Consider the following 57,718-nt stretch of genomic DNA (forward strand, 5'->3'; position numbering starts at 1 on the left):
TTTCGAAGGAGAGAGAGCTGGGGGAGTGGGGTATGGTTGAAAATGGATAGGGCCATGTGATCGAGAGAAATCAAGATTAGGCCGAGTTCTGTCGACCTAAGTTGAGCTTCAGACTTGTCTAAGTTTGGCGCAAGAAGGTGAATTGATCACACTTAAGCACGGAGGAAGTTAGTGCATTTAGTGTTGCTTGAGTAATTCTCTAGTGTAGTCTATAATAAGAATTATATGAAATGACATATCTCTCTACTATGCTTATAAATGGATTAGGCCTATTCGATTCAAGAGTTCATGAGAAATGACAAATTATATCATATTTCGACAAATGACAAACTCAATTTATAATATGAAATAATGCCCTTTTTCACTTTTTTTTGGTGCATCTTCTTTTATATACTAGTATTACAAACTATGTCGGTCCCGTATACTTGATGTTGGATTTACCCAACTCAAGTCACTATTGTTTTACATAGACAAACAATCACTTGGACAAGTAGCGAGCGATCTTGAGGGAGATGACAAGGATGGTATAGGAGGAATTTGTGAGGCTTCACCACTTCCTTTTAGCATCTCTGCAACTTAGGTCGTAGATGGTCGAGCTCTCGAATAGTTCTGAATGTACCATAAGCCTATTACAATCATCTTCTTCGCTATTCTTTCATCCTTCTCATTCGTGATCCCATGCAGCCCAAGCTCGGAGCTCCAAATATTGGTGTGCCCAATGAAGGGAGTATATTTGGCTAGTATGATCTACTATGACTTGAATCTTTTCCTCCTGCCAACCATCTCGAGAACCATCATAACGAAGCTATAGACATTCAATTTGTAAGAAACCCCGCCAATGTCCCTCATGATTAGCTTTGGAGCAATGTATCCGGGGGTGCCCTGAGCACCTAGCATTGACATGATGCTCTTTTGTCTAGGGCATATTTTGAGAAGACCAAAGTCAGAAATCTTGGGACAATAGTTTTGGACCAGAAGAATGTAGTGGGGCTTTATGTTAAAGTGTAAGTTCCTCATTCGGTAGCCTTTATGTAAGTACTCTAGCCTATGAGCAATGCCGACCAAAATCAGGTACAATGTGTCCCAACTCAATTGTTGAGGTATGTCCAAAGCATTACTTCTGTTGGAGACGAACTTTTGGTGATTCATTTGGACCGGAAGGAGGCAGAGGATCGCAGAGGATAGGAGAAAGAGGCGGGAGAGAGTGTGGAAAGCATTTGCGGAAGCATCAAATGGAGTTGGTTTGAATTGGTCTAAACTCCCATCACTATCTAGTGCTAGTTCTTCAACTTCGAAGCAAATACCAAGTGAGGAAGAATGTGGTCTGATGCGCGCATTATTCAAACAACCAATGAAGAATATTTGCAAAAAATTTGCTCCATAAAATCCTAAAGATCAAACCATGAAACTTCCTAGTAAGAGGGACCTCTAAATTACAATTAGGAACAAACCTCCCATTATACAAATCTTCGTGACTAGTCAGCGAAAAGGAGTCTCTCTTGTGAGATTTTGTGAAATAATTGCCAACTATTCTAAAATTTTTAATTATTAGATGAAGGCGTAGTCTATTATTTAAATATTCTAACACTCTCCCCCATGCTTAATCTTCTCTTTTGCCTTGTACTAATCGTGAAAATTTAATTGTGGAGACAAAATAAGGCTTGGAAAAATTTGAACTTAAGACCAATAACTCTGATATCATATGAGATTTTGCGTGATCATTATTAGCTATTCTTAAAGTTTAAGTTATTAAATGAATGCGTGATTTATTATTTAAATATTCTAATATCTCTCATGAAAAATTCATTGCCAAGCAATAGATAACTTGAGATTTCCTCTTGCTTTGCGCCACCAAAAAGAAAAGTCATGAAAAAGTCATCCTTGTCGCATGACATTCTTAGTTGGAGGAAGACAAAACAAGTACGGCACCATCGAATTTCTAGCAAAAGAAACAAGTGGATCACATTCAATCGAATTGAGTTTTCTCCGTACAAATTCTCAAGGTCTATCGGCCATATGATCTTTGAGGCACTAATAGAAACTGACTCCGCAAAAGCTCAAGGTTTAGTGATTTTGTGCATATTCTACATGGTTGATAATAGAATCCGATGCACCTATAGAAACAAGAACTTGCCTAATAAAGTTGAGAAAGCACACCCGGGAATGCTACTGAAAGAACGTGCAAGGTCACTGCAGGTACGAGCATAGGGTTGCCACCCAATAACACGTGACACTAGATGTTGAAGGAGAGGAGTTGCTGCCGCAAGAACCGCCAGAAAAGTGCATGCCGACCACTCGACTTGGTCACCACTCTGAATATCAAACCCTCGATTCAAAACTTCCTGCAAGCTGATGTTGCATCTTCCCATATCATCGAGTGCGTTCTAACATCGGAATGGAAAGGAGACGACCAGGCTTGACCAAAAAGGGTTCAGTTTAACGTCAACATAAAAAAGGAGACTACCTTGCTTGGCCTTAAGATCACTTATTAAGATAACAAGGAATTGCTAACACATTGATGACACTTTATCAGGAAGGAAGTCGGTGCATTTACAACTCTTAACATTTGTTGCCTAACTAATTCTTTAGAATAATCCATGATAAAATCTTTAAACAAAATGACAAATCTCTCAACTATACTTGTTAAATGAATTAGGCCCATCCAATTCAAGAGTTCATAATGGAGGTCATTCAATAAAATATGTTCAATATGTCAGCTATTTTGCACAATATAATTCCTATTTGGATAAATGGCAAACTATATTGATAATATGAAATAATGCACTTTTCACTTCTTTGCTTTTCCATCATACTCATAGGAATTTAATCTAGACATTTTATCACAAGTTCATGAAAAGCTCAATAGTCATTAATTAAAATGTTGACAGCCTTTTTTAGTGTTTTTATATACTCTATTACAAACTATGTTAGTATGCTATAAGTGAAATTGAATAACAACAACTCGAGTCATTACTCTCTTGTAAAGAAGAACTTTCACATGGACAAGCCTCCAGCAATCTTGAGGATGATGACGAGGATGGTTTTGGAGGAATTTGCAAGACCTCAACACTTCCTTTTAGCATCTCCACAACTTGAGTCATACAAGTTTGAGCTCTTGAATCAATCTAAATGCACCATAAGCCTACTACAATCATCTTCTTTGCAATTCCTTCTTCCTCCTCATTCATGATCCCGTGCAACCAAAGATCTTCTTGGAGCACTAGACGTTGGTGGACCGAATGAGAAAAGTATACTTCGCTAGTACGATCTACCGTGACTTCAATGTTTTTCCTTTATCGACCATCTCCGTAAACCATCATGCCATAGCTATAGAGATCAAATTCATGAGAAACCCCCCCCCCCAATGTTCCTTATGATCAACTCTGGAGCAATGTATCCAGCAGTGCCTCGATCGTCGCACAACCGCTGCATGACCGTCGCACGATTGTCGCACAACAGTCGCACAACCGCCGCACGACCACTAACCGTTGCCGCACGATTGCTACCCACAGCCCACCGGCCACGGGAGGGGGCAGTGAGGTCGTCGGCCCTCATCTAGCCGATCACCGGTCCGACGACCGGCCACTTGTTGAAGGAGAAGAAGAATAGGAAAAAGGAAAAAAAAAAAAGGAAAAAAAGTATAAAAAGCATAAAAATTATTTAAAGAATAAAATAAATTGATTTGGAACATAATCAATTAGCACAGTACCAAATGCAATTTTATTCTAGAATCAGAAATTTTGGATAGTTATCAAACGGTTTAAAATGCTTAGAAATTATTCTCGGGAACAGAATAAGATCAAAATTTGTTCCTGGGAACAGAATCGTTACCAAACGCACCCTAAATGTATGCTACACGAATAACTCCATACACAAAGACCTTACAAAAGCCACTATGAGCGATTGAAACTTCGTTCAAGGTTCAAAGAGCGATTTACACCAATCTCTATTAGGAAAGTCAAAATTAAAATGATTTGGTTATTTTCTTGAATTCATTACACCATTCTCTGTTAGAGCGATTTACACCAATCCATGCTTGCAATTGATTGAAGACTTCGAAAATGATCGTGGACTTCCATAGCGAAGTTAGCCCTTTCACTGGACCATTACTATTTTTTGTCTCTTATTTATAGTCGGCCTACATCCTCCCGGGGCTAAATCTACCATATTTTCATTAAAGAGACAAATTTGCCATTATATCATCCGATAAAAATTTAAAGTGGTGAATCCCAGTTTTATTCATTTTCCTCCTTTTCTTTAATTTTTTATTTATATGTTGGATCTAGTTGCCATAGTTATGAGTATCACATATTTTTTTCTCTTTTTTTAAAGTGATTAAGCGGGTATTACCATGAAAGAAAGTTTCGAAAGACCTAATTTTTTGGTACTTTATAGATTCAAAATTCATAACTGTTTGTAAATTACCAGTATTAGTGAAATATGAAAACCCACGTTATAATCCTTGTATAGTTTCCCATAATCATTCACAGAACACTTATTCTTGCCTATTTACCTTCATCATTAAGTTTCCTGCATATTTACTCTTTCAGCACTTTAAATTTCCTGCCCCTCTACATTTCTCTTCTCGCAACGTTTAATTTTAAGTGCCTACATTCCGGTTCATTTACATTTACAATCATTTACTTGTCGGTCCAAAAAGAATAAAATAAATCTCAAAGTTAAGAATATTAACGCGGAAGATAAGAATTGAGGAATTTTTAAATATTTTAATGTGTAATAATAAAGAGTACGTATGTCTATTTGTAGGTTTTACAGGATGACTGTACCATAATAATATAGACAATCAAAGATATGTACTATCAAGAAGACATATGCATAATCCTGAGAAATATGCACAATCAAGTAAATATACTAATATAGGTGTATTGAAACAAATCAACTTGAGTTTGAAAAATAATTCAAATAGTGTGCCAAAATTTCAATTGATGCATCGTTTACCATCGACTTTACTGTCGAAACTATAACCGAATAAATGCAGCCCATATGACTAGCGTGGCTATAGTAAGCTATATACGCAGAACTTTATTAATCGAAAGTTACTGTGCAGCGTTAAAAAATACCTCCATGAAAAAGAAAAGTTCCATAACACGACCACCATGCCGCTTTCTCATATGAGAATGACACGCTCAAATGAACACTGTTGAGCGACAATGATGGATTTATTTTGCTACGGGTCATGGGATGCACTAGGTGCGAAGTGCACTTTGGGTGAACACCATTGGGCAGCAGGATGGATTTATATTGTTACACATCATGGGATGCACCAGGCGAGTTTGAAGTGCACCCAGTGCATTAGAGTTGACTCAGTAAAGGAGGCTCTGATATCAAGTTAAGAATAATGTGGAAGATCAGAATTAAAGAATCTTCGTAAATTTTAATGTGTAATAATAGAGAGTACGTGAGCCTATTCACAAGCTTTACAAGATGACCACTTATAGTAATGAGATAAACATAACAACAAATATAATCAATCAAGAATATGCACTATTAAATAAGATATATGTGTAAGTCTGAGAGGTATGTGGAATCAACCTAATATACCAATATCACGAATGCTCAATTTTCTTAAATTTCATGAATTCCAACCTTTTTGAAGATTTTCGCTCTTTGGAAAGATAATATCGAATAATTGGGTTGTCTACAACCATGATTTAGTAACGTGATTCTAGCACAGTTACTAGAATGACTTTCGTTTTTGCCGCATTGTGAGTGCCAATAAGCCACGTATTATTTCCGAGATTCCTTAAATACACTTCAAAAGATCAAGATAAGAGTAGAAACTCATAAATTTCTTGGACTTGGAGTTTTGTTTATTACATTATTCTCCTAGAAAAAGGAGTCTGGGAGAATTTCACAAATATATATATATATATGAGGAATATATTTAGGAACATCTATAGTTGTCGAGTATTAATTGAGAATAAATGACAAGGAATTGCTAAGACACTTATCACCCTTAATTAATCACGAAGGAACTCGGAGCTTTTGCAAGGCTAACATTTGTCGCTTAACCGATTCTCTAGCATAGTCTATAGTAAGATCTTCTAACATATCTCTCATTATACTTGATATATGGATTAGGCTTACTCAATTCAAGAGTTCATGTGAATTGGACTCGCACGGATGGAGGTTATTCAATAAAAATTGTTCAACATGTAATCGATTTTGCAGTCTAAATTATACTTGGATAAATGACGAACTCTATTGATATTATGAAATAATGCACATTTCACTTTTGTTCGTGCATCATACCATAGAATTCAACCTACACATTTGATCACAATAATAATTAATCCGTTTACAGTTGCTTCTTTTAATACTGTATAAAAAAACTGCCCGTCTCGTCTACTTGATATTGAATTAAACCCAACTCGAGTCATCACAATTCTGCAGGGACGAACTTTCAGCTAGACAAGCTGCGAGCGATCTTGGGGGAGATGACCAGATTGGCCTGGGAGGAATTTGCAACACCTCAACACTTCCTTCTAACATTTTCACAACTTGGGTCATAGATGGTCGAGCTCTCGGATCCATCTGAATGCACCATAAACCTATTACACTCATCTTCTTCGTGATTCCTTTGTCCTCCTCGTTCATAACCCCACACAGTCCAAGATCTTCTTGGAGCTCTAGGTGTTGGTGGATCCAATGAGGGAAGTATATTTCACTGGAATGATCTACAATGACTTCAATATTTCTCCTCTTGCCTACCATCTCCAAAACCATCATGCCATAGCTATAAACATCCAATTTGTGAGAAACCCCTCCAATGTTCCTTATTATCAACTCCAGAGCAATGTATCCAATGGTGCCCCGGGCTCCTAGCATTGAAACAATGCTCTCTTCTCTTGGGCAAATTTTGGCAAGACCAAAGTCGGAAATCTTGGGGCAATAGTTTCCGTTGAGGAGAATGTTGTGAGGCTTTATGTCAAAGTGCAAAATCCTCGTGTTACAACCTTTATGTAAGTACTATAGCCCGTGAGCAATGCCAAGCGAAATCTGGTACAATGTATCCCAACTCAATTGTTGATCTGCCTCCAAAGCGTTACTTCTGTTGAATACGAATTTTTCGAGTGATCCATTGGGCATGAATTCATAAACCAAAGCTCTTTTGCTTCCTTTAAAACAAAACCCCAGGAGGTTGACCACATTGACATGAGAAGTCCTGCTTATGCTTGCAACTTCATTGAAAAACTCTTCCGCATCGCCTTTCAGCTTCTTTAGAAGCTTCACCGCCACAAATTGACCGTCTAAAAGCTTGCCTTTATACACGCAGCCATAGCCTCCCTCGCCTAACTTTTCTTCAAAAGAGTTGGTCATCTTCTTGATGTCTTTGTAGGTGTATCTTCTCGAAGAGACGAATCCCTGAATTTTCATTTCATCATCAAAATGTTCACTCCACTGCTTTATGAAGTCTGCAATTTTTCTGATCATTGGTTTCTTCATGCAGGAAAGCATTAAAATAAGGGCGATCCCGATTCCAGCTCCAGCTGCAGCTATTCCTAAAAAAACAGAATATTTTCTAACAACAATCTCACTTCATCACATTATTGAGGCTTCTAAGAATTGGAAATATTGATGCCATTGAGCAGCGACACAAGTTACTGTCAAAAAATCGGAACGAATTGCAGAGAAAAATGTAGAGAAGTGGAAGAGAAAATCTGGATATAATTACCTATTCTGATTTTCCATCGAATGTTTCGTTTTCCTGAGACAGTAGTCATCAAAAGTGAAAAATGTGTCAACAAATTGCAAACAAGTGATTTCAAAGTGTCTTAAGAGATAAAGATCAGGGCACATCATGAGGTTATAGCTCATTCAGTTTCAAGAAACCAAAAATACCACCATTGAGTGAAGAAAATTACAAATTCACCAGTTTGGCTCTATCCTCTTTTGAACATGGTCAAACAGTGACATCATACTAGAAGAAATTGGAAATACATGCAAATGGATCTGTGGCTGATTGACTAACAAGTATAGACATTAGCTATAATTCTGAATTCTAGTGCTATCAGGGGATGCACAGGAAGGCAGCAAAGGATACATTTTCTTGCTGGTACAAACGTAGCAAACACTCTGAAATGTGATCGACTGTGTGGAACCAGAGGCAGAGACAAATAAAACTTTCTGCATCACTAATGGAATGGGCTGTATGTTCTAGACATGTCTCAAATCCAGAGTTAAACAAAATGCATTTAAGATGTCTACTAACTCTGTCTCTATCAATTCATGGAAGGACTCTACCTTTTTACTGGAATGTCAAATCAACAAGTTATGTGCCTTAGAATTCTCTGAATGAGGATAGAACGTGTACATTCGAAATCAAGGCTCTCTTAATCCCAAAAATTCATGTAGTTATTCCATCATTAACATCTCAAGAAACTATCCAAATGGTAACAATGACCTTTCGATCATATGAGCCATTGACAATGTTTTATTGATCAACGGCTTATCAATGGAGTGGTGTCTAACTGAACTGACCAATTCCAATCAAAACCTCTCACTCTAACATCATCCCGCATAGCATCCCAGCTTTTTGTTTGATGAATGTCAATGGTGTCAGGCTACTTGAGCACCCAATTAGTCCCCATTAGATGTGACAGACCCTCTGTCACATGCACATCAAGTAATTGCCATAAACACGTAAGTTTGTGCTCCTGGGGTGACTCCAAGAGAATGCACAAGTGTGGTGATTTAAGCCCAAGCCTTAAGCAAGAATGACAACTATGCTCACCACTTGAGCAACCCCTTGGAGTTCACATAGCATGCCGGCTAAAAAGGCTTAATATGGTTGAAAGTTTTCTCTAGGAAACATCGCGGTGATTACAAGTTTAAGACCAGATACATCCATCATTTGACATAGTATGGTCCCAGTGTCCTATTTAACACTTGTGAGATAAAAACTGTTTATGCCTCTACAGAAATGAACATCACAAATTTTTCCATTCACCTGAAACTTGTCAAATAAAAAATAAAAAATAAAAAATTGACTAGGAGTGAGCTAAAATGCGAGCCAAGTAGTTCAAACGTGCTTTTCAATTAATGTCTAGCTAACATGGATCTATGCAGCATCAAAAGTTTTCAAGAAAGGTAGTAGTTTATGTCCACAACTTAGCAAATAGTAAACAAAAAGATTCAATACTAGCTAAAAAGAACATACACTTGGGTTAAAAGAAATGTGCATCTTTTTCTTTTTATAGGAGATCCACCATAAAGATAAAGGCAGAGAAATGACCTTTTCCAGCTTCTCAAATGAATCGGCCCTTGAGGCACCCATCCGTTAATAGCTTCTCCGGCCACTGCTGTCAGCCCAAGAAGGCCATCCAGCTACCACTTGTGCTCCTCTCTCACCAAGGGGAAAGCCACCTACTTTACCCACTTTCAACTGTGCTTGTGTGTGTCCCCCACTTGCCACGTCCATTGTAGCTCGTCTTTGAAGGGATTTTGACAGTTTCTCATTGAAATCAACGTTTTTCGTATCCTCCACTTCATTCTCAACCTCATGTGGGCTTGATATCAGTCGATCTGCAGCATCGTTGCCTCCACCATTGGCTGAAACCGCCAGTTCATCTCTCCTTAAGGATCCAACAGACCTTTTTGAAGATTTGCTAAGCTTCAAAACCCGTCTTTAATCCTGTAATGGGCAGGAAGAATTCCTTTGGTGCAAATGCAACCCATTATCCCACTTCAAATTTGCCTCTTCGTCAAATCAAGTACCGGTTCCGAGAGAAACCCCTCTTTTCTAAAATTGAGACTGTCATCGATCAGCATTCCCAAAAGAAACCAGAGGATCTTAATTCCTATCAATTTCTACAACTTTCCCTTGGTGAATTGCTTCAATGCGAAAACCAAGAAATGCTTAATCCTATGGCAAAAACGAATGAGGAAAAACCTGATCCAGAAAATCAACCAAAGTTCTCCGTCCTTATTTGCAACCCAAATTAACTTCGAGGTGGCAAATGACCGTCCCTACTTCCCTCCTATGCTGAGAAACCCCCAATGCCTGAAAACCCCATCAAGGAAGAAACCCCCGAATCAGACGCCGAAATCACAAATGCCAATGAACACGAAAAACCCAGATACGAAAGCGCACGGGCATTGCAATTACCTTGGAACAAGAACAAGGATGGGAACCAAACGTCCGAACTTCCGAGCTGCCACGAGGAAAATCCTAAATGGAAATGTCTAAAAACCATAACGTCTGCTCCAAGTTGGTTTTTGCTTCGAAATGTGAGGCGAGGGCAAGGAAGGGAGGAGAGAGAGAGAAAGAGAGGAAAGAGAGGGAGAGAATTGCGGATCAAGCCTGGACCCTGAAAGGCGAAGAGCCGGTGGATGGAGAGACAGAGGGTTGGGACAGATTGTTGCGTCAACTCGCTAATCAAATCCAATGCCACGGGATTTCCTTCGACGAAGCGATCCAAAAAGATCTCTTTTTGGACGAACTTTTCCCCTCCCGTACAAGCAAGAAAGAAGAGAGAGAGGAGTGAAGGGCTACATCTGAGCAAAGTTTTCCTTGCAGGAGAAGTACTTTTTATCAGATCGCCCAACTGAACATTAGTGGTCATTTTTGTAGGGCTCAATTTTAAAATCATATGTGCTTTTATGAACTCATTATGTCGTCACATGAAAGTTCCTTTCTATTTCACATTAGGTATGCGTGTCTAATTCGTGCGTTTCATTTACCTCATACAATATACAAGCTAAATTACATATGAAAGGGGAATTACCTTGCTAAGGGTGTTTGTAAATTTATCAATTTTCAAGGAGATCTGGCGAAGCAAAATCTATTGAATTCGACGACTCGCCGGATCACACGTTTACTCGAAATTTGAAATGATTTACATGGAAAATGTCTTGATTTTTTGTGGAAAAGGAGAGAGAACCAGATTGGTCCTCAAAATTATTGAATGTTGTGTTCCATTTTCATTGGAACAAACCCACATGTGTGCAAGGTAAAATAAAAATTAAAAAGAATTCAATTAAAGATCTCAGTATTATTATTTTCTCAAATGAAAGCCTAAGTTAAATCTTGTTTTCAAAAAAATATCCGAGGTAGCCGTGGGAGTTTTAAATAAAAGTTTGACTATCAGACCAACTAAATATTCCAACCGATCAAGGAATTTTCGTCCAAAGGCAATTTTAACCTAAATTTTATTCAAAATAGATTAAAAATTAAGAAGGCTCAAAGTTTTTTGAAAAAGAAACAAAATATAGGCCCTCCAGCCTGGCCGCCACCCAACTCCGTAGGGCACAGCAATCGCCAGTCGGGTCGCTAGCACCCCAACGCGATGGGGCCGTGACCACATGTGGAGGCCCTGGTTTTCTTTAGTGTGTGTGTGTTTTTAAAATTTTAGCCTTTTTTTCTCTTTTGAGTTTGTCTTTTTATGAAAAAAATTTGGATTTTTTAACCTAATTTAATTAAGATGTTGTGTAAAATTAGGATTTGGATCAAAACAACGTTGTCTTAGTATTTTAGTTAACCTTAACGCCACGTAAAACACCACGTGGGAAAGATTAAATATAAATAAAAAATCACATTAGCATTTTTCGCTAGTCATATTATGCAATGTTAGCAAAACACAAAATTGAGTCCCACCTAGATTTAGTGAGGGCAAGTCTTGGCTTGGCTATGGCTGGCAAAGGCGGCCCTCACTTGTGGCTTTCAATAATGCCTCGCTCTCTCCAGATGTTGCTGATGGCCGGCCATCGCCTAAGACTAGCCACCAGCAAAAAGGAAAGAAAAAAAAAAGAAAATAAATAAATAAGCAAATGACAAAAATGGCCTTGACGAGCGATGAGGCCAACCCTTCTTTTAGACTAACATAGCAAAAACTCTTATTTGAAATAAGATTTATGTCAAGCATTTATTTGAAAAAAAAAAATTGAAGGCATTTGAGACTCTTAATTGAAATTTTCCCACAATAGCATGTAGTTACAATTTAAAAAATAGGGATAAGCATAACATAAGTCCTAAAACTTGTCATGAAAATCCGATTGAGTCCTAAAATTTATCAAATTCTAAAACTTGTCACATTGGTGCAATCGAGACTTTTCCATTAATTCTATCTAATTTAGTTAACGGAAAATGCTAATGTAGCTTTTGTTTAACATTTTCTCTCCCTTATGTGGCAATAATGTGGTTGTATAATGAAATATAGGATCAAGCAACGTTTTTGTGACCCAAATCTAATTCTATACTAATATCAAACTTAAAAATAAGCTAAATTATTTTTTAAAAAAAAGGATAAAAACTAGTGAGCCCTCACCGCCAACCACCCCCCTCGCCATCCCTTCACAGCGATGGTGGGGCTGCAATGATGAACTCTCATCACTAGTTTATCTTTTTCTTTTTACTTTTTTAATTTAGCTTTTTCTTATACATTTTATTATTTAAATTTGTATTAAAAGTTAGATTTGGACCAAATAATGTCATTTAACCATCACCTTGTAGAAGAGGAAAATACTAAAAAAACCATATCGGCATTTTCCATTAGCTAAATTGGAAAAAATTAATAAAAAGAACTCAACTAAACCAATTTGATAGGTTTTAGGATTTAATTGTGCATTTTGCAAGTTTTAAAACTTAATCGGATTTTCATGATAAGTTTTTATGACTTCCTATGTAATTATCATAAAAAAAAAAAAAAAAACTACCAAGAATGTCATATTATACCCATCATTTCACATTCGCTTTAATTTTGTTTTTTTTTTTTTTTTTGGCGACAAAAAAACAACGAACTAATACCCATATAACACAAGAACTCTTTATGCTACGACAAAGATGAAAATGGAGAGTTGGCCCAAAAGATGAACACTAAAGGGAATAAGGAAAAATATTACGACAAAGCCACAAAAAAGAAAAGGAAAAATGAGAAAGAGGGAATTGTACACCGCCACATGTCCAGGTGGCTCTGAGCAGGCTAGACGCGCGCTAGAAGATATTGAACAGTAACGGCTATGAAGCTTCAAGTCCTTTTTAGTTTTTGTTTCATTTTATTTTTAATATTTTTATAGATTTCCGTAGGAAGATAATTTTATCGAAAAAGATTTGAGGTAAATGAGTTACAATGAGAATAATTTACCAATGTATTTTAAGATTTTATACGTTCATCCATCACGTTCATACCATTACTCTTGACGATTTCAAATTATGGGTGATTGATTCCATAGTAAACCAAATCGATTTATGTAAAGAATTGAGAATCAAACGAGTTGGTTCTAAAAATTGCCAATTCTGAACCGCCACAATCAAGAACCGCACTATTTTTGTATTATGGTAAAAAATCATATTCTTATAATCAAGTATGAAAATAGTACCATTTCACTACAAAAACATTTGTTATTCTTCATATCGAAGACAATGCTTAAAATTCTTGACAATTGCAAAAGGATTTAATCAGCTAATAAGATGATTCCCAAGTAGAACTAGCAGTTTGGCCTTGGAATTGAAACCGAACCAATCCTAGGCTGCTTCTAGTTTCGCTAATCGAGAACCCAATGTTTTCCTTAATTACGACCTTGAATCAATCAATTCAGGCCCGTTCTATACAGTCTTCGGATTGAACTGGATTGTTGCTCACCCTATCCCAAAATTGAGATGTAAAAAAATTACTCCCTCGGATAATCGCTCTAAAGTGTCGATGTCAATTTGTAACATTGCTTGATCTAGGCGGTCGGACTGCACCCTAACTAGAGAGAGATATGGACAAGTCTTCCGATTCCGGTCGGACTTCATTCGGACCGAACACAAGCTAAAATTTAGTGACCGTTGACGGAGTCTCAGCAAAATGAGGCGGGATTCCATGCTATGGCCGTCGGTCAAAGTTGTAACGGAGGAATGCAATCGTAAGAAAGAGCCACGTGTCCTCCATGCATCGCTCGTGCCACCATGTGCCATCCTCCATGCATGGCCTATAAAAGCCGCCTTCCTTCTGATGCCCTCGTTCATCTTCAACCTCTTCCAGTCACAGTAATAAAAGCGAGCTTCAGAGCTGAAGGAGGAGTTCTCATGGCGGATCTGACCGGAACTCGTGTTGCCGTCGTTTGTGACAGCAGGTGCGGCTGCCCTTATCCTTGCCCCGGCGGAGCCCCGTGCAGGTGAGGCGGCGGAGTCGATCCGAGGATTCTATGGCGCTGGCTAGCTACTCGAGTTTCTCACACGTTGTCCGAGCGGTTTCGATGCTGGTTTGTTTTGCGACAGGTGCACGCCCTGGCGGCCGGAGGAGGGGCGGGCCACAAGGAGTGCTTGTCCGGGAACAACTGCGGCTGCAGACCCTGCGGTTGTGGGCCGCCGGCGGCTGCGGCGGCTGCTGAGAGCGGGCGATTCTACTGCCGGTGCGGGCCGAGCTGCACCTGCACCCCTTGTGGTGCTTGAAGAAGTGGTGTTGCTTGCGGCAACATATAATTATGACCATATATATAGTGTCTTGGACTATATAGTAAAGAATATGTCGTCAAAATTATATAGTTAAGCTCTTTCAAATATTAATGTTATTTGAGTTTCAAAATTATAACAAAAGAAAGGTCTTTTAAATATTAACGTAATTTGGGTTTCAAAATTATATATATATAACTATGATGAATGCATGAAAAGTCCTGAATCAGATACAATCATGCCTGCTTTTCAATTATAAGATATTCAATTTGATTAATACAAGAATTTAATTGCATCAACCTTCCCGTTTTCGAAGTCTAATACTAACAACATATTTTTTCTCGACTATTTGTTTTTTTACTTGGACGATAAAAAATTATGCGGCAATTTTTAATAATGAATTACGAGAACAAATACTAAATTATATAACTAACAAAAAGCAGCTCAAGATGGAGGTTTTTTCTCCCTCGAGGACGAGTTGTAATTTTCAAGAATACAGTGTTCCATGTATTGTTTTTGAATTTTTGGTTGCAATCAATGGATTCATTGTTGTCTCTGTGATTGTGATGATAACTCGAAATGTTTAATTTATATAATAATGCAGGTAAATAGCTAAGGTGTCATCTGCAAATGGATTTTTATCTATTTATTTATATTATATAAAGAAAAATTTTAAATTGGATATTCACTTATCATAAAATCAAAATGCCCGTAATTAAAATTCGATATACGATCTCTCCTTTGAGAGTACGCAATTGGGTGCATAACTGGATGCAATTTGGAAGCTCGTTTTCAACTGGCCCACAAATCATTACTGAAAGCCCAGGCCCATGTAGTAAAGATAGCCATAAATCCCCCGCTAGAAAAAGGAGATTGGAATTTATTTATATACTGATATTTAATTTTGACATAAACTCTCAGATATATATAATACATATATATATTATAATATGCTTAAGATCACATTAAATTGGGCAAAGATGTAAATTGAAATTATCCCGGAAATTTCTTAAATCAAGGACCTAAGTGCCAATTTTGCTACTTGAAGTTGACAATGGAGCTTGAATGGGGACGTTTTATAGCCCTAGGTCACGTCAAGTTCTCTTGAACCAAAGAGTCGGACTACCATAAATTGACAAATGTATTTGCGCATAAATAATTCAACATCGTAATCCCTGAAGAATTATTCTTCAAAGATTTGTAGAAGCTACTGTCGGTAAAACATTATCTGGTAAATAAATCCAATGTTATTTTGTTATCTATGATGTCGAGCAGCAAGACACGTGGTATAGTTTCCCACGTGGGGCATATTCAAGGGATAAGCTTTTTAGCTTGATGATTTCTTATTTCTGAATTTCTTTTTCTTATTATGTTTAAATTTTCAAAAATTAACAAGATAAAATCATTTACCTGAATATAAACTTGATGTAAAGGGATAAATTAGAAAAGTATGGACAAGGATAGAGTCCATGAGCTTTAATTTTTAAACACAATTACCAAGCAAAAATACTTTTGTAACGTAATTCTTCTCTTTCTTATTCTACAATTTAAATAGAGAAAGAAAGAATAATTTTTTAGCTTACTGATAGATGATAAGGTTCACTTTTGAAAATATCACAATAGTGAACATATAGATAACCTGTCGACATAAATCTAAAGAAAATTAGCACAAATTACGGACATTTGTTCTTGACAAATAAAGTATTGTTGATTCAAATCATTACTTGTTTTACTCAAATAATTGTATTCCGTACATCAGATTAAATATTACTGTGCAAGTGAAATTCATTTTGTTTAATATTTTAAATTACGGATAAGGACAAATTTCAAGAGCTTCAGTTTTAGTAATTCAGCTTTTTTGTCTTTTCTTCAACAATTTAAGTATTTCAGTTTAAATTTGAATAATAAATAAAGAGAAAGTATCGTCACGTCAAGTACATTTTGCAATGTTAAAACTTATTCTGAAAACAATAAAATTGTGAATTTAAGGAAGTCCATTTAATTTACAGTTTTGTGCCCTCATTTAAAATACAGGATTTTAGGTATCACCTATTTTATTGCATAATAAGTTTCACTTAGTTAAAAATATATCGTTTAGACCTCACTATTTATAATTTGAAGTATTTGTTGTTTCATCAGGTGAACAATTTCACTTTATTTTAATATAATGAGTCAAATTAGTTTACAAAATGTTAAAATACATATTTATGATAATGGAATAGAGATAATTACATTTATTAATAGATTATTCATAGCTCAAAGCATTAATTGAATAAGTTCCACTTTTGAGTTACATATTATTCTTTTTTACCCATTATTTTAATTCTATTAATCTTCCAAGTTTTGCCTGCTATATATTGAGTATGTATATCCTTGGTTGTAGTTGGCATAGTTATTTTTCCGTAATATCCTAATCTTAATTCTTGTCATTGCAATTCACAGTCAACATTAATTATCTTCTTCAATATCTTACATTCAATATAATTAAAATTTCAATTCTTCCATGTTATTTATTGCCATAATTTCATAAATTTCTATCAAGTACTAACTTTTATCTTATTCTTCATTGAAAATCAATACAAAAGTTCAAAATTCTATGCAATGTTGAAAGACAATTCTTTTTTATCTTATAGTCTAAATAGCGGTTTATTTAAATGACATATACACAAGAAGAGTTTAAAGTGGGTTAACTTGGTAAATATGGATTTTCATAAGTTGGATTAAATATAAAATACATAAGTTAATAAGTCAAGTCAAGTTGTGCTATTAATGAGTCATTAAATATGTATAACATATGAATGGATTAATTTGGATCGAATCATTTTCGACCCAACCCAACTTAACTTAACTCGACCCGACCCGCCCATTTGGCGACCCTACCTCCCACTTCCCCTCTTCTCAACACCTTATCTTCCGCTTCCATCTTCATCTCCCTCCATGACCCTGTTCCAATATCTTTGCTTGCTTGGCAATGTCAATAGACCTATAGCCTCCATAACTTTGCATGCATCGAGGCTAATGTTGGCCGTAAATCATATTTACTATCTGAATAAGCCCGTATGCCAAGCCTTCCAATTAGGAATATCTAAAGATAGTTGCAAAGCCAGTAACAATGGGGCAAAGATGTAAACCGACGATAGAAAAGGGTCCTGAGAGCAAAATTTGCTTTTCGAAGTTGACGATGGAGCTTGAATAGGGACGTTTCACAGCTAAATTAGAATAATGTTTTGTGACCCAAACCTGATTCTCATACAAATATAAAATTTAAAAATAAGCTAAATTAAAAAAAAGAAAAAAAAGGATAAACTAGTGAGCCCTCAACACTGGTCATCCCCACCCTCGACAGCCCTTCTCAGCGATAGTGAGGCTGCGGTGTGAACTCTAACCACTAGTTTGTCTTCTTTTTTTCTTTTCTTTTTCTTTTTAATTTAGCTCATTTTTTTTTATATATAGTTATTTAAATTTGTATTAAAGTCAGATTTGGATCAAAATCATGTCGATTTAACCATGCCATCACCTTGTAGGAGAGAGAAAACACTGGAAAAAAAAAAACCGCGTCGGTATTTTCCATTAATTAAATTGGACGAAACTCTCTCCCCTAACGAATGGAAGGAGTTCGAATCCCCTCACGATCGTTTGGGGTCACGCCGGGGGTGGTGGGTCCTCCTACTTACGTGTCCTCCTAGGTTTACTCACCTTGGCTGTATATAAAGATGAGTTCCTAGTCACAAAAAAAAAAAATAATAATAACGGAAGAACTCGATTGAACCAATTTGACAAATTTTAATATTTGATTGCACTTTTTACAAGTTTTAGAACTCAATCAGATTTTCATAACAAGTCTTAGAACTTTCGAAACAATCATCTTCAAAAAATAAAAGAAAAAACCACCAAGAACCCCAAATTATACCCACCATATCACATTTGCTTCAATTTTTATTTTGCGACACAAAACCACGAACTAATACCCAAATGACACTACTACCCTTCATTAAGATTCTATTAGAAGTCACCATTAAAAATCTAACGTGGCTTCGACATGCCGCTTCGTGCCATGTTAGAAAAAAATAACGTTAAATAAAAATTAGAAAAGAAAAAAGTCGAAGCACGGTTATCACAAATAATAATCATCGTCTTCCATGCACCGTTCGGCGGTCTTCAAGCGCTCATGTGTGGACAACAACCTCGGTCAAGGTTGTCCATGCACTGTTGAACCTTTTCCCTCTTCTTTTTTTCTCGACCGTAGGATTTCGTGATATCATGAAATATGCCTTGAAGAGTCATGGCGGGGCAAATATCAGCTACGATATGCCAATTTTCCTATAGAGAGATTTCCAAGGTTTGGAGAGGCGGTGATCAAGGTGGCAAAGTCCATGGATTGATTTTGCTAGTATTTGACTGATGAAAGTAGTGGAAAAATGTAGGACCCAAAAAAAGAAAAAAGAAAAAAAAAAGAGTAGATGGAAAATGGAGGAGTTCTCTAGAAAGATGAACACTAAGGAATAAGGAGGAATATTGCAACAAAAGTTCCAAAAAAAAAAAAAAAAGGAAGGAAAAGAAAGAGGAATTGAACACAGCCGGATGTCCGGGCGGCTCTAAGCAGGGCTGACGTGCGCTTGAAGTTGTTGAACAGTAACGGCCATGAAGTTCTAGATTCTTTTTAGTTTTTGTTTCATCTTAATTTTTCTAACATTTTAATGGTGTTTTCCTAGGAAGCTAAATATGTTACTCAAGAATCTTTTCTGTCAAAAAAAAAAAAAAAGTCGGAGGTAAATGAATTACAATGAGAATAATTTGGTAATGTACTTTAAGATTTTATTCGCTCATCCATCATTATCCATACCGCTGTTCTTAACGATTCCAAATTATAGGTGATTGGATCCATGGTGAGCCAAACTCCGGTTTGTGTGAAGAATCGAGAATCAAATCGATATGTTTTGGAATCGTCAATTCCTAAACCGTCAGAAACAAGAATCGCACCATTTTTTGTTAGGGTAAAATATCATATTCTTATAATTAAATGTAAAAATAGTACCATTTCACTATAAAAATATTTGTTTGGCCAAGTAGTTATGCAGTTGTTTCTTCATGTCAAACACAACGCTTCAATTCTTTAGTATTGCAGAAGCGATTTAATCAGAAATCGTATGATTCCAAGGTAGAACTAACGGTCTGGCCTTGGAATTGAAATTGAACCAATCCTGAGTTGGTTCCAAGTTCACGGATTAGGAACCCAACCAGTTTTCCTTAATTTCAACCTTAAAAGCAATTGATTTGGACCGGTTTTGTTCAGTTCCCGGATTGAACTGGATTGTTCCTCACTCTACCTCATATTGTGGTGGAAAGTTAGTCCCTCGGATTTTTGCTCTAAAGTGTCAATGCCAAATTTTAATATTACACGATCTAGGTGGTCGGATTGCCATGGACAGGCCTTCCGATTTTGGTCGGACTTTATTCGAACCTTTTTCGACTCCATCAATCTTCACAATTATACCCAAGTGGTCGGAAGTTATTCATTAGTAAGTTTCAAAGTTAAGTGCGGTGAGCGTCTATAATTAAAATTCAGTATTAAAAAATACTAAAATTTAGCGACCGTTGACGGAGCCTCAGCAAAGGAGGCGGGTTTCCATGGCCCTCGGTCAAAGTCGTAACGGACGAATGCAGTAATAAGCAAGCGCCACGTGTCCTACATGCACCGCTCGTGCCACCATGTGCCATCCTCCATGCATGGCCCTCCATCGTCGCCCTGCTTATAAAAGCCGCCTTCCTTCTGATGCCCTCGTTCATCTTCAACCTCTTCCAGTCACAGTAATATAAGCAAGCTTCAGAGCCGAAGGAGGAGTTCTCATGGCGGACCTGACCGGAACTCGCGTCGCCGTCGCCTGCGACAGCAGCTGCGGCTGCCCTTATCCTGCCCCGGCGGAGCCCCGTGCAGGTGAGGCGGCGGAGTCGATCCGAGGATTCTACGGCGCCGGCTAGCTACTCGAGTTTCTCACGTTGTCTGAGCGGTTTTGATGCTGGTTGTTTTGCGACAGGTGCGCGGCCCTGGCGGCCGGAGGAGGGGCGGGCCACAAGGAGTGCTTGTCCGGGAACAACTGCGGCTGCAGACCCTGCGGTGGCGGGCTGGCGGCGGCTGCGGCGGCTGCTGAGAAGGGGCGGTTCTACTGCCGGTGCGGGCCGAGCTGCTCATGCACCCCTTGTGGTGCTTGAAGAAGTGGTGTTGCTTGCGGCAGCATATAATTATGACCATATATATATATAGTGTCTTGGACTATATAGTAAAGATTCAAGTATATGTCGTCAAAATTATATAATTAAGCGCTTTCAATTATTAATGTAATTTGAGTTTCAAAATTATTGAAAAAAAAGGTCTTTTAAATATTGATGTAATTTGGGTTTCAAGAATATATAAAAAAAAAAAATTAGAATGAACGTATGGAAAGTCGTTACTTTTGCTAATTATTTTCGCGGTCTTACTTCTTTGGTGCCCAAGGACCTTCTTTGGTGCCCAAGGACGTGGAGCAATTTAGCTAACAAATTAAATACATCCGTGCATGTTTTTCATTTATACGATATACAGTTTGATTAATACTAGAATTTTATCGCATTAACTCCTCTTTTTCGAAGTCTAATATTAATAACAATTTTTCTTGACTATTTGCTTTTTTACTTGGACGATCAAAATTATGTGGAAATCTTTTAATATTGACTTACGACAACAGATACTAAATTATATAATTAATAAAAAGCAGCTCAAGCTGGAGGATTTTTTTTCTCCCTCAAGGGTATAGTTGTAATTTTAATATAAATAGGGGATTTTAAACCAGAGAAATGACAAGCGTCAAACCGCACTTGATCTATCCTGGTAACATATGAAATCCATTCTGATAAAAAGAAATTCTAGAAGAAAATACCAATAATGAGCTGAAAATTAAAAGCATGGTTTGAATTAAAAAATAAATATTTCCGTATATTTTTTTCGAATTTTTGGGTGCAATTAATCAAAATTTCCAATTTATATAATAATGCAGGTAAATAGCTAAGGTGTCATCTTCAAATGGACTTTTTATCTATTTATTTATATTATATAAAGATAGCTTTTAATTTGGATATCCGCTTATCGTATAATCAAAATACCCTTTAATCATATGTCATCAATAATTAAAATTCGATATCCGATCTTTTTTTTTTCTTTTTTTTAGGTCAGATATCCGATCTCTTCTTTGACAGCACGCAATTGGGTGCCTAACTGGATGCAACTTGGGAGCTCGTTTTCAACCGGCCCACAAATCATCACTGATTGGAGAAAGCCCAGGCCCATGTAGCAAAGATAGCTATAAATCCCCCGCGAAAAAAGAAGAAGGTAGACCGGGATTTATTTATATACTGATATTTGATTTTGACATAAGCTCTCACACATATAAATTATAATATGCTTAAGATCACATTAAATTAGGCAAAGATGTAAATCGAAATGATCCCAGAAATTTCTTAAATCAAGGACCAAAGTGCCAATTTTGCTAATTGAAATTGACAATGGAGCTTGAATAGGGACGTTTTATGGCCCAAGGTCACGTCAAGTTCAATGAAGGCTCTTGAACCAAAGGGTCGGACCACCATAAATTGACATGTGTGTTTGCACGTAGATAATTCGACATCGCAATCCCCGAAGAATTATTCTCCAGAGATTTGTAGAAGTCGATGTCGGTAAAACACTATCTGGTAAATAGATTCTATGTGATTTTGTTATCTATATTCGTGTACGCCACTTGGCACTTCACTTTTGCCCATGCTGATGTTGTGTAGCAAGACATGTGGTATGGTTCCCCATGTGGGGCATATTCGAGGGATAAGCTTTTTGGGTTAATGAATTCTTATTGCTCAATTTCTATATCTTATTATGTTTAAATTTCAAAATATTAGTAAAAATGAAAGTATATCAATATTTTTTGTCTTACCTGAATATAAACTTGAAATAAAGGGATAAATTAGAAAAAAAGTATGGACAAGGATAGAGTCCATGAGCTTAAATTTTCGAAACACAATTACCAAGCAAAAATAATTTTGTAACGTAACTCTTGTCTTTTTTAATCTACAATTTAAATAGATAAAGAAATAATAATCTCTAGTTTATTCATAGATGATATGGTTCACCTTTGAAAATATCACAATAGTGAACGTACAGATAACCTGTCAATATAAATCTAAAGAAAACTAGCACAAATTACGGACATGTGTTCTTGACGAATAAAGTATCGTTGATTTAAATCATTACTCGTTTTATTCAAATAATTAGATTCCGTACATCAAAATAAATTCTATTGGGCTAGCGAAATTCATTTTGTTTATTTTTTTTTTAAATTGATAAGGACAAATTTCACGAGCTTCAATTTTTGTAATTCAGCTTTTTTGTCTTTTCTTCAACAATTCAAGTATTTAAGTTTAAATTTGAGAAATAAATAAATAGAAAGTATTTTCAAGTATATTTTACAATGGTATAACTTATTCTGAAAACAATGAAATTGTGAATTTAAGGAAGTCCATTTAATTTAGAATTTTGTGCCCTCATTTAAAATACAGGATTTTAGGTATCACCTGTTTTATTGCATAATAAGTTTCACTTAGTTAAAAATATATTGTTTAGACATTACTGTTTATAATTTGGAGTGTTTATTATTTCATCACGTGAACAATTTCACTTTATTTTAATATAATGAGTCAAATTAGTTTACAAAATGTTAAAATACATATTTATCATAATGGAATAGAGACAATTACATTTATTAATAGATTATTTATAGCTCAAAGTATTAATTGAATAAGTTCCACTACGCAGTATTTTAGTTCTATTAATCTTGCAAGTTTTGCTTGCTAGTTATTGAGTATATATTTCCTTGGTTGCATTTGGCATTATTATTTTTCCATAATATTCTTATCTTAATTCTTGTCGATTAAATTTATAGTCGGCATAAATTATCTTCTTCAATATCTTACATTCAATTTAATTAAAATTTCAATTCTTCCATATTATTTATTGCTGTAATTTTATAAATTCACCATCAAGTACTAACTTTCTCTTATTTTTCATCGAGAATCAATACAAAAATTGAAAATTCTATGCAATGTTGAAAGACAATTCTTTATCATCTTATAGTCTAAATAGCAATTTTATTTAAATGACATAGACACCAGAAGAGCTTAAAATGGGTTAACTTGGTAAATCTGGAATTTCATTTGTTGGATAAAATATAAAATATTTAAGTAATAAGTCGAGTCAGTTATGTCGTTAGTGAGTCATTAAATTTGTATAACATATGAATAGGTTAATTTAGATCGAATCATTTTTACCGACCTGGCCCGACCCAACCCACCCATTTGGCGACCCTACCTCCCACCTCTTCTCAACATCCTCTCTTCCACTTCCATCTTCATCTTCCTCCATAACTTTGTTCCAATTTCTTTGCTTGCTTCGCAATGTCGAGAGACCTGTAGCCTCCGTAACTTTGCATGCATCAAGGCTAGCGTTGGCCATAAATCATATTTACTAACCGAGGAAGCCCTTTTGCTGCACAAGCCTTCCAATTAGGAATATCTAAAGAGAGTTGCAAAGCCCGTAACAATAGGGCAAGGATGTAAACTGACGACAAAAAAAAAAAGGTCCCGAGAGCAAAATTTGGTTTTCGAAGTTGACGATGGAGCTTGAATAGGGACGTTTCACAGCTCGAGGTTAACGTCAAGTTCAGTGAATGCTCCCGGGGGCATGACATCCGAGCTTCAATTACGCATATTTTATTGGGATGTTGTACTTAAATGACATGATGAACCCCGGGAGCGTGCCACTCAACAGGAGCATTCAGAAGCGTGCTCAAAACTTTGTGTCCTTAGCCTCTCCCATGGACGTGGTCCGCAATCTCGATATCACTTGAAGAGTTAAGTAAACGTGGGACGGGAGAGCTGGACCACTATGAATTGACATTTCGACTGTGGTCCTCGAAGAGTTAATCCTCGGAGGTTTATAGAAACCCTTTGCGGGGGTGGTTCTACACTTATAGTCCATTTAAATCTATAGGGTAAAACTCCGATGTGATTCTATTATAATTCAAGTTAGAAATGACGGATTAGTCACTCTTGTTAGTGTGGGACTTCATTGATTCATGTTATGGTTTTACAACATGGGTCACATTCGACCAATGGACTTTTAACTTAATGATTTCTTATCTCCTTATTTCTATCTCTTATTATGTTTGAAATTTCAAAAGTGGATAAAATGAAAATATATTAAGATTTTATTTCATACTTTGAAAAAAAAAAAAAACAGAAAAGTACGGGCAAGGACAGAGTCCGTGAGCTTTAATTTTGAAACACAACAACAATGCGAAATTTTTTTGTAATAGAACTTTTTATCTTGCTTTTCTTCATTTCAAAATTTAAATTTGAAAAAATAGATAAAGAGAGAACAATATTTAATCTATTCATTAATGATATCATTTCATTTACAAAAAATATTACAATAGTAAATATCTAATTGGAAATCTAAAGAAGAATAGACAAGCTACTCGACCTACGTTCTTGATAAATAAATTTTTGTTAATTTAATGTAGAGTTTTTTTATTTTATTTGAGTGATTAGATTGAGTACCTCCATAGAAAATTATTGTGCTAAAGAAATTCATTTCTTTAATATCTTAAAAATTCGGATAAGGACAAAGTTAGTGAGTTTTAATTTTTGTAATACAACTTTTTCTTTTTTTTTTTTTTTTTTTTAAATAATTAAGATATTTGAGTTTAATTTAGAAAAAAAAAATATTTATAGAAATATCCTTAAATATGTTTTGACATGTTATAATTTATTTTAAAAGAATAAAACTGCGGATTCAAGAAAATTCATAAAAGTTACAATGTCGTGCCCTCATTTATACATGTAGGATTTCGGGTATAGCCTAATTTATTACATAATAAGTGTCACTTAACTAAGAACTACGTTTAGTTTAAGCATTACAATTTACAATTTGTAGTATACATTATTTCACTACATGAAAAAAATTCACTTCATTTAATAAATTTGAATTAAATCAGTTATAGAATAAGTTATGAATTACAACATATATTTATTATGGCAACTAGAAAAAAAAATACATTTATAGTAACTTCAGTATAACTTATAGCATCAATTGAACAGGTTCCACTTCAAGGTACATGTTAAATACGTGATATCTTATTGCTGATTAAAGCATAAATAATTTATTTAGAGTAATTCAATTTAATTCAGTAAAAATTACAATGACCTAATAGGGCGCACTCTTTTGCAATTTGCTTTTTATACAAGTTCAATCTTTTTGAGAGTTTAGATTGTAAGTTTTGAGTATGCACTGCTCTTGAATTTCTTAAGGCAATGGGCAACCTTATGTATAGAAAGACAATCTCGACTAGCCGTTAGACACCGTTACAAATGTTAGAAATTCGATAGTTAGAGGAATCTCAGGTGTCCAACAAACGCTTGTCCGTTTGCCATTACTTGGCTACGTACCAAGGCCTTTTGTTCTTCAAGGCTAGGACAGTCTTTTTTAGTCTTTCCAAATCCTTTAAAAAAAAACAAAACAAAAGACCTTAAATTCAACTATTTAATTTCCAAACATTCAATGGCATATTTGAGTGAGTTTTGTAATCATCAAAATTAAATTGGGTTCAACTTTTTTTGCCACTTGTTAAGTTCAGCTCTCCACGATTTTTTCTAAAAAAACTATATAAATATGTAAATATTAGGTGGTTTACTTCTTTCTCTTTTCTTTACCAAAAAAATATGTAAATATTAGATGAATCTCATTCCTTTGGGAAAATTACCAAAACAATCCAAAACTCATTGTAATTTTTTCAATTTAATTCCATTTTTTTGCCAATTCGGTTCATTCGGACGTCCAATTGACGACATGTCAATTTTTAAGATTTAATTTAATTTAATTTAATTTTTTTTTTTCACTTTCCTTCTTCTCTTGGCCGGTTGTCGGCTAAAGGCTAGGCTAGCAAGGCGAGCCTCCACAGTGGCTAGCGAGGTCAACCTCACCGGCCCAACCTTTGGTGGAAGAAGAAATGAAAAAAAAATACAAAGGAAAAAAATATTAAATATCATCACATCGGTGTTGTCAACCAAAATTGATCGGACAAACCAAATTAGTATAAATACAAAAATGTTAAAATTTGAATTTGTAAAAAAAAAAAAAAAGGAATTGAAAAATTACAATAAGTTTCACACTACTTCGGTAATTTTCTCCATTATTTTTCTTACATCATGTATCGTATTATCAGCTTACTAGCTATTAAACTCTATGCAAAATAAACGTGCCCGCTGAAAGTGCAAGCTAAGGAATTTATTATCTCCGATTTGGCGATATCCTTTCTTTGTCATATTCATGCCGTCATATTACTTATATTAATTGTTCTTGCTCCGCTTCCGTTTCTATTCACAATCCAAAATCACCAAATTAATAAATATATCTACATATATATACACACATAAATACACACTTGTAAATTAATGGAGTGGTTATATTATCGCGGGGCCATTAATTGCCCATAAATGAAAATATGCATTTTCGGGTAATAATAAAAAAGAAAAAATTGGATGCGATGACTCGATCCTCCAAAGACATCCCCGCCTCCCTCGCTCTCGTGTCTCCACTCAACGCGAACGCCGCCACACCAGCGCCACGTAGGATCGGGGCACGGGCCCCACCCCCCGAACCACCCGAACCCAACACCCGAACCTGCAGGCTCGGGGTCCTCAGAACAGCTGGAGACAGCCTGTCTCCAACAAAGTCCCACTCACCTATTCCCCTCTCCCCCTCTAACTCCCCTCTTCTCTCTCTCTTTCTTTCTCTCTGTGTATTCTCGCTCTTCTTCCTTCTGCCTTCCCTTCGCTTCGCTTCCATTCCATCGCCCTTCGTCCTCTCTCTCTTCTTTCTCTCTCTACCTCTCGTCCCCTGCGCACCGGCGATTTAGGGTTTCGGCAGCGCCGCTCGGTCGCGATTCGAGCCCTCGCCGGCCGGAGCCCGCCAGATCGAGGCCCTCTGCATTGTGAGCTCTCTCGACTCGATCGATCCGCCTTTCTCCGCTTTCCGTCGCCGCCTCTTCCGTCGCTCGCTGCGTTTTTTTTTCGCTCGTTGTTTCCGGTGTCGACTCGCTCTCGTGGTTTTTCGTTGTCTTTTTCTTTTAAAGATTTTTTCCAGATTTTTTTAGATTTTTTTCGATTTTTTTTCGATTTTTTTGGGGGTTTTGTTCGGTTGTTGTGGCGTTCCTTCGTGGTTAGGTGCAGATTTTTTCAGATTTTTTTTATGCCGTATGCGTCTGGATTTTGATTTGGGTTGTGGTTTTATGATGTACTGTTGTTGCGCGATTGCGAGGTTGTATCACCGGACATTGTCGTTGGGAGCCTGTCGTTGTGATGTACTGATGTTGCGCGAATTGTGATTTGGGTTAAGGTTCTGTGATTGGCTGATGTTGCGCGAATAGGAGGGAGGTTGTATCGCCCGGACATTGTCGTTAGAAGCCTGTAGTTGTTATCGTCGTGTTTTGCTCTGCTGGCATGCCTGGATGATGGATTCGGGCTGATGAATTTTGCTGCGTGTGTGCAGATCTGGAACCTGAGCATGAACACTGTTCCTCTTGGGATAATGTTTGTGTGGCGAACTGGGGTTTGAGCGGATTAATGACGTGATTGGGGCCGTGTTTGTGTACAGTCGTTTCGACCGATTGTACATGGTGGAATCGGGGTCTGTGGTGTCGTCCAGCATTGTGTCCGGGGCTGCTTCTTTTGCCGTTTAATCGTGGAAGGAAGTGTAGTCCGATCAGAGAAGTTTCGTGCATCCATGCTGGCAGAGAGCATGCGTGGAATCTTTGCTTCGGGTGATGCACCTGACAAGATTTGTTGCCGAAGCATTCGGTGTGGTGACCATTTGTCTGGTTGCTCTCTTGGTTCTTCTGGGTTTGCTATGCACCATCTACTCGTTTTACTTCAGGTCTCGCACTCGTAGCCAGGACTTCATCCAACTCAGTTACTTTACGGGTCCGTGGGTCATCCGAATCATATTCATCGTGTTCACGATCGTGTGGGGTTTTGGTGAGATTGTCCGTTTAAGCTTGCTCAGACAGAAAGGGAAGGTGTTGAGCTCCGTTAGTTACAAATGGCAAGAAACTTTTTTGCGAAGGTTATGTCGTCTCAAATCTTGGTTTTGCAGAACCTTGCTTGTTCCTCACTCTTGTGTTTCTCCTTCGGGCACCTTTGCAGAAGATGGAGTCAGGAATCTTAAGCAGAAACTGGAATGGAAAAACAATTGGTTATATTCTTCTCTACTGCTTCCCAGTTTTTGTTCTTCAGCTCATCATCATTCTAGTTGGACCAAGCTTAAGCAACGTTAAAAGTACTGGACGAACATTGCCGCATTACTTCACAAGTGCTATGAAGAGGACTGAAGGTGCTGCGTTTTGCACTTACCCTTTAATGAGTACCATTATTCTTGGGGTTCTTGCTTTTCTCCTAACTGCCTACTTATTTTGGCTTGGAAGGCGGATCCTAAAATTAGTCATTAATAAGGGTCTGCAGAAAAGAGTATACGTGCTGATATTCTCAGTTTCGGGTTTCCTTCCATTAAGGATCCTATTACTTGGTTTATCGGTTTTGTCTAAGCCAGAACATGTTCTTTTTGAAGCTCTTGTGTTCATGGCATTTCTTTTCCCTTTTCTGTTGTGCTGGGGTGTGTATTTTCTTGCTGGTGTACTGCCCAGTGGCGGATTCTCTAGCATTGGGGAAGCTTAATGACTTGGATGTGAGAAGAAGAGTTAGTGATGATCAGAATGAGACTGTTTCACTCATTGCTAATCTGAGCCATCTTGAGGAAAGTGGTAGAATGAGCCCCTGCAGAAATTCTGACTCTTCGACCAAGCGTGGATCAATTTCTTTTCGGACTTATGGAAAGGATGGCCCATCAACGGCAACTTTCGTAGAGCTAAGTCTCTTCTCTCCTAGTCGAGATGCAACCCCCCCTGCTTCACCTCCACTACTTGGCTGGCCAATGCGTGCATCTCCACAGGCTCAGGGACCTTCAAGCACTCGTGAAAATCAATTTTGTGGTGATGACAACTGATTGTAAAGGGTTTAGCTTTTAATAAGGTTTTTATTTGTTCTCCGTTTGTTTTCTGTTTTAGATATGATGGTTTTGTCTCATGGAAGTATATCTTCATTTTCCTTTTTGTACCATTTGTAACCAAATTTTATCTGCATTCTCTGAACTTATAATGGAGCATTTCTTTGGCTGAATTCCATAGGACATTAATGAAAGTTGCTAAAGGTATTCGGATTGATTGCCGAATTTTTCTATAGTTAACTTTTTTTCCCAATGCATTGGGAAAGTCTTGCTGTTCAATCCGTATATTAGTTATTTGTCAACTTTCCAAAGTTTTGTGATGCACATTGATCAAGCAAAGACATGAGAGGATTGTGAAATATTGATTGGGGATTGAATATGGAATGGGACTGTTGGATGATTTACAAAGTTTATTCTTTTTGTCAGAACATGCTTTTGTAAAGGAATTGCTGCTGTGTCTTTCTGAACTAGCTAAGTCGTCATGAGTTGGTGGAAGTAGGTTCTTGTCATGCTTTCATATTTGTTTTTACATGCTCAACTAGCATTTTTGGTTGGCATTCGAACTTGAAGGCTGTTTATCTTCATTTAATCCAGTTGATGTTCTTCTCTATAGATGGAATTAATCATGCATGTGTTCACACGCATGCATGTGTTCACATTACCGTGACGTTTTGCTATTCAAATGGATCCATTTGCTGTTATCTTTTACTTAGTGTCTTCATCTTTTCCTAAAGCTTAGTTATTTTAGCATGATATCTAGTCTGTTTTAATTTACTCCAATAATGTTGCTGTCCATTGTCTTGTTTAAATGGAATAGCTATTTTAAATGGTCTGATCTGATCAAGGGTACAATATTTACTTACAGCACAGTTTACATGGGGATAGCTTTTGTCGTCTAGCTAGGTACCATAGTATCCATGAATCACATGAAGACGTTATGAAATTAATGGCAGAAGAAATAGCTTTCATAGTTGATCTTGGCTCTATACTCCATGAATCATGCTAGACGTTATGAAAATACTGCAGAAAGAATGTTGTGGCAATAAATGCTCTTTAGCCAGCGATAGGTACATAATTGTATTAACATTTCCACTTACTATAGATATCTCTTTTTATTCGTTGCTTATGCCAATGTCAGGCACACTCCTTTTGGCACTGCCGTGGATTTTTGCATGTCATCATTGTGGAATTTAACTGAGACCCCAATACCAATCTCATTATGGGTCTCTTGAGAACTCCTAGAACGATATTAATGGCCCTGACATGCGGTAATGGACATAATGGTCCCATAATTTCATACTATTTAGCAAGCTGGGGAGATAAGAGACATTCTATGGTTCTCTGTTCAATCTGGGCTGTCATCTTCTTGGTTGTTACTGGTACTTTTGTCTTATGGAATGGTCACTTTCATGATCAGGCAATATGGTTTTTCTGTCGAGTTTGCTTCCTCTAGCGAGTTCACAGATAACTATGTCTGATGCCATCGAAATGACTTATTGCCCATGCCGAGTTTCCTGCCTCTAGCCAGTTCACGGTTGTAATCTTACTGGTACTTTTGTCTTACGGAATGATCACTTTCGTAAAGGAATGGCTCGCCCATGCCGTAAGGTGGTGGCAAAATATCGATCAACCCATGCAGTCCAGCCACCGTTTGCATTGTGTGTAATAGGAATCGTACTAGAGTCGTAACTGAGATTTTCCAAGCTGCAATGAAGCATATACATATAAATGACATCCCTTTGCAATATAAGAAATTAAATGCCTGCCGCGCATATTCATCAAATGAGGTGGAATCAGCTCGAACCTCCCACAGATGTTGAATGAACATGGTGTTGAATGATCATTGTACTTAGGGCTCACCTGATGGATGATGAAAATATAGGTGAAAGTTTTTCTGAAATGGGCCTTGGAATGACGTCACCTGTTCCATCGCTCTCTAGACTTTGAATCTGCAATTCAATCCAATAAACTTCTCATTACAATCTTCATCAAACACAGTTTCGATGGGTTTCGCTACCATACCTGTTGGGTGTTGTGCCAATGAATCGCCACATTCTCGCTCAAAATGTTGGCAAGTCTGACGAAAACTCTCTCCCTGATGTGCCTGGATGGTGGGGCCGGAAGTCTGTCCGTTGACGGTGACGACCTCCTTCTTGTAGGAGCCCATCAGCTCCTGCTTCACTTCCCAGTTGTAGAAAGGCCCTAGAGCCCCTGCCAATCGCAAGTCACGAAAAGGCATAGAAACCCAACGGTGTCCACAGTTCTGTTGCTTCTCTTTTTGCCATCCAATGCCTATATGCTCTGCAGCATCAAACCCAACATTGCAGGGCTCTGCTTCTTTTATAGTTTTTCATTCATGATGCGCACAGTTCCGTTGCTAACAAACAAAACAAAAAAACAATTTATATCCTCAGGAGAAAAATAATCATACTTTTCAAAGATTCAAGAAAAAGAGCGAACTTTTGCTTAAAAGATAATAAATATCCTCGGACTTATATCCTCTAGGAAACATAACCTCAAATTGTTTAATTTCAAACAAGGGATCAAAACAGCCTCTCTAACTAAGACATTAGTCCTGCCACATATATTACCTTGGCAGGCTTTGTTCCCCAGGCTCTGAACTGACTGTGGTGTGACGCCATTCCGAATCGGGCCAGTGGGTGGGGAGCAGCTGCGCACGGCCAGACCGAGAGGGGTTGTCGCAGTGGCATTCTGGCCAACAATGTCGGTCGTGATCAAGTAATTTCTCGACGGATCTTGATCGGCTTTGATCTTGACGGAGTATGTCTTACCCGAGTAGATGATCAGGCTTTGGTTCACAAATGGCTCTACATAGTGCCCATCCACTTCAACAACAGTAAGGTTGTGACCCTGCAAATCAAAGGTTGAGGTCCTAAGTACGAAAAAAATGAAGGGTCGCTTCATCTTGCATATCTATCTCTGAAATTTCTTCAATCTAGTAGTCTTTAAAAACATCGAAAAGCTCAAAGTATATGATCCAGAAGTGGAAACTTCATTATAGAAAGCGAGGAAATAAACAAACCAGAGAAACAATTTTTAGGTTGTAATCAAAGTATACCTCAATCTGAAAGCTGAGAGTACAATGAGTGGTCACACTCGAAATATTGAGGTGATACGTTTTACCAAGGACGACCCTCCAGTGCAAATATTCAGGATTGATGGCATTACGAGCCGTCCTGGGAATCAGCAGAAACTGCAATCCAAGCAACAAAAAGAGAATTTGTAGGTTGTAATGAAAGTATACCTCAATCCTAAAGCTGAGAGCAGATTGAACAGTCACACTTGCAATATTGAGGCGATAAGTTTTACCAGGGATAACCCTCCAGTGGGGATATTCAGGATTGATCGCATCACGAGCTGTTGGATGAGCTTGGAGTGGTCGATTCAGCATAATCAAACTTTCCCTTCCTGGGAATCAGCAAAGACTGCAATCCAAGCAACAAAAAGAGAATGAAACAAACACGACAAATGAGCGAAACTGCTGTTTAAGTTCTTCATAATTGAGGCAATCAAATCAAATTAATCACCTCAGGCTCTGCCGCCCAATCATGATAGCTTTAGTAGTACCAGTTGTCGAGGATGATGCTCTTGTCATAATCTTTGAGCGAATGGCTCCGCCATGCTGTACAGTGGCAAAACATCGATCAACCCATGCAGTCCAGCCACCATTTGCATTGTGTAATAGGAGTCGTACTGAGATTTTCCAAGCTGCAATGAAGGATATAAGTATAAATGACATCCCTTTGCAAGATAAGACATTAAATGCCTACCGCACATATTCATCAAATGAGGTGGAATCAGCTCGAACCTCCCACAGATGTCAGACAAAGCTCAAATGAACATGATATTGAATGATCATTGTACTTAGGGCTCACCTGATGGACGATGAAAATATAGGTGAAAGTTACATCACCTGTTCCATCGCTCCCTAGACTTTGAATCTGCAATTCAATCCAATCCGAACCCATCATCGCATGAACTTCTCATTACAATCTTCGTCAAACACAGTTTCCATGGGTTTCGCCACCATACCTGTTGGGTGTCGTGCCAATGGATCGCGACATTCTGGCTCAACCTGTTGGTAACCCTGACGAAAACTCTGTTTCCCTGATGATGAGCCTGGATGGTGGGGGCCGGGTGCCGTCCATTGATGGTGACAACCTGCTCCTTGTAGGAGGAGCCCATCATCTCTTGCTTCACTTCCCAGTTGTAGAAAAGCCCTCGAGCTCCTCCTGATGCCACCATCACGAGAACCCGAGCTACCCATCTCTCGCGCTCACCGGGAACCCGAGCTGCGCACGAAAGATGGGACTTTAATGGGGGAGAGACGGAGTTCGTGGGGCCGCTGTCGATTTAGCAGCAGCAGAAGAAGTTGTCCGCTTGGTTCGTTTTGCCGTACATTTAAGCCGTCTCCAAAAAGTATCAACTTTTACATAAAAAAGCGATCTCCTCCTAAAGTATCGACTGCCAAAAAAGAGGTGGGCAGATCAGGAATGCGGGCTGATAATGCCCCACGGCGTCACAAGCAGACACGAGCAGATCCTCGCCCCACCTCGTAAATTAAAAATAAAGAAAGAACCAACCATCGCCTCCACGTGTGACCTGAACCAGCCGGCTCGGTTCGGTTCGGTTCGGTTCCCGATTCGACCTCGCCCCTAAATTCATCTCCTCGGTTTCTTTGCCTCGCGTGCGGACCCCCGGGTACCGGAGGCGGGCCCGCGGGAGCCGGATCTCGAGCGGATCTGTCTTGGGTCTCTCGGATCCGGAATGGGTCGCGGCGGAGGCCATCTCGGAGGGAGCAGCGTCGGGACCCCTCTTCGGATCCGGAAGCTCTGGAGAGAGGCGGCGACATCGGATGCAGGGGCTGAGGGAGAGGGAGCCCTCGGGGTGGACTTGGGCTTGTTCTTGGACCCGGTGGGGCGGCGGCGGGGGCGGCGGACGACTTCAGTGGTGGAGCCGTCGCCGGCGGTGGGGAGGGAGAGGGCAAAAGGAAAGCGAAGAAAACAGCGAGAAATGAGAGAGGGTAAAGGAAACACAATTCCACCTCGATAATTGATTATGCTTTAATTAGAATATATTAAATTCACTGCATTTATTTTGTGAAAATAAATAATTTGAAAAAATATTATCCCATAAATAATCACTTGTATAGCTTATGAAAATATATGCTCCAAAGACATTTCCATCATCCATAAAAATATTTTAAAATAAAATATTGTTAATAATAAAAATATTTTTCATCAACCAAATAGTTCGAGAGAAATAAGCAATTATTTTTTAAAAAAATCGAATCATTCATTTTGTAAGAAACAAACGGAGCATAAATTGCATAGATCTTTCCTTTTATTTTAGTTTATGAACATAATTACTCAACTCGACACAACATTTGAGAAATGAAAAGTAAACCGATGCTTTTTTTTTTTTTTTTTCAAATATAATAGATTACCTTCGCCTCTTTCCAGTAATTACTCAACACTTGGTTCATCAAACTGCGAGTCGACTTAGCTCAACCTCCAATAATCCATTCCGCAAATCTCCTTTCGCAGCGTGCATCCTAAAGTTCATCTATAGCCCTGCTTGGCCTGGCTTAGGCCTATTTATTAGCATCCGAAAATTCCGGGCAATTCTAAACTTGATGCATTTTTGGACAGGAAATCTTGATGCGTTTGTGGTGCTATGTCATTGGTCATATTATTTTCATCAATTTAGAAAGAATGTATCATGAAAGTATTCTAATATTTATCTAGTTTGAGGAAATATGTAAATGATTTATTTTTTATTTTTACTCTTTTTCTATTGAGATTACGTTGAACAAGTATGATAATCATTTTATTTTTCTATTTTTTTTTTCGTTTTCAAAAATATGTTTGGAGTAGAAATCAATTTGATAATATAATTTCATTTATCTATTTTTGAAATAAATTTTTAGTCTAGAAATAGGTCCGGAACGAAATGAGAAGTGAAAATATTCTACTTTTCAATTTTTGAAAATAAAAAATGAGAAATAAAAATATTTCTTATCGCTTGTCCTCACTATTAACTCGGCTCGGCGTTGTTCAAAAAAGAAATTTTATGTGGCTATCAAATACGTATTTTTATTTAGAAAGTCGGTTTAGGGAATAGAAATAGAAAAATCGGTTTTTGATCAGAAATTGATTTGTGGAACAATATTTTTTGCATCCTTAGATTACAACTAGTAGATCCAAAGACAATAATCATTTATCAAAAAATAAGAAAAGACAATAATCAGAATACCAAAACGACACGCACACGCACGCTTGTTACCGGGTGAGGAGGACATTTTTTGGTTTTTTTCTTCTTCTTTTTTATTATTTTATTTTTCTTTTGGCTAAGGGCCCAGCTCGGGGAGGGTCGTAACTCCTTTGCCTGATCTAGGAGTTGGCCAATTGCGGATTTAGGAGTTATAACCTAGTAATCCTCTAAAGATGCCTTTAAGTTTCAATGGATGTTCTCCATGAATTGTTGATTGATGCATTCATAGGTGTTTTGGGCCCTTGCATTTGCTAGAATTTGCATTTGCTAGAATTTGACTTCTAATGCATTGAGTTTAATTCCATGGGTACAGTGAGAGAATTTACAATGGTTTCACAAGAGAGAGTTGGGGCATATTATATTACATCAAAACCATATATATACACACATATTAATTTCTCTCATCCCACGTCCTTTCATGTCCGAATGATAATGCACTTTCCACTTTGCAGTCTAAACAACTGGGACCAAAAATTAGACAGCACAAAATGTCTTTTTGGCTTTTAGCATTTGATAAATTTTAGGGTACAAACTAGATAACGATTCTCATTTTTATTAATATTATACATGGATTATTTGAATGCTTTTTAAGGGCTAGGGCCAGCCCTCTGCCCGAATGTTTTTTTTTTATTTGTGTGTTTTTAGGTTTTAATCTTTTTTTTATTTTCTCTTTTTTATTTTTTTTTATGGAAAAAAGCAGAAAAGGGATAAAAGAAAAGAAGAAGAAGAGGAAAGCATATTAAAAATAAATGAAAAGGAAGAAATTATCCTTGACGGGTCACGTTGGACTTAACTAAGGCAGGAGGGCTGAGTTACATGTCGGAAAAGAAAAGAAAATATTAAATGTAAAGCTTGGTGCTGATGTCACCCACGAGGACTCGCCCATCCCTCTCGTTTGTCCTCTCGTCTCTCTGCATCTGCAAAGCCATTCGTTTTTCGCCCTAAAGTCCAAGTTCAAAGTACCGAGTTGGATTTTTGCACTTATCAAAGACCTGCATAAATCACTCTCAACGAATGTTGAGTTTCTCTCTATCCCGAGCGTGATAGAAACCCCCCTTTTTTCCCCAAAAACCCACTCGATTGAACCCTAAACTCCACTCCCATGGACGATCCTCGACTGTTTCCTCCAGATTAATCATCCCCAACCCTCAACCTTCGCTGCATCCACCCATAGAGACTGGGTTGGAGATTCGAATGGCCTCTTGTTCAACTTCTACGGAGGTCTAAGGAAGACCCCCTCCTGCTTTCAGCGAAATCTTCTTTGTCGCAACTTCAAGGTGAAAATGCTGTTAATCTTCGGTTGATAGCAGCTGGTAAGGTGCGTGACCCTGTAGCCCTATAGTTTGATTCTGTGCATCCTGTCCATTTGATAAGTATCCCTGCAACACACAAGCACCGAAACCCTATTTAGACCCAGAAGTTCCAAAAACCAAACCAAAAGCATTCATCTACAGGCTCCCTTCTGCCTCTATTACCGATACCCATAAACCCGCAAAGTCCCAATGCAAACACAAACCAGCCATCGAGCTCCCTTCATTCCAGAATTTTCAACTTCTTACACCCATTAAGAGAGGCACAATTGGTAGAAAATGGCAGGGGGGAGGATAACCACCTACGAATGGTTGCACTATGTAGGAGAATGGGTGAATTATGGTCTGAAGAGGATATAACAGATCTAGGGGCAGACATCCCAGAGCAAGCACGGCAAGAAAGTGAACGAACTCTCTATGGCAAGCTTTACTCCAAGCCAAACGTTAATTTTCCGGCTTTTCTGGACACTATGACAAGAGCTTGGAAAGTTGACTCGCTTAAATGTGAGCAGATTGAAATAGGTTTCTTCTCTTTTCTTATTCAACTCCATTGAAGAGAAAAAGGGTATTAGAATCGGGGCCGTGGTCTTTCTCAAATGTAATCTGCTAGTTCTTAAGGAAGGAGATCCGAACGTACTGAGCATTGCTACGAATTCTCACACTATGCATTCTGGGTGCACATTATAGGCCTTCCTCGAGCTGGGTAATCAAGAATCCATCCGGCGATTAGCTTCCAAATCGGGGCAAGTTGAAGAAATTAAAATAGAAGCACGAAACAAAAACAGCTCGGAAAACTGGTAAAGCAAAGGTGTTGTGAATCATCAAATCCACTCAAAACAAAACCATTATAACCGTAGGGGACAAAAATGGTGGATAGAATTCAAGTATGAAAGGCTTCCACACTTCTGTTTTTCTTGTGGACGCATCGGACATTATGCTAACTATTGCCCGAAATACCTTATGCAGAAACCTAGCTCAAGATCGCCCGGGCGTTATGGGGTGTGGTTGAAGGCAGAGGTCCGAGATGTTAGCCCCTACTAGAAGACCTTCTATGGGAAAATAGAACTCTCTCGTCATGGATGAGGAGGTCATGTGCAAAACTCCAATCATGGCTACTAATACACCCCTGAGAACAGAGCCAATAGAAACGAATGATTTAGCCATAGTTCTGGTCCATCCTACTGTGAAGGAGAACCAATTTGAGACCCCAAAGACAGACCTAACATCACCAAACAGCAGTAAAAGACCACAGCAAAACAACTTGCTACTTCTCTCTTCTATAGGAATTGATGAGGAACACACGAAGGCAAAGAAAGGAAAGGCCGTGTATAAGGCTCCAGTGGTTAAAAAACAGAAGCGAGTCTGCCCGTATGAGAAGAATACCTCATCGGATCTCTCAATGGATGAAAAACAACTCCTAGATGCCCCAGTGTTGTCATGGGAAGGGGCTAATGCATGGGCCTTGGTGGCTGGCCCTAATAAGCCACCCAATCAAAGATGAAACTACTAAGCTGGAACTGTCAGGGGTTGGGTACACCCTTGACAGTTCAGCACCTTAGAGCCCTAGTGGCTCAGGAAAGGCCCAACATGGTTTTCCTCATGGAAACCAAGAATAAATCATATGTTATCAATAGAGTGCAGAGAAGGATTCAGCTCCCACACTCTCTGATTATCGAACCGGTTGGTATTGCGGGAGGTCTAGCCCTACTGTGGGATGAGGAAGTGAAAGTGGACGTGCACAGCAGCTCAAACGAGGCCATTCATGTCAAATGTCAAGATGTAATTGGTGGCTACTCTATGTGGATATCCTTTCTACACGCATCAACTAATTTCCAAGAGAGATTACGGCTTTGGAACTCCTTGCAAGACAGTAACTATAATAATACATTTCCATGGTTGTGCATAGGGGATTTTAATGAAGTGCTTTACCATTGGGAGAAGGTAGGAAGGCGAGAGGCAGACCGCTATAGAATGGCAGCTTTCCGAAGCTTCTTAGACGCATGCTCGCTGATGGATATTGAAAGTAAGGGTTGCTCCTTCACCTGGTCAAACAAAAGGGAAGGTAATGAACTGGTAAAAAAGAGACTAGACAGAGCAATATGCAATATGGAATGGAGAACTAATTACCCTAATGCGGAGGCCTTAGCTTTCCCGGCAATAGGGTCCGACCACAGTCCTATCCTTTTATCCTTAAATCCACCAGAGTTGCGAAGGAAGAAACCTTTTCGCTTCGAGACATACCGCTAGAACATCCGTAATGTGAGAATGTGGTCAAGCAAGCTTGGAATGGAAGTCACATAGATACACTCACTATGGCGAGGCAAAACAAGGCGGGTGGCTGCCGAATTAAGTAAATGGAGTAGGAGGATCTTCCCGAGAATGCTAAAAAACAGATTCATCCACTCAAAAAGTGTGCTCCAAACTTTGATGAACAGTTACGCAAGGGAGCATAATAGAGAGGAAATCAACCACATTACAAGGAAAATTGAAGAACTATGGCGACAAGAAGAGATGTACTGGTGTATGAGGTCGCGAATTCAATGGCTGAAGTGGGGAGACCAAAATTCCAAGTTTTTTCATGCTACAATAGTGCAGAGGAGACAACGTAACAAAATCTCCATGCTACGAATCAATGATCAGACCTGGTGTAGGGACCTCTCTACCCTCAAACACCATATTTGTGATTTCTATCAATCCCTTTTTAGTTCGGTGGGAGAAAGGAACTACCAACCGGTATTAGATCAATGTACAGCAATGGTGCATGAGGATATGAATGCTGACCTGATCAAAGCGCACGAGATGAAGTAAAAGCAAAGAGTTTTCCAGCTAGGAGCTACAAAAGCACCGGGCCCAGACGGACTTAATGGAGTATTTTATCAGAATCACTGGCCTATTATACATGAAGACATATACAGCATGGTTCATTCTTTCTTTGAGCAAGGTACTTTTGATCCTGCGCTTAATAAAACGCATATTACCCTTATCCCCAAAGTCACAAATCCAGAAGAGATCACCCAATTTAGGCCTATAAGTCTGTGTAATTTTAATTACAAGATCATAGCAAAGGTGTCGGGCAAATAGACCAAACCATGGCTTCCGCATCTTATCTCGGAGAGCAAAGTGCCTTCTTAAAAAACCGCCAGATACAGGAAAACATTTTCATAGTCCAGGAAGTGATACATCAACTTAGGGTGAGAAGGAGAAGACGAAATTTTCAGGCCATCCTAAAACTTGACATGCAGAAGGCTTATGACAAATATTGAGTGGGATTTTTATGTGATTATATGCTGAAATTGGGGTTTAATGCTAAGTGGGTAGGCTGGATAAAGTATTGTATCTCATCGGTGTCTTTTAGCATCCTGGTTAATGGAGAACCCTCTGCTGTCTTTCGACCTACCCGAGGAATTCGACAAGGCGATCCTCTTTCCCCCTACCTATTTATTATTATGGCCAATGTCCTATCAACCCTTATGGGAAAAGCAATTTCAGATGGAAGCATTAGGGGTATCCGCTTGAACCACACATGCCCAACTCTCTCACATCTTCTCTTTGCTGATGATGCAATTTTTTTCCTAAATGGAACGATTGGAGAAGCTCGAATGTGGCTAATGTGCTAAATCGCATTGCTATGTGTCGGGACAAGCAATAAATCTAAACAAATCGTATGTTCACAGGAAGAGATTGCCCACAGAGATTAAAGCAGAACCTAGCAGCTGAATTGAGAGTTCCACTTATAGATAAAACAGGAAAATACTTGGGTATTCCATCTGAATGGGGTCAAACCAAAAAGCAAATGTTTGCATGGATCCTCACTAAAGTTGAACGGAAACTCGAAGGATGGAAAGAGAGACCGATTTCAAAAGCGGGGAAGGATGTTCTTATCAAGACAGTTATTCAAGCCCTACCTCAATATGCTATGTCTATATTCAAGATTCCAGCATCTATTTGCAGGACTATTGAGCAGAGAATAGCTTCCTTTTGGTGGAAACATAATGCAGCTAGAAGAGGTATATACTGGAAAAAGTGGGAAGATCTGAAAAGAAGGAAAGATTGTGGGGGCCTCGGTTTTAAAGATTTAATGGCCTTTAACAAAGCAATGCTGGGGAAGCAAGCTTGGAGATTTGTTCAAACACCGGATGCATTATGGTGCAAAGTGCTCAAAAGCATTTATTTCCCTAGAGGAGACTTCTGGTCAGCAAACAAAGGCTATCGACCCTCGTGGGGGTGGCAAAGTCTATTGATGGGAAGAGAAGCGATTGAGCCTGACTCTAGATGGGCTGTGGGGGATGGGCAACACATAAGAATACGACAGGATACCTGGCTACCATCCGGGAAACTATATGGCCCTGCAAATCGAAATGAACCAAGGGTGGTGGCTGATTTAATTGATCAGGAGGCACGTGAATGGGATGTCCAAAAAGTGAACAACCTATTTGAGGAAGAGATTGCCACAGAAATCCTAACCATTCCTATCAGCATAACACCTTCTTCAGACAAGCTAGTATGGATTGCAAACAGTGCTGGAACCTACACTGTGAAAAGTGGCTATAATAGAATACATAACAAGGCTGCCACTACCAATACAAATATACCATCATCTTCCTACCAAATACCCAAGGCGCTATGGCACGAGATATGGCACATTCAGACATTTCCCAAAATTCGCTTCTTCCTTTGGAATCTATGCACCAATACACTTCCTACGAAGGAAAATTTGTATAGAAGGCAAATGCTAAACGACCCTACCCGTCAAAAGTGCGAGACAAGCCCCGGAATCAGCAGCACCTCTTCACTCTCTCGCGCCCGGACCAGAACATATGGTCGATCCTTCTCTCCCCGCCGACACATCCCCGGAGCGAATCACCCGTATAGACAAGTGGATTGTCGAAACCTAACCTCACGAGCCGACCAACACTCAAAAGCCCCGTTTGCGGGAGCACTCTGGCAGATCTGGAAGTGCCGAAACAGAGCGATCTTCCAAGGACGCCAACCAAACCCTACGGAAGTTAAAGCTGAAATGAGCCTTACAGCAGATCTCTTCCTGAAATGGAACAAACCGGGGAAGAAAAATGGACGAAACTCACCGAATACCCACAATCCAGAGCTGAAATGGAAACCACCTGCAGCAAAGGAGATGAAAATCAACGTCGACTGCTCCTGGTGTGAGACGACCAAGGTGGGTTCGATTGCGGGAATTTGCAGAAATAGCGCCGGAACTCTCACCCATGGATTCGCGAAGCCGATTTTTGCTCCGTCCGTGTGGGTCGCCGAAGCCCTAGCCTTAAGAGAAGCGGTACTTTGGGTGAGAAACAGAAGACTCGCACGAACAGGGGAGGACTTGCAACTTCAAGGAACTGATCTGCACGTGGTTATTTCATCAGATAACTTATCTCTCACAAACAGCTTATCAGGCCTACAAGAACCACCATGGCTGGGCCGGCCCATTGTAACAGACTGCAGAGGAATTCTGGGCCAACTAAATGGAGTATCCATCACCTATGAGCCACGAGACACCAACAAAGCCGCGGACTGGGTTGCCAAGGCCCACCGAACCAACTCACTTCCTAGCAATTGGATGGCTAATCCTCCTCTCTCTTTATGTTTGATCTTATGTTTAGACATGCCTACTTATGGTACCCCTTTAGCGGGTTAGTAATGAAATTATCATCTATCGACCAAAAAAAAAAAGTACCGAGTTGGAGAGTGGTGACCTTACAAATTTTGCAACTTTATGTTTTTGTTCTTGAGGATAGGCAGGGACGAAGCCTTTTATCTTCCGCAATTTTTTTAATTTGTGGATGGAAATGTGGAGTTATGTTTATCGATTGTGCGTAATTCGTCCCCTATTCATCAATTTGAGGCATTGAAAGGGTTAAACAACATCGTTCGACACGTCTTTTCATTTCCTTGGCTAGCTCATCGAACAATTTTATGCTAAATTAATACTACGTCGGATTTTTCCATAAGAGATATTATTGATGTCACTTAAGTGAACGTTTTCTAAAATCAATGAGACTTAACTAGTTAACTGAAAATTTTTAGTATCAAATGGGCACCGCATGAAAGTTGTGACATTATTACTATCAATTTTTCAAATTATTTTTATCAAACGTATCGTGAATAGTATTTTAATAAATGCATAAGTGCACAAAAAGTTCTAAAACTTGTACTGAAAGTGTAATTGAGTTTTTAAAACTTTCAAAAAAGGCTATCAAGTTCTATAATTTGTAAAATTGATGCAATCAGGTTCCTTCATTAACTCCATCTAATTGTCCAAAACTATAGAATATAATATCATATATTTGTACGTGGTTGTGCATTTATGTCCCTTTTCCAAGAGGGTACCCGGTTCACTACGAACCAAGCGATCCCATTTCTTATTTCTGATGTAATTTCCCGCACTTGGCACCGAATGATTTGATGAGACGACGTGATGCGCTGCTTAATCTATGAGCTAAATTTGCAGCGCCGGGGTGCGTCCGAGAGCAGCAGCATTTCGCCTCCGTAGCCCCAGCGGAAACGACAACGAATGATTCTTTATGCGTGGCTTCGTTGATGAACGCTGTCCAAGTCAACCCACCCATGGGCAGTGCGGTGTGAGTGTTCTCCCTCGTCATCGAGGTCGAGAGTTCGAACTCTCTTGTTGCATTCCATGACTTAAGTCGAGGTCCTAGGAGGGATTACTAGCCAGTCCCTGAGGTTTTATGTCTAAATAGCGACATGTGGCGAAGCTTGACGGTGCTACTGAGCACCGGAGAGTCGTGTGATTTCTGAAGGCTGATCTCCGGCGGTTTTTCGATCATTAAAAAAAAACAAAAATTTGGGCCGGGGAGTGTCCTAGATGACACGACGAGTCAGAAAGAGATTTCCTGGTCGGCGGGGACAGAATTGGATGGCCGGTCCAGATAGCGCCACCATCGCTCGGCGCCTTTCCTAGGACAGCACATTCCAATCATCAAAACCCAAACTATCAAGGGTATTTGTCAGGTTGATGATTTGCATTTTTTTTTCAAATGGATCGATGCTAAACCCTCTTTTGAATGACAGGAAAGTGATTTGCGGGTGCTATTGAAATTGGACAAAAAGGAAAAAAAAAAAAAACACGACCTTCACCTTAGATCGGCAACCATGTCGGATTGGGGATGATAGAGTTGTCTATCTATTCTTTCCCCTTCGTTTATTTTCGCTTCTAGGTAGGACTATAGTGATTAATCTCAGTGACACTACGAACAGATCTTTTTTCCTAATGTCTATAATGGGCTGATTTATCCCGAAACATGTTCAGTTTGAAATTATATCAATCTCACTATAGTTATGTAAAGCAGACCACGGAATAAAAAATTTGGCATGTACCATGAGTAAGTGCCTTATTTGCAAATTTCAACAAACACTCATCACTGAAGGGACCATGTGTATACTACAAGAGCAGTAATCAGAAACGTCAGAGATGGAATCGATAAACTTCTCCAAGCTGTGTAACTATCGCATATATGATCAAAACATGTTCGGTTTGAAATTATATCAGTCTCATTATAGTTATGTAAAGCTGACCACGAAATAAACAATGTGGCATGTACAATAAGAAAGTGCATTTTTTGCAAATTTCAACAAAAAAATACTCATAACTGAACAGGACCATGAGCAGTAATCAGAAACATCATAGAGATGGAATTGATATACTTCTCCAAACTGCGTAACTATCCTATATATGAGCAAAACAACCTTTCCAGCAAAGACACGAATGTTGTCACATATATTGCCTGCACGGAGTGGAATCTCTCTCGAAGTTCATTCGTGCACTCTTCAATCTCAAGTCTTGACCATAGCATCCTGGACCATTCCATATAATACTCTGTAAGAAAATACTCTGTAAGAAAACAACCCTATGAGCTTGTTAAGCTCATTCATGCATAACCTGCGAGGAGGGTTACAACCAGAAACAACAAGCAGCACCATCCTATCTTTGAACCATTCGATGGAATCCGCATCTATAGTAGAAGGTTTCCAAATGATCTTATCAGCAATCTCACAACCACTAATGAAGAATTCTGTGAAAAGTTAAGGATTAGTAATCCTTTCTAGAAATCAAATGGATTCGGCCTTTTTCCAGGAAGATGAACTATCAGAAAATGGGAGAAAAAAGAAGAAAAAAATTTGTAAGACGATGTTATTTCAATCATCGATGATCTCCATCAGTGCCCGTTGTGCTATAGATTTATGGCTGTCTGAACAATTTCTTCCTTCAAAATAGAAGCAATCTCCTCTTCCTAGAAGATGCTTAAAATTGGAACAAACGTTCAACATGCGTGCCCAATGACAAATTGGGTATACCCTGCAAAGCTGAAGCAACCTGCTCTAACATTATCTTTCTGTTTGCAGGGACAACAGCCGAGAGACTTATGACAAATTTCTCGATCAGTCAACAATGATGCAAGAAACTATCCCATGCCATCACCAGGAGAAATGCTGAGATATGATTAAAATCGCCTCTGACTTGGATATTGAAAGCCAATTTAACACTCGATTCGAATGTCAAATTCAACTGAATAAAACACTAACCAGCATGTTCCCCAGTAATTCGTTAAAAGCTAATAAACAAAACAAAATATGATTTATATTCTCTGGAGAAACTAATTACGGGGTGACGTCATTCTGAATCGGGCCAGCAGGTGGGGAGTAACTGAGCACGGCCAGACCGAGAGCGGTTGTGGTAGTGGCGTTCTGGCCAACAATGTTGGTCGTGATCGAGTAATTTCTCGACCGATCTTAATCGGCTTTGATCTTGACAGAGTATGTCTTGCCCGAGTAGACGATCAAGCTTGGCTCTATACAATGCCCGTCTGCTTCAACAATGGTAAGTTTGTGATCCTGCAATTCAAAGATTGAGGTCCTGAGTAACAAAAAAATGAAGGGTCCTTCATCTTGCAAATATATCTCCAAAATTTCTTCAATCTAATAAGTCTTTAAAAACATCGAAAAAGCCCAATCCAGATGTGCACACTTCATTATAGAAAGCGAGGAAACAAACCAACCAGAGGAACAATTTGTAGGTTGTGATGAAAGTATACCTCAATCCTAAAGCTGAGAGCAGATTGAACAATCACACTTGAAATATTGAGGCGATAAGTTTTACCAGGGACAACCCTCCGGTGGGGATATTCAGGATTGATCGCATCACGAGCTGTTGGATGTGGGCTTGGAGTGGTCGATTCAGCATAATCAAACTTTCCCTTCCTGGGAATCAGCAGGGACTGCAATCCAAGCAACAAAAAGAGAATGAAAACTAGTGTTTAAGTTCTTCATCTTTGAGGCAATCAAATTAAATTAATCACCTCAGGCTCTCCCACCCAATCACAATAGCTTTTGTAGTACCAGTCATTGAGGATGATGCTTTTGTCATAATCTTGAGCGAATGGCTCGGCCACGCCGTACGGCGGCAAAACATCAATCAACCCATGCAGTCCAGCCACCGTTTGCATTGTGTAATAGGAGTCGTACTGAGATTTTCCAAGCTGCAATGAAGCATATAAGTATAAATGACATCCCTTTGCAAAGATAAGAAATTAAATGCCCGCAGTGAATATTCATCGAATGAGGTGGAATCAGCCATAACCTTGCACAAATTTCAGAAAAAGCTCACATGAACATGTTATTGAATGATCATTCTACTTAGGGAGAAATGGGCCTTGGAACGACATCCCCTGTTCCATCACTCCCTAGACTTTCAATCTGTAATTTAATTCGACCCGAACTCATCGTCGCATAAACTTCTCATTACAATCTTCATCAAACGCAGTTTCGATGGGTTTCGCAACCATACCTGTTGGGTGTTGTGCCAATGGATCGCGACATTCTCGCTCAACCTGTTGGTAACTCTGACGAAAACTCTCTCTCCCTGATCCGCCTGGATAGTGGGGCCGGGCGTCTGTCCGTTTATAGTGACGACTTGCTTCTTGTAGGAGCCCATCAGCTCCTGCTTCACTTCCCAGTTGTGGAAAGGCCCTAGAGCCCCTGCCAATCCCATCGTCACAAAAAGGCATAGAAACAATGCTGTCGTCAAGCTTCCCAATCATTTTTTTGGCATTTTCTGATTTTTTTTTGTTGGGCTTTTCGGGAAAACATGTGATATTTTTGGATTTTTCTGATTTTCTGAAAAATAAATTATTTTTATTATTTTTTATTAAAATATTATTTATTATTCTTATTATAATAAAGTATAAAAACGACCCGGGTCGGATCTAAGTTCGGGACCGAAGACGACGCGGGTGCTCTCTGTCCCAAGCCGCTGCTGTTGCATCATGATCTCGAGCCTGTTTTCATTCGGTTGGCGTCCCTCGTGGCTTTGTCTTGCATCGAGCCGTGCCACAAATCGTCGGCTGAATCACCGCCGCGTGCACCTCACTGGACCACCACCGTGGCCATCCTTTGCCAGGGAGCACCGTACCGGTCATCCGTCTAGCCGATTCCGATGAAGTCCAAATTTGGCACTATTATCTTGTGAATTTAGGTAAAATCTCGTCCGAATTTGTTTGTGTTTTTGCATGTGATTGTTCAGAGCAGAAATCCTCTTCGCTAAATCTATTTGCACACACCTTCAGCTGCTGGATGATCTTTTTTCTTCTTCTTTTCTGGTGTCTGTATAACATACAGTATATTCCGGAGTGTCTCCGTCTTCATTGGAATATCGGTCATCTTTGTGTGCTCTGCCGTGGAAGCATTCCAAAAGCCTCAGCTCACTTCTTAGCCAGGCCATGCCACACCAAGTTAACAACCCTTTTTCTTCTTATGGGGGGAGAGAGAGAGGTCTGGAAGCAATACGCTTCCCACATATGGCACACTCAAAAGCCAGAGCATCAGAATTTTAGTACCATGTGTCCTTGAGTTTTAGTGGAGTGGATACTCATTTTGACTTCACGGACTTCCTCAATAGAGACTTGAATAATGCCGGAATCCGCGTATTCAGGGACGAAGATGCTATCAAGGTGGGTGATAAGATTGGTGAGACAATTCTACAAGCTATCGACAACTCCAAAATCTACATACTCATCATCTCTCATACCCATCATCCCTTGCCCAAGGATCCTGGCTCAAAGATATCAAGGCGGTAGACCATAGCCTGATTTGTCACGAGCTGGCCCGCTTGCTGCCGTCTCCGAGTTGGGTAGGGAACTCCGCGATTAGACGGTCTTTTTCGTGAATCCGTGTTACTCCGTGCTGTTTTGATCCAAGCAAAGCCCAGACTCGATCTCCTTAGGCACATACACGTGCTGGGTTTAAGCTATCTCGTGATGATTTCTTTTGAGTTCAAACTTGAGTTTGGGTTCTAAAAGCAGTCAATATTTTCCTCTCAATCTACGCTCGCCAGCTGTTTGCTGAAATGTTTAAACCAATGTCGTGAGCATCTTTCTCTTACTTTTTTGGCTAGCGTACTAGTAAATCCAAGCATGCCATGTTCTGTTCTATATAGTGTTTGGTGAATTGGTGTGTCGAAATTTTAGTACGATTCGCAACTACCCTAAATGTTTTTGCCCGCCCTTTTCTTTGTCCTGTATCAGTCTATACCAATTTGTCTATTGAGTTCCTTAAAATGCCATTGTTTGGCCCGACCACGTTGTGACCATATTTTGCGAAAAGTAAACGAAGAAAACAGTGCGATAAAGGTCAGGAGGGAGATAGAAAAATCTGACGGTGAATGGACTGGTAAAATTTTCATATGCAATGTACCCAATTGGGTCGCTGGCTGCCGAAGTAATTTTATTTACTTTGGCTTTGAAAGCTTTATTATATTCTAATTTCAAGAAAATAAAACCGAAGTACTCTTAACATTGGAAAGAGTAAAGCAAATACTAGAAAAAAAATACATATGTAGCTGAGGATGTATATCTGGCATAAATATGATTTGGCGTACTTTTCTAGTTTTTCTATTGAGAATTTCAATCTTTAGGTCATTTTAGGCCCCGTTTGGTTCGGCATTTAGAAGGGGCTTTTGGCCTCTAAAGGGGTTTGGGCAAAAGGGGGTGGTGTTTGGTTCAATATTTTGAGGACTTTGGGAGATGCAATTGCATCTCCAAGGGGCTTGAAGGGACTTTAGGGAATGGAGGGGAGAGGTCCATTGGGAAGTTGCATTTTCGGAATGCAACTTCTACTGTTCATCTTCACCGGAAAGAAGCCGATCGGAGGCCGACGACCGCCGGCCAAGGGGTTGCGCGCGCCGGCGACCGCCGGCCAAGGGTCCCCCGACCCCAGCGACCGTCACCGGACCTCGGGCGACGCCTGGGTCGTGCGAATAGGCGGCTGTCGCCCGAATCGCGCGACCCAGGGCGACGGTTGCGGGTCGGGTGACCCAGCGACGGTCGCGGGGTCGGCGACCCCGGCGACGGCGGCTCTGGGTTGCGCGACCCGGGCGGCCGTCGCCCGGGTTCGCGCGATCCGAGCGGCCATCGCTGGGTCCCTCGACCCGGCGACGGTCGACCCCAGGGTCGTGCGACCCGGCGGCCATCGCACCGGTCGCGCGACCCCGAGCGACGGCCGTCGGGTCGTGCGACCCTAGGCGACGGCCGCCCGAGGTCGCGCGACCCCGGCGGCCAGATCCGGCGGTCCTAAGGTGGTCGGACTTCAAAAAAATAAGACAAATGTTTTTTTGTTTTTTAATTTAATAAAAGTCCTTTACAAATGTAAATTTTACCAAACGGTATTTTGGCCAAAGTTGCATCTCAATGCAAATTTTACCAAACGATATTTGCATTTCGAAAACCCCATTCACCCAAAGGTATTTGCATTTTGGCAAATGCATTCCCCAAAAGCCGAACCAAACGGGCCCTTAATCGTTATTTCACCAGCATATTTTTATTTTGTTCACTTACTTTTTGTTTTAATTTGTTATGACATTTATTCAAGTGCCATATACACATATGAAGAATTTTCAGTGAGTTAAATGAGTGGCCATGGTCTTAACGGGCCTAATTATACATGGGGAAAAACATTAAGGATTAATAGGTAAACATAATCAAGTTTTCGACGTGGTTCTAATTAATAAAACCATCGATTAACATAGTTCCACCTCAATAATTGGTTGCACTTTGATTAAATTCACTGTATTTATTTTGTGAAAAATGAATGATTGGGAAAACATTAACTTATAAATGATCTCTTCATAGATTATGAAAATATATGCTCCAAAGATATTCCCATTGTCCATAAAAAATATTTAAACATACATTATTGTTGATGATGAAAACCTTTTTCATCAACTAATTAATTCAAGTGAAATAAGTGATCTTTTTTAAAAAATTCAAAAAATTCATCTTCCAATAAGTTGAGCTAGAATGTCGCGATCCACTGGCACAACATCCAACAGGTATGGTAGCGAAACCCATCCAAATTGTGTTTGATGAAGATTGTAATGAGAAGTTTATGCGACAATGAGTTCAGACCGAATTGAATTGCAGATTCAAAGTTTGGGGAGCAATGGAACAGGGGAAGTCGTTCCAAGGCCCATTTCGCCCGGTAAAACTTTCACCTATGTTTTCATCGTCCATCAGGTGAGCGCTAATTACGACGATCATTCAATACCATGTTCATGTGAGCTTTTTCTGAAATTTGTGCAAGGTTCAAGCTGATTCTACCTCATTCGATGAAGATGCACCGCAGGCATTTAATTTCTTATCTTGCAAGGGGTGTTCATTTATACTAATATGCTTCATCGCAGCTTGGAAAATCCTCCGTACGACTCTTATTACGCAATGCAAACAGTGGCTGGACTACATGGGTTGATCGATGTTTTGCCACTGTACTTCTCTCGAAGATTGTGCGACTTTAGTTCGATGTGTGGCCTTTCCTTTTGCTTTACGTGGAAGTTTCCCAGTTCAGCAAGAGACCGTGTGCTTAGAGTATCCATTTGCATTCAACAAATCGACGGATTTTTCTCATTCTATGGAGTGCTGCTTTAATCGATCTTTTTCCAACAAGGCAAATGGGGACATTGCCAAAATAAAGAACAAACGAAAAAAGAATCATATTCAGTTGGTCCGTGGCTGACATGGGATTTAGGGTCCGCGCCTTAGGCGTCTTAATGAAAAGATCTATGTAATTTCGGCTTTCAAAAGGAGAGGCCCGTTAATATTTCAATACCGACTCAGGAACACAAATGCCTAGACTCCAAGCATCACCTTTGTAACTATCGTCGACGCTATGAAGGACATCCGTGTCGATCCTCTCGGGGATCATGTACGCCGCCGTGCAAATTCCATGCTCGCGGATTTTTCTCATCTCCTATTTTTTTCGCCCTCTTTTGATCGCAGCTGATCATGATACTGGATGGTCTTTTGTTGCAGCGATCTAAATTTCTTCAATGCGAATCGTTGAGACCTTTTCGGAACCGTGTTGGGTTATGAAGGCGAGCTCGTCCTTCGGCGACTCTCCGTCCTTGAACTCCATCGGGATTTAAGACCTTGCTGCCATCCACGTCCAGAGATGATGCTAGGGGTGTTCAAAGCCCAGAGCACATGTGGGCTTTGGCTTTTCATTGAACGTGGCATTTAACGCGAAAATTGATTGGTTAAAGACTATTCTGAATCGGCGAAAATAACCTTGAGAGAACTAATTAATCAAAATCACAAATGAAAAATGTGAAAGTTGATATTTATTGAAAAAGCAAAACACTATGTATTATCATAAAAATATAAGACTGTCTGAGTTAATCAAAGAAAACTAACAAAAAAATTGAAGAGAAGAGCAAAAAACAGAGAGAAAAAATAAACTTCATTTTAAGCCTAGCGGCTCATTGGCCTACCTTGATTTTTTAATGATTTTTTTTTTACTTAATATATATTGAAAATATATAAAAATACACAACGCGAATGAAAAATTAAAGGGCAAGGACCAAAAACGAGAAAAATTAACTTGATCATATGTGTGGTGGCCCCCTTTGGTAGATTTATGATGAACACAAATCAGAAGGTGAAGTAGACGATCTTCAAGAATGAGTTACTAGTGACAAAAGTTTTTAGACACTTGCCACTTCTCTCGTGCGTTAGGATCTCAATGTCGAATAGTCGTGCATTTTTCAATAGCCAAGAAACACTAAATCAAATATACAACATAGATAGACAAACGAAAAGGATAGCACATCGGACACTACTACCTAGGCCATTCTAGAACGAAATACATTGTCAAACAATAGACACTAGTCGCTCAAACACAACAGTGCCGTAACACAACTTATATACACCATGAGAAGAATTTTATCGTTCCCCACAGACACAACAATTGCTCGATCAAAATGCTGATGAAAAACACATCCTAGTATAGCCATTTTTTAGTTTCATTTCCTGTATACGTTCTCAAACAAAAGGCAGGCGGTAAGACAAAACTCGAATGTGTAAGAAGTGAAACCCTAGGTCAGCTATTTACCCAGATCCTAAGCTTTGGATGAGGTGAGGAGCGTTGCCGAGGAGGAGTTGAGTTCGTCTTCTGAGTTGACAGCTTCGTGAGTTCAACTTCTGGGTTAGAACTTGGAACAAAACGACGAGGGAAATGAGTAGGACCGATAATTTTACAAACTGGAAGTCAAACCGGTTTTTAGTTAGAATTTGGAATGGTAATTTTTCAAAATGGAGGTGGAACCTGTTTTGAAGTTGGGGAGCAGGGGTACAGGGCTTTCCCGAAGATGCAACTGTGACGAATCGCAGGAGATAGTGTCTTTAGTACCGGTGAGCTCCACCTCCTACACACTCCAATTAGAGGACGTCCATACAATTCCTTTGTCTTTCTTTTCTTTCTTAACTTCAAAGCTATTTTGCAAATAATTACACCAAAATCACTAAGCTAACGTATTTGCTTTGAGCATATACCCATTGAGTCAATGATTCTTTTAACCCGAAGTCCTTCTAGAGAATGTGCATGGAATATCCACGGCATGTGCATGGTGCAAGCACAAAACAAGGTAATGTTGCCAAGGTCAAGGAAAAGAGGGTGTGGCCGAACTACATTAGTGTAAATTTGTTTTCGAGGAGGTAAGCTGATTTGAAAAAAAAATTGTAATAAATTTATGATTTTTAGGTAATTTTTCCATTGCCCTTGCATCAACAAATGTTGCTTCCACGACTAATTGGATTGCCACGGCAGTTCATGTCAAATGTCAATGGGACCAAGTTAACTGGAAAGAGGAATCGATTTGATTCCAAGAATATAAGGACTAAATTGAATAAAAACTAGAGTTTAAGGATCAAATTCAACGTGAGCTAAAATGTAGTAATAAGTGCACGGGTTGTTTTATTGCATTGCCCTATCGAAATTTGATGGATTGAGTGCTAGCAATTTGGACCCGTTAACGATTTGGGTTCTCTCTTTTGGTTAGTAAAAAGAATAGGATCTTCATCTGCAAAGGGGGGGTGACGTGGCCAAATCTCCTCTGTCCGATTTAGGCGCTGCCAAGATAAAACCCTGGCCGTTAGATCTCGCTCGGCGTCCCGGGGCCGTCCGATCCGAGGATTAGATCCTGTCCGCTCATCCGCATTAAGGCTCGGTATGTCCTGGCCGTCGGATCGAAAAGCTCCTATTAAATCCCGTCCGTCCATTTGAAAAGCTGGGTTTTCTTCTTCACCAGCTCTTCCATGGGCGTTCCGTTCGCTGCTTTTGCTGCCAAGACGACGTGATCTCCGGTCTTCAAGTATTCCGTGGAAGCAAGGCGTTGGGATTCTTCTTGGACGGCAAGTTGGTGAATGCGTCCAAGAGGCGGAACCGGATCCATAGCCCAAGGATTTGGCTTCGGAACGGCAGGTACGTCTCGTTGAGAATGAGTAAAAAACGTATTGCCTTTTCTCGCTCTTTGATTGCTCGGTATTGAGCTAGAGTAGCGTCGGTGGGAGTCCCATGGCTACCTCGAGCTGAGACAATTTCTTATCCACGTTCGCACGAGCTGGTTGCACTATGTCATGCAAACTAGAGATGTCAAAAAAGCCCGATCCGACCCGATCTGACCCGAACACGACCCGAGCTCGAAACAAGTAATATGTTTGTTTCGGGTCTTGATACTGTTTGAGACACGAGACATAAAACAAGCAATGAAGATATGTTTAGGGTCGGGTAGGGTCGGAACATTATTCGACCCGAAACACGATAACTCCAAATCCAAACATAAACAATAAACACAAACACGTTCTCATCTTTCTCGGCTCTACCTTCTTCTCCGATGACACGATTGTGCCTACGCTCACGACTGCCGAAACCCTAGCCACCGCCGAATCAGTCGATCGTTGCCGTCAGTTGACGCACCTCCGCCTCGCCGTCGCCGTCGCCACCCCTCGTCGAGTATTTGACAATTTTTGTCGGTAGCAGCTCACTCTTGATGAATACTTGCTTCACCTTCCAATTATGTGTTGGTTACCATGAGTCTACCAGATATTGAATCCTCGATCATTTTGAGTATGAAATCGGCAAGTGCTTGAAATATGCAAATGGGGTCGGTGTGGATCATGCAATTTCTGTTGTACTTGCTAAAACTTATGCCTTTGAACTTTTATGCTAGAAGAGAATTTCAAGCATATCAGACTTTGGCAACGCTAATATTAACAAGGCACGTGGTTGCTTGATTGAAGGGTGCTATGATATTGAAGCCATGGTTGATGGCAAGAGGGTGCATTGGAATGTATGGAGAAGATAGTTATAAACGATGCCCCAAAATTGACATGCCTTTGGAATGGTCCCATCCGATCTGGAAGTCTAGCGCAACTAATTTCGCTAAGTATGTGTAAATGTGCAAAACTGATGAAAATATTCTCCTGGCATAATTCAACTATATTTGAGAGTTGAAGAGTGTAATGAGATTAGAGAGATCATCATGAAAGCTGAAAACAACAATTTAGACCCTAGTACACTTCCAGGTCTAAAGACTCTTATACTTATCGATCTACCTAAGTTGAGAAGCATTTGGACTGATAACTCCTTGTTGTGGCCATCACTAGAGGGTATTACCATAGAAAGTAGTTGAATCATGCCACAGAAGAATATTTTCGTTAGTTTTGGATATTTACACATACTTAGCGAAGTTAATTGCGCTAGGCTTCCAGATCGGATGGGACAATTCCAAAGGCATGTCAATTTTGGGGCATCGTTTATAACTATCTTCTCCATACATTCCAATGCACCCTCTGTGAAATGGTTGCCATCAATCATGGCTTCAATATCATAGCACCCTTCAATCGTGCAGCCACATGCCTTGTTAGTATTGGCGTTGCCAAAGTCTGATATGCTTGAAATTCCCTTATGGCATAAAAGTTCAAAGGCATGTGTTTTAGCAAGTACAGTAAAAATTGCATGAGCCATACTGACCCAATTTGCATATTTTAAGCACTTATCGATTTCATACTCAAAATGATCGAGGATTCGGTATCTGGTAGACTTATGGTAACCAACACATAATTGGAAGGTGAAGCAAATATTCTTCAAGAGTGAGCTGCTATTGACAAAATTTTCAGATACTCGACGAAGGAAAACAAAATGATAGGGAAGTCAAGCGCGTCAAGGTGGCCACTTCTTGGGTAATAGCCTTTACAACCACATCCCACCATTGGTTATTAGGATGCACATCAATGCTAAGCTCTTCCAACAATAAGAATCTTGAGATGACATTGTGACTATTGGAAATGGTGATCCATTTTCTAGAATTTCCTAGAGTTGCTAAACTACAATCTAGAATTCTCTACATAAAGTTTTGGATGGTTAAAAAATCGTGGCTGAAAATTTCCAGCATGTAAGAAAAATGTAGAAGCATAAATGTAGAATTCTCTAGAAGAACTACAATCTAGAATTTCCTAGATGAAGCCTACATGGACAACATTCTATAGAAATCTAGAATGTTGTGCTAAGGCGGTGACTCACGCCTATAAATAGGCATGTAGTTCATTCATTTGAGTCTGAGAGGTAAACCCTCCACCTTGTGTGTGAGGTGAACCCTCCACCATGAGAGGTCATAGATCTCTATTGTACCTCCATCAAACTATTTTGTTCAACTAATGAAACTACTTTCCCCATGTCCTATATCCTTCAATTATCATATATTGTCTCTTGTCTATCATCTACAAACTATATCACACACTTGCACACAACATCATTAACCAAAAACTATAACTAATACAAAAATCATGCTTCCGCACGCACACATCCAAAATTTTTTAACAGTGACCAATGTCCATGACTCTTGACTGTCCCTCAATCACCCGTCTCATACATGAATTGGATAAGGAAATCCACAAGCATCTCAAATTAAGCAAGTCTCCAATATGAATGGGCAAATAGTCAATTCCAATGCCTCGGATATCAAGAACCTCGTGCCAATGCTTTCATGTCAATGGGAAGCTCAGTTAAAAGGCTGCAAGAATTTAGATAAAGTGCTTTTAGAGCTATCAGGGACACAGTGATAATGGCAAGGATGTTATCTGAGTGCCATGCAAGTCCAGAACTTGGAGCTTTTCCATAGATCTGAAGAACGAGTTTGGAATTAATGCCAGCTCATAATTTCTCTACAACATCAGAGTAAGGAGAGAAGTGCAATCTACTGTTTCTGGTAATGTGCACAGTTGGTTATCCATCAGAGATATGGGGTTTGCCATTTTCCAATCTTCTTCATTAGGGCCGCATTCAGCCTCTCACAAGCTTTCACCAAGAATTTGGAATTCTTGCCTTTAGACGAAATTTTGAGTGCCATGTTCCGAAGCACTATATTCATTCCGACGTGCTTAATTTTTTCACTTCTTTCTAGGAAGGAAACATCAATGAGATCATGCAATATGCCATGTCCTCAATCACGAGCTTCGGTAAAATCAACTACATCACTCAGAAAGCCTTCTCCTCTCCAGCACTCCAATAAATAATCTATATAGACGTCAGAATCCTCCGGAAACAGTGCACCATAAAAGAAACAAATCTTTTGTTCTTCATCATCTAACTCGTCATAACAGAATTTCAAAAATTCAAGAACTTCGTCCATGCCTTGGACTTTGACATTGGGCCATCTCCGCAAGCTTCTTAATCCATCCCTCCAAAGATTAATGTTACCCTTCTTTCTAAAATATCTTGCAACTCTATCAATCAGAAGGGGTAAATCAGTGTTGGGGTTTCATGAATCATGTATAAGAAAAATTAACAAAAAGAACGCAGCGGAAACAAATATATATTTTATACATGATTCTCCTAAGGCGTTGTTCGTGCATTTTAATAAAATTTTTTAAATATAAATAGGGAGTTAAATGAATTACCTCTCGAAGCGCACTTTGAAACGAATCAGTTCGGATATTCTACAGTTCGAGTTCCACAAGCGTTGGACCTCTAGTTCAGACACACCAACAATGAACGTCGAACGGAAGAGAGAACTTTCGGATATTCACCACGATGATCGTGCTAACAATCTCATGGAAATGATCCGCCGTATCCTCGATGTATTATAGTCACGGTCCGAACGAGAAAACACTCTACTTTCTCACGTCTCTCGAAGAACACAAGGACACGCATGTCTCTCTTTATTTTCAGCAACCCATTTTCTCTCTAAAACACAAAACGCATGCCCACCTTTCTCTGTTTTTCAAT

The 57,718-nt window shown here is 39.3% G+C and overlaps 2 protein-coding genes, 2 long non-coding RNA genes and 1 pseudogene across 4 annotated transcripts; 1 reads left to right on the top strand and 4 right to left on the bottom strand.

The window, feature by feature from the left end:
* Positions 1-6,278: 6,278 nt before the first annotated feature.
* LOC104421827 (LEAF RUST 10 DISEASE-RESISTANCE LOCUS RECEPTOR-LIKE PROTEIN KINASE-like 2.1) lies at positions 6,279-7,734 on the bottom strand. The gene is given in 1 exon segment (XM_039316258.1): positions 6,279-7,734. A coding segment is annotated over 1 exon segment (1,098 nt). The 5' UTR covers positions 7,480-7,734; the 3' UTR covers positions 6,279-6,381.
* A 19,546-nt stretch (positions 7,735-27,280) lies between these two features.
* On the top strand, positions 27,281-29,748 carry LOC120296326 (annotated as a pseudogene).
* Positions 29,749-31,211: 1,463 nt separating this feature from the next.
* LOC120295496 lies at positions 31,212-32,191 on the bottom strand. Its single transcript, XR_005552897.1, has 4 exons — positions 32,123-32,191; positions 31,554-31,908; positions 31,392-31,480; positions 31,212-31,235 (listed from the first exon to the last, which is right to left on the bottom strand). It is a non-coding gene; the product is annotated as an uncharacterized LOC120295496 (long non-coding RNA).
* A 732-nt stretch (positions 32,192-32,923) lies between these two features.
* LOC120295497 (L-ascorbate oxidase-like) lies at positions 32,924-34,374 on the bottom strand. Its single transcript, XM_039316698.1, has 4 exons — positions 33,585-34,374; positions 33,428-33,493; positions 33,080-33,260; positions 32,924-32,977 (listed from the first exon to the last, which is right to left on the bottom strand). Exons 1-3 carry the CDS (start codon positions 33,795-33,797, stop codon positions 33,144-33,146), a joined length of 396 nt encoding a protein of 131 aa, XP_039172632.1. The 5' UTR covers positions 33,798-34,374; the 3' UTR covers positions 32,924-32,977; positions 33,080-33,143.
* A 3,858-nt stretch (positions 34,375-38,232) lies between these two features.
* LOC120295498 lies at positions 38,233-39,364 on the bottom strand. Its single transcript, XR_005552898.1, has 3 exons — positions 39,263-39,364; positions 39,065-39,177; positions 38,233-38,261 (listed from the first exon to the last, which is right to left on the bottom strand). It is a non-coding gene; the product is annotated as an uncharacterized LOC120295498 (long non-coding RNA).
* Between the last annotated feature and the right edge of the window lie 18,354 nt (positions 39,365-57,718).

The sequence above is a fragment of the Eucalyptus grandis genome, chromosome 7, assembly GCF_016545825.1.
Source record: "Eucalyptus grandis isolate ANBG69807.140 chromosome 7, ASM1654582v1, whole genome shotgun sequence".
Taxonomy (NCBI): domain Eukaryota; kingdom Viridiplantae; phylum Streptophyta; class Magnoliopsida; order Myrtales; family Myrtaceae; genus Eucalyptus; species Eucalyptus grandis.

Bases quoted from the DNA above. Each gene is read 5' to 3' on its own strand.
- LOC120295497 (XM_039316698.1), bottom strand. From the start codon at position 33,797: ATGGTGGCATCAGGAGGAGCTCGAGGGCTTTTCTACAACTGGGAAGTG. The intron at 33,494-33,584 runs GTATGGTGGCGA...ATTGAATTGCAG, and splicing joins ATTGGCACGACACCCAACAG to ATTCAAAGTCTAGGGAGCGA. The intron at 33,261-33,427 runs GTGAGCCCTAAG...CCTTCATTGCAG, and splicing joins ATATTTTCATCGTCCATCAG to CTTGGAAAATCTCAGTACGA.